Raw genomic sequence first — 72,089 nt, 5'->3', positions numbered from 1 at the left:
GCGCTGTAATTCCACTCATGATTGAAGGGCAGAACGCAAATGCCTTAATCGACACGGGGACTACGGATAGCTATGTCGATTTATGACTCATTCAGAAGCATGGCTGGCCGATTCTCGGGACAACACGCAGAATTTTCATGGCTTCCCAAGGGCTATGGCTCCACACTCGTGGGGAATGCAGACTGAAGCTTGTGATTAATGGCCAAATGTTTCCGGATGTGCACTTAATGGTCTTACCAGCATTATGTGCGGAAGTGTTGCTGGGACATGATTTTCTCCGTCGGCATGGGCGTTTGGAAATGGAATTTGGTGGTGTTGATACTCTTGCTGTGTGTGCTCTTGCAGGGATGGAAATTGAACCACTGTCGCTGTTTCCCAATATGACTACTGACTGTACACCGGTTGCCGTTAAATCGCGATGCTATTCACGGGCTGACACGCAATTCATTGCTGAGGAGACTGCGCGGCTATTAAAGGAGGGCATAATCGAACCTAGTCGATCACCTTGGAGGGCCCAGGTTTTGGTGGTTCAGACATAAACGCACTGCAAATGCATGGTAATCGACTATTCGCAGACGATTAATCGGGTTACACAATTGGACGCCTACCCACTCCCGGGAATGGATTCTCTGGTTCGCCAGGTGGCACAGTACTCGGTATACAGTACTTTAGATCTCCGCAGCGCGTATCATCAGATTCCAATCTCTGAGGCAGATCACATCTACACCGGGTTTGAATCCGGACAGAGGTTGTACCAGTTCACACGTCTGCCTTTTGGGGTCACCAGTGGGGTAACCTGCTTCCAAAGGGCCATGGACGACATCATTGCTAAAGAGAGCTTAACCTATGTCTTTGTTCATCTGGATAATCTCACGGTTTGTGGGTACGATCAAGCTCATCATGATGCCAACCTGAAGCGCTTCCTCGAGGTTGCGCACAAGTACCGTCTGACTATGAACGAGGCTAAATGTCGCTATTCCGCTCAAACTATAGATCTCCTGGGGTACACCATGACCCATGGCACTATTACTCCAGACAAGGAGCGACTGCGACATTTGCTCGACATGGCCCAGCCACTCGATCGTGCTTCTTTGAAGTGTGCTCTCGGGCTTTTTGCTCATTACTCAAAGTGGGTTCAAATTTTTTCTGAGAAGCTTCGTCCCCTTGTGGATTGCAAAGAGTTCCCCATGGCTCACGCTGCTAAAGCTTTCCATGGCCTGAAGTCCGACATAGCTGGCGCCGCTGTGTCATCTATTGATGAAAACAAGTCCTTTGTTTTGGAAAGCGATGCGTCGGATCATGCAATAGCTGCTACACTCTCTCAAGGGGGCGACCTGTGGCCTTCTTTTCAAGGACTCTCTCCTCCACGGAACGCAGACACTCATCTGTTGAAAAGGAGGCGTAGGCCATCATTGAGTCTATCAGGCGCTGGCGGCCATATTTGCTTGGCAAATGTTTTCAGATCATTACGGACCAACAAAGTGTTGCCGTTATGTACAACATGCGCCATGCTCAGCATATTAAGAATGAGAAAATCACTCGCTGGAGGATTGAGTTAGCCGATTTTTGTTACACTATCAGGTATCGCCCAGGGCGAGATAACCTCGTAGCAGATGCATTATCATGGCCAGCTGTGTGTGCGAGTCTCACCTCCTCTGCGGATCTGCGCGTTCTTCATGACACATTGTGCCATCCTGGCATGACGCATTTAGCTCATTATGTGTGCAGTCGTAATTTATCCTACTCCATTGAGGATATTCGTCAGCTATGGTCGCACTTGTTCTGTTTGTGCTGAACTCAAACCTTGCTTCTACAACCCTCGGATGGGTACGCTGGTCCAGGCCACTCGGCCATGGGAGCGATTGGCCATGGACTTCAAAGGGCCCCTGCCGCCTTCGTGTCTACCGTCTTGTCCGGGCATACCGGCTTCGGGCAGTTCTCGTTATCTTCTCACGGTAGTTGATGAGTTCTCCAGATTTCCCTTTGCTTTCCTGTGCGGCGATATGACCGCGCCACGGTTATCTGGTATCTGCGGGAATTGTTTTCTATGTTTGGGAATCCGGCCTATGTGCACACTGATCGTGGAGCGGTTTTCTTGTCCCAGGATGTGAGAGCATTCTTGCTCCAGCGTAATATCACTTCTAGCTATACTACTCCATATAGGCCACAGGCGAATAGACAGGTGGAACGATTTAATGGCATTATATGGAAAGCCATTGCTCTGGCTCTTAAGTCCCGCGGTCTCAGACTCGACCGATGGACCTGGGTGGTACCCGGGGCGCTCAGCTCGATCAGGACTTTATTGTGCACTGCTACTAATCAAACTCCCCACAACCATATGTTTCGTTTTTCACGACGTTCTGGCGGTATCCGTCCTTTGCCGGGCTGGCTTGCTGAGCCCGGACTGGCTTTCCTCAAATGCGCGGTTCGCTTGAGTAAATACGACCCCCTCGTTGACAAGGTTCGTATCCTCCAGGCCAACCCCGAGCACGCTCGAGTGCTGATGCCAAATGGACGTGAGTCTACAGTCTCGGTGCGCCATGCGGGGATACTGTTGGGCCGGACTTTAGCACGGTTAATCCGACAATGGAGAATCTACCGTCTACCACACCACCACACGTGCCCGATCCGGATGGCTTTGTGGAGCCACCGCCGTCACCCGAGTTAGGCAGTTATTCCGACGTGGGGGAATTCGGTCTTGCGGTTGAGGTTCCTGATGCCTATCGGACGCGTGCCGGAAGAGAAATTCGCCGCCCTGATCGCTACGGCTGGGACTGACATGGACTGCTGCTAACTGATGTTTCTATGCTGCTATAGCTCGCTAGCTTGTTCTCCACCACCAGGGGTAGTGTAGTTTTAACGCCGGGGAGAATGTAATGAAATTGTATCTAAGTTTAACCCCGGTGTCATTCGGCTTCTGTCCACTGCGCGCCAGTTATAAGGACAGGCAACGCTACGATTATTCCTGAGACATTTATCTGTGTGTAATGTTGTGCATACTTAGATGGTGCGTATTGCCTTTTGTTCCAGGCTTGCTTGTTCTAGTTTGCGGATCCATTACTGATTCCTATGAATGCTGAATATTGATATATTGCTTGTTGGTTTTCTTACAGGTATTGCTAGAGATCGATTCAGAATTAAACTCACACTTCTGGAGACAATGTTATAACTCTGGTTTTTACAACACGATGTACTAAACCAACAACAACCAATACTGGCACTTGCTGTTGACATCGTGCGTGCCTCACTACAACCATGAGACAGAATGAATCAAAAACTGACAAAATTCTTTATATATGACAACGACATTAAAGCAGAAGATTGAGGTCGTCCAATCACGACAGTTGGAGGCAAATTCAAATATTCAAAAAGTCACTCACAAAACACAGGCAGAAACATAGATATCTACAACAGACAGCGTAGAAAATATCACACAATACAATGGAAAGAATACATGCACTCAACTGATGACAACAGGGTATATAACAACATAAACATTAAAAGTCCTCATTTGGAGTGATCTCTAAATGCAATCCAATCGTCTTGATTTTTAGTTTTCCAACTCCTATGGTCTAATGGAACAAGGGCATCGGGTAGGAGCGGTATATTTCAGACTTTGAGATTTTACCTTATAGGCTTGGGCCAGCCTAATATATATGTATACAGTCACGTGAAAAAGTAAGTACACCCCATGTAAAGTTTTGACTTTTTCAACATATTTCAACATACAGCTATTTGATCTTAATTTCAACAATATTGATAGATAAAGGTGATATAATATAACAAATATCATGAAACATTTACATTTTGTAGTCCATTGTATAATTTAAATAAACATGAATGCAAATTTCGCATGTGGAAAAAGTAAGTTTCACTCGCTCGGCGAATTCACTCGGTTTCTCGGTGAAATTTTTGGTTTGGGCGGTGTGTAATCGCTCCGAACGAAATATCTTTCAGCAATTTCCTGTCTGTTCATTTATTTATTTTACATATGTGAATTACACGTCCATGCACACGTGAAATGGAGTTCAGGTTTATTTCAACTCAAATTCGATATATAATTTCATTTTTAACAGTCGTTAACATCGTTTTTGACTCAGTTGAAAAAAAACGGGAGGAGAATCCCATGAAAGTTTCCGTTTATAGAACGAAATTATTTCTCAAAGGCCTGTAAAATAAAGCCCATTCATTGAGTCACCCTCACGATTTTATCTCGAATTCACCATCTGATTTAATTTTTATCGATGGTTTTAGACTCGATGTCAGAAATAATTGAGCACATTCATGCACACACGGGAAAATGCAGAGATTTTTTTTTAAATCGCGCCACGACGATACACGAAAATACACCGCCTAAAATAACAGTCGGGGGAAATGTCGACATACGTATTGTTGCGGATATGGGATTTGGCCTCCATCCATATCCGCTTGTAAATATTCCCCTATTTCCCCAATACTCCCCAACTATCCCCAATCCCCCATTCCCTAGTCCCATTGTCTGTAAACAACACTCTGTAGCCCCGACCTTCCCCTTTTTCCCCCATTAAATGTCGTGCCCAGGTTCACCGCATCTCACGTAGACAACTATAGGACTTCTTGCTAGTTATTCTTAGTCTATGTCAGTTATGGACTCGTTTCCATTAATTCTGACTCTTCGTTGCACCAGAATGTGATTGTATGGCACCAGTAGTAAGTTTAGGACCTCCCAATACCTCCCCACAATCTCATCTCCGCATCCTCCCATCATCTCATGAAACAACAACACCAACAACAACAACAGCGGCGCGGGGAGTGCGCGTCCTCACTCCGGCTTGGTTAGCCGCCATTGACCATGTGCTCCGACGGGGTTACCACACAGGGGCTGACTGTCAGCTCCTCGTCAAGGGCGGAGCCCGGTAACCCCCCCGCACCCAATAAGAAGCGGCGGACCTATTCCATCTGGGGCGGAGCTAACGAGCCGAGGGCGTGTCACTCCCCGCTGGATATACGCAGCCACTTACCGGAGGTGACGTCAGATGCGCCTCAGCTACGAAGGAGAAAGGACGTCACCTCCTAGCGCTGAGAGATACCTCCCGCATCTCTGGACCGGACCGGGTCGATTCTGCCCCTGAGCCAAGGTGCACCTTGAGCCATCGACTACCTGCCCCTCCTTGCCATCAATCCCTGTGTGAGTCAGCCTTGTCCCGTTTGTCTGTGGTCTGTCGGGGCTAAGATAAGACCGTGTATAAGTGCCTACCTTTCTGTGCTGTACCTCTTGTCCGTGTAATCTAGACATTCTGCAAACCCATATTATAACCTCCTCCGGAGGTCTTGAGAACTGTACCCCTGGTGTCGTGTCATTTAACCCAGCCGTTGTGGCCTTTCCTTCATTGATTTAGCATAGCGCGATTCGGCCAACGTTCGAGTGTAATCGGGTAACTTGTGCGAACACGGCGGCCATTCCGCTCGGCCCAGCATAACATCTCAATAAGTCGTGTCCGTAACAATTGGTTGTCAGGAGTTGGATTCGGACCTGGGACTAAATTTGTTAGGCCCAAATTTTGGAACACCAATTGTACTATTAGAGCAACAATTGGTGTCGGGAAGTGGGATCGGTCCCGGAGCGCGTTTCACGCGCTCGAAATTATAACGGCGAAATTTGATTGTGTTTTACAAAAAAAATAAAAACCCGAATTTTGAAAGTCGCGCTATGGCAGATCAAGACGGCTGGGTTCCGGTAGAGGAGAGTGAGGCAGGGTCGATCCAGGACCAAAATGAGGGACATGAGGAGAGCGAAGCAGTGAGGGTGGCAGGTTCGCAAAATAGCGTCGTCGAGCACGAGGTTACGGGCGCGCAAAATGACGCCTCGCACATGGCCACGGCGACCACGCCCGCGACCGTAGTAGCACCGCCGGTGGATTTGAACCTTTTTATGATGCAAATGACGGCCCTTATGGAAAAGAATAGTGAGCAATTGGGAGACCAAATTAGAGGTTTGAAAAGCAGTATGGGACAAATGGGGAACCGGATGGATGCTCAGGGTGAGCGATTGGAGGGCCACATGGGGTCCAATAGCGAGAAATTGAGGGAGGACATGGGGGCCCAGATCGGAGGGTTAGGGAGTAGAATAGAGGGATTAGACAATAGATTAGGGGAAATACAGGAGGGGTTAATGGGGGTAGAAAACAGAATGGCCGCTCAAGAGAATCAAATGGAAGGGATGCAAAAGGGGTTAGAGGGGTTAGAAAACAGTATGGAAGGCAAATTGAGGGACATGAGGGACCAAGCGGAAAGGGAAGTTAAACAAATGGGGCAGCAGATAGAGGGGGTCAGAATGGGGGTAGAAACTAAACTGGATGCTCACAGGGAGGAAATGGAGCAGATGAGGGTGGCATCTGGGCAGGAGATGCAAGTGATGGGAGAAGAGATCAGAAGAGGTGTGAGTGAGGAGGTCGGAGGAGTGCGCGAGGAGGTGAGGCACTGTAAGGAGCGCATGGAGAAGGAGGTGAGAAAGGGGACTGTAAAATTGCAAGGGGGTATAGAGGAGTTGACGCTGGGAGTAGAACAACTGACAGTGGGACAAAAGGAGTTGGGGGACCAGGTAAAGAAGAACACAGCGGTAATAGAGGGTTTAAAATCGACACAGAAGGAGATGAAAAAGGACGTAGGGGTAATTAAAAAAGAGTGTCAGACGGTACATGAGGACCTGACGAGGAAAATGAACAAAGTGGTAGAGGTGATGGAGGTTAAAGAGCGGGAGGTGCGGGAGCACATAGAAAAAAATAAAGTGGAGTTAGAGGAAGAACTTAAAGGGGCGCACGAGGAGATGAAGGAGGTGAAGCAGAAATTAGAAGAAGTGGAAGAAGGGGTGAGCGAAATTAAGAAGCGATGGAGAGAGGATAAGAAAGAGACAAAGGAGGAAGTAAAAGAATTGGTCCAAAGTCTGTGTTCGGATCGTGATGATGTGCTCATTAACCGGATGAGGGATTCGCAGGTGATGGAGGAGAAGCGAAGAGAAAGAGGACCCGGTGTAAGTGGTGACCAATATGGTCGTGCGTATGATGCGCCAGGTGATTTAATAAGCTTGGGGGTCGAGATAGACCCGGATGTTCGTGAGAGGCCAAGAGTGAGGTGTATGGCTGGTCCGGAGGGTATGGAACGAGAGGTGCGAGGTGTGGGTGAGCAAGGTTGTGGTGGTATGGAATGGGTAGCGGGTTGCGGAAGTGTGACCCATGCATCGACACCAACAGGGGTAGTTGTTAGAGGGACAGGGGAGGCACGAGAGCCCCTTGGGGGTAATGTACTGTGGGGGCCCGGCCGGTTCGGCCCCGCGCTGACCCCGCAAGGGGCGACGCATGGGGTCCGGCAGGCGGGCAACGACTCGCATACGAGGTGGTCCCACAAGGTCCCACTCGCGCTGTATGACGGCAAGAGTGATCTACGCGCGTACCTGGCGCAGTTTGACTGTGTGTGTAAGGGCAACGGTTGGGGTGAGGACGAAGGTGGAGTACTCCTGTTGGCCGCATTGCGCGGCGCGGCGGCGGAGGTGCTGACGGCATTACCAGCGGGTGCTCTCACCCTGCCAGCCCTCCGCGACGCCCTAATTAATCGATTCGGCATTGAACAGCAGAGCGAGCTTGTTAAAGCTCAGCTCGCGCTGCGAAAACGCAAGCCCCAGGAAGCCATCGGGGAACTTGCCCACGACATTCGCCGCGCAGTGGGGATCGCACATGCTAGCATGGCAGCGGATTCCCGGGAAAGCCTGGCGCTGGACCATTTTATCCAGGCCCTCCCGGACATTGAGCTCCGGCAACAGCTCGCCGTGTGGCGCCCGCAGACTCTGAGCCAGGCGGCTGACGCTGCGGCCCGTTGGGAAGCAGCGAGGCCCCTGGCCCGGGGGGGCGAGCGTCTCGCAATGGCGGTCCGCCAGGTGGGACCCCCGATGGAGGGCGGACCCCTTAGGGGGCCCGCCCCCGACGTGAGTCCTGACCTGGCGGGCATGGTCCGGAGGCTGGTGGACCAGCGCCTGGCGGGACCTGGACCATGGCAGGCGGCCCCGGAGGTGGCCCGCGGTGGACCACGAGCGGGTAATCCAATTCGGACCTACAGGGGGGGAAATTTGGAATTCCGGAGACAAGCACCTTATCAGGTGAGGTGCTATACTTGCAACTGTCTGGGTCACCTGGCGCGGCACTGTCGAGCCATGCGCCGGGATGATCCCCGGCGGTTGAGGTCCTCAACTCCGCCCAGAGGGGAGCGGGTTAGCCGACCCCAGACACCCCCCCCCCACCCCCCCGCCAGACCCCGGGAAACTAGAAGGTGTCGGGCACGTAGGGCGGTGTTCGGCAGAAGAGGATGGAGGAGAGCCCTCATTGACGCGACAGGTCATTTATTGTGGCCAAATTGGAACCGGTAGCCTGACAATCAGATGCAAAATTGCCGGCGTGGGGGTAGACGCCGTAGTGGACACAGGAGCTAGCGCCACGATCATCAGCCCTGTGGTCCTTGATTCGAGCGCAGGTGGCTGGGATAAGATCCAGCGCCTGCAAAATTATAGTTTGCAACTTGCTACCGGGGTAACGGCCCTGATCATAGGGCGTGGTTCTGTGACCCTCAAGTTAGGGTCGGTAAGGAGGGAGATAGATGTTTGGGTGGCGGAGGTGTGCGACCCATGTTTAATAGGGTTGGATTTGTTGACTGCCAGCGGTTGTAAAATCGACTTGTGCCGGGGGATCCTGCAGGTGGGAGTAGAAGAGCTGCCGTTAGGGGGAGTGAGCACGGCCGAGAGAGCGGAGCTGGAGGCTTCCGAGGCCGTGACCATCCCCCCAAGGGCCGAGGTGATAGTGCCGGCCCGGTGGGCAGCTCGCCCAACGTGGCAGGAGTCCTGCGGCCTGGTCGAACCGGTGGCAGCGCAGTCCATACCGGGTTTAATCGTGGGCCGCACCCTTGTAAAAACGGACGGACCGGTAGTGGCCGTCCGAGTAATAAACATGAGTACAGAACCACGCACTATAGTAAGGGGCACGAGGGTAGCTGGCTGCACCCCAGTTGAGGAAGTCGCGACAGTGAGGGGCGAGAACGTCCAGCCGAGCCGACCCCGGGGGGAGCCTTCAATAAGAAGTAGGAATTGGCCCGATCCCATTTGCGAGATGGTAAATCGTAGTAGCGTAGAGTTGGGAGGTACCCAGAGGGAGGCATTACACAAACTGGTTGGGTCCCATTTGGACCTCTTCTCCCTGTCCACCGAGGATATTGGACGTACGGGCCTGGTGAAACATCAGATCCACACCGGTGAGGCCCGGCCTATTCGTCAGGCCGCCCGACGGCTCCCTTGGAGCAAGAGGGCGGAAGCTGACGAGCAGGTTGAAAAAATGCTCGACGCAGGCGTGATCGAGCCCTCGGGAAGTCCTTGGATGTCACCTGTTGTGCTGGTCAAAAAGAAGGATGGGACCACGCGGTTCTGCGTGGACTATCGCCAGCTAAACAACGTGACACTCAAGGACTCATATCCCCTGCCAAGGATTGATGACACCCTCGATGCCGTTGCGGGCTCAAATTGGTTTTCAACTTTGGACCTCAAGAGTGGGTATTGGCAGGTGGAGATGGATAGGGCAGGGAAGGAGAAAACGGCATTCTCCACAGGTAAGGGACTGTATCAGTTTACTGTGATGCGGTTTGGTTTGTGTAACGCCCCCGCCACCTTTGAAAGATTGATGGAACATGTACTAGGCGGCATGCCATGGCAATCATGCCTGGTGTACCTGGATGACGTCCTAGTACATGCCAAAACGTTCCCCCAGGCAGTAGCTAATTTGGACCAGGTGTTCGGGTGCCTCAGACAGGCAGGGTTGAAGCTGAACCCGAGCAAGTGCACCTTGTTTGCCAAGGAGGTGGCCTATTTAGGCCACGTCATCGGTTGCGAGGGGGTAAAAACGGACCCAGACAAAATTAAAGCGGTAGAGGAGTGGCCCGCACCACGTACCATCAAAGAGGTGCGGGGATTTTTGGGACTCTGCTCCTACTACCGGCGCTTTGTGGCGAAATTTGCGGAGTTGGCCCGTCCCCTCCACCGGCTTACGGAGAAGGGGACGCGATTTAATTGGACACGGGAGTGCCACGAGGCCTTCCAAAAATTGAAGGGGTGTCTAACATCCGCACCCCTTCTAGCTTACCCCACTAGCAACGGGGCATTTACCCTGGACACGGATGCGAGCCAGGAAGGATTGGGCGCAGTTTTGTCTCAGACACAGGAGGGCGTGGAGAGAGTGATTGGTTATTATAGTCGGGCCTTAAGTAGGCCCGAGCGAAATTATTGCGTCACTCGCAAAGAGTTATTGGCTATGCTGGCTGCCATGAACCATTTCCACCCGTACTTGTACGGGCGGAAATTTTTGGTTAGAACTGACCATTCCTCCTTGCAATGGCTCCTTCGGTTCAAGGAACCAGAGGGCCAAATTGCAAGGTGGTTGGAAAAGTTGCAGCAGTACGATTTTGATGTGGCCCATAGGGCCGGGAAGGCCCATGGTAATGCGGACGCACTCTCTCGGCGTCCTTGTCTGGGGGAAAACTGCAAATTTTGTGCGAGACACAAGGAGAGGGAACAATTGGGCGATTCGGACCCGACCCTCGTTGTCCGGGCAACCCGGGTGAGAGGGCCAATTTTGCCACTAACCGCAGATGAGGAATTCGGAACTTTGGCATGGAGCACGGCCCAGCAGGAGGATGCTGTCCTGGGGCCAGTGTTCAATTGGGTCAAATTGGGGCAAAGACCAAAGGGGGAAGAGGTCACCCCCCTCGGGGCGCAGACCAAGGCATATTGGGCTCAGTGGAAAACCCTGGAATTGAAGGATAACATCTTGTATCGCAAGTGGGTGGAGGTTCCCTCTGATAAAACTTCCTGGCTGGTGGTAGTCCCAAATAAATTTAAGACCGATATATTGCAACAGGTGCATGGTACCCGCCCCGGCGGCCATTTGGGCAGGACAAAGACGACATCGCAGGTACGCCGGAGGTTTTATTGGGTGAATATGGGGCGCGACATACAGGACTGGTGTCGGAGATGCGACGCCTGTACTGCCAAAAAGGGACCAGCACGGAGGATGAGGGCCCCCCTTCAATTACACCAGGTGGGGGCCCCCTTAGAGCGGGTGGCCATGGATATCCTAGGCCCACTACCCCGCACCCGCCTAGGTAATAAGTACATCCTCGTTGTGATGGACTACTTCACCAAGTGGCCGGAGGCCTACGCCCTCCCCAACCAAGAAGCAGGGGTGGTAGCGCAGGCCTTCGTGGAAGGATTTGTGTGCCGGCATGGGATTCCACAGGAGTTGCACACCGACCAGGGACGAAATTTTGAGAGCAAATTGCTAAAAGATGTGTGCAGTCTCCTGTCAATTCGGAAAACCAGAACAACGCCTTTAAGACCTCAATCTGACGGGATGGTGGAAAGAATCAACCGAACTTTAATCCAACAACTGGCACTGTTCACCGCCACCCGTCAGGATGACTGGGACGAACATCTCCCTTATTTGCTCATGGCCTACCGAACCAGCCAGCACGGGGCCACCGCATGCAGTCCAGCGTTGCTTATGTATGGGCGGGAGTTACGGGCTCCCGCCGACTTGCTATGCGGTCCCGTGCCAGACACAGTGGTTAACCCGCCGAGGGAGGGGTACGCACGTCACCTAGAGGAAGGCATGGAGCTAGTCCATGCCTTCGCCCGCCGCCAACTCCATCTGGCGGGGGAAAAGATGAAGCGCAGGTACGACAACCGGAGCCAGGGGAGTCAATACGCTCCGGGGATGAAGATTTGGTTCTTTAATACCCGGAGGCGGAAGGGAAGGTGCCCAAAACTCACCTCCCCCTGGCAAGGCCCAGGAGTCGTCCTGTCGCAAATCTGTGACGTGGCCATTAAGATCAAAATGGGGCCACGAGCCCTCCCTCGGATCGTCCACGCCGACCGGATAAGGCCTTACACCGGCGAGCAGGCGCCCCCGTGGATTGCCTCGGCTTTAGATGCCGAGGTGGGACCCAGTACCTCTGAATAAGGGGGGCTTATTAGTGCCAGAGGACTGGGGGATTGATGAGTGATGGGCCCGGTGGGTAAGGGTGGCATCCCTGCCACCCTTCCCATGTGGGGCAAATGCGCGATAGTCTATGGGGTGTATGGCAGTGAAAACTAGCCCGGGTGGGTTAGGATATTGATAGGGATCTAGCGAAGATGACAGTAGGTAATGTTAAGATTAGTTAGTGACTGATACCTGTAGTGGGGACGCAGGTAGATTAGTGTGGATTATAATGATGAGGGAGCGCAATAGTTTAAAGGGACGACTGGGAAGCGCAAGTTTCAGAGGGGAGTAATTAGATGAGATGATGCCGTGTGGTTGAGAATTGAACAGGTGTGATTGCACAGGTGTGCAACTGGACAGGTGTGTGGAGCAGTGTATGAGTAGTGAGTGTTGTGGACCAGCGCGAACGCGCTTGGGGAGAGAAGGGTGCAGGTGGCACCAGGTGTGAGAGCACAGGTGTGCAAGTACAGGTGTGTGGAATACATGGAGTATTGGAATGAGTGGTGTGGAGAGAGTTGGAGTAAGTGGTACGGAGTGGTGTGCATGGTGCGAAGGTGTGGATGGGGGAAGAGTGGACCCCTTTCACGAGTACCCGGGGCGGGTAGTGTAAGTGTTAGGTAGAGGGTATAGGTAAATTGTGGTTGGATATTGGCATTTGTGGTGCGGTTGCAGAATGGTATTGTGGATGGTTGCATTAGTGTTGTGGAAATGGCTGGGCGTGTAGCCTGTTAGTGTGTGTAGTTGGTTTGGGCACTCCACCACTGTGAGGATGTCGGCCAGGTGAGGCCGCAGGTGGGCTCTGGGAGCCGTTAGTGTCAGTGGGTGCCTGAGGATCCCGGGTGTGGATCGGGTAGCCCAGTGCCAGAGAGGGCACCGAGTGGGGAGAGCGCCAGAGGGCCTTCCCCAGGTAGTTAGGTTAGGGTAAGGAGCAGGTAAGCTCGGAGGCAACTGCAGTGGGGGAGGTGTGCAGGTGGGTAGACCTGCTGGGAGAGTTACACGTCGCAGCCCAGAAATTGTGCGAGGGCACCGGGAGATGAATCGGGGGAGTGAGACCCCAAATTGAAAAGCACCACAGTTTGGTCAATGGGAATTGGTTTTTAGAACCCATAGTGTAAGAGGGCCAATGGTTTGGCAGGAGAAAGACCCCGGGTAATGTAAAGTTGTTAAAGTCATTTAGGAAATAGTTAGGATTGATGAACCTGTCGCACCATACGCAGCCACTTACCTGTGGTGATGATGATGACTCCACACCTGTGTTTTCTTTGTTCTGTGTGCAGGAAATGAGAATTGCTGTGGGGATTTGTGAGACGCATCATGACGTGGATGAGACATTGGGGTGATTCCATCTCTCCCTCCTTAGGAGGGACTGATGATGAATTGGTGATGGCAAATTATGATGTTGAGTTGGAGATGGCAAATTTTGATGAGAGTTGAAAATGGCAAATTTGATTGGTTAGGAGGGAGAGAAGACGAATTTGGTTTATGGGAGGAACGGGGAAGACAGTAGGGACGTTTGTTGATTTGTAAAGTAGATGTTTATGGGTAGTGTTGTGTTTTGTGGATACAGTAAGGGGTAAGGGAGGGGCAATGTAGGTTACCTGGTGGGGGGGGGGCGTACGGTAGGAACGTACCTGTCTCACCTGGTTCCCATGTGCCCCCAGTGTGCATTACCTTATATTGCGTGCACTTTTGCGCCCTTACCACCTTACTCACTTGTCTTCTTCTTTTGTCTCCCACCTCCGAGGATCTGGCTTTGGGGCAGAGAGAGAGGAGAGAGAGGTGCTGGCTCCGCAGTTGTGGGCCTGCACTTTCGCTGCTTGCTGCCTGGATCGATACACCATATGGACCGCAATTTTGGTGGCCACCCACAATGGACCGCAGTTCTTTTGCGGGCAAGCACCACCCATGGATGGACCTATGGGTCAACGTGGCACCTATGCCATACAGGTGAACCACTAATAGTTGGCCCCCTGACACCACAATACAGAAATGGACGCGGTTGGCGCCTTTCTTTATTTTTAAAGAAGCAAGAAGGCCAAGTGCACCACATGAAGGCAAGACCAGCGGCAGAACATCGGCCGGCTGCGACACCACCGGTGATTGTTGAACACTTTATTGGTGCACCGGATGGTGCTGACTGTACATGATGGGGTGGTGCTGTTGGTGCTTGGATGGGGTGCTCTGCACATTATTAAAGGCCGTAACGCCACAGAGCACTCGTGGGTTGGTGTATCGATGCTGGCATGTGTGCTCTCTCTATGCATAACATCTGCATGTGTTCCTCCAAAAACAGGTCCTGGATCGTAGTGTAAATATCAGTGTAGTCTTGTATAAATGATGCTCCCTACCGGCTGTATGTTTAGTTTGAGAATTCTTTCCGCGATTCGGTTATCCTGTGGGTGTGTTTCGGTGAGGAGAAGGGTGCAACGTCGCAGGGGGACATATTTACTCATTTGTGAACATCTATAAAACTGTCGCACTCAGGGTTGAGTTAATAGTAGAGGGAACTACATCTGAGTGCCACACTAACGTAGGTAAAAATTTATCGGGTCGGGACGCCCCGAGGTAGAGAAGGGTGCAATGTTGCGGATATGGGATTTGGCCTCCATCCATATCCGCTTGTAAATATTCCCCTATTTCCCCAATACTCCCCAACTATCCCCAATCCCCCATTCCCTAGTCCCATTGTCTGTAAACAACACTCTGTAGCCCCGACCTTCCCCTTTTTCCCCCATTAAATGTCGTGCCCAGGTTCACCGCATCTCACGTAGACAACTATAGGACATCTTGCTAGTTATTCTTAGTCTATGTCAGTTAAGGACTCGTTTCCATTAATTCTGACTCTTCGTTGCACCAGAATGTGATTGTATGGCACCAGTAGTAAGTTTAGGACCTCCCAATACCTCCCCACAATCTCATCTCCGCATCCTCCCATCATCTCATGAAACAACAACACCAACAACAACAACAGCGGCGCGGGGAGTGCGCGTCCTCACTCCGGCTTGGTTAGCCGCCATTGACCATGTGCTCCGACGGGGTTACCACACAGGGGCTGACTGTCAGCTCCTCGTCAAAGGCGGAGCCCGGTAACCCCCCCGCACCCAATAAGAAGCGGCGGACCGATTCCATCTGGGGCGGAGCTAACGAGCCGAGGGCGTGTCGCTCCCCGCTGGATATACGCAGCCACTTACCGGAGGTGACGTCAGATGCGCCTCAGCTACGAAGGAGAAAGGACGTCACCTCCTAGCGCTGAGAGATACCTCCCGCATCTCTGGACCAGACCGGGTCGATTCTTCCCCTGAGCCAAGGTGCACCTTGAGCCATTGACTACCTGCCCCTCCTTGCCATCAATCCCTGTGTGAGTCAGCCTTGTCCCGTTTGTCTGTGGTCTGTCGGGGCTAAGATAAGACCGTGTATAAGTGCCTACCTTTCTGTGCTGTACCTCTTGTCCGTGTAATCTAAACATTCTGCAAACCCATATTATAACCTCCTTCGGAGGTCTTGAGAACTGTACCCCTGGTGTCGTGTCATTTAACCCAGCCGTTGTGTCCTTTCCTTCATTGATTTAGCATAGCGCGATTCGGCCAACGTTCGAGTGTAATCGGGTAACTTGTGCGAACACGGCGGCCATTCCGCTCGGCCCAGCATAACATCTCAATAAGTCGTGTCCGCAACAGTATATTAAAAATTCGCTTTTTCTTTTCCGTTAAGATATATTACTTTTACTTTTGATGACAGTCGTCACAAAAACGACATATATTTCTTCGTTCTTATTTCATTCAACATTATTATCCGGAAGTAAAAACTAAAATCTGTTTCAGGAAATTACCGAGAGATATTTCTTCGTTTTTTTTTATTAGTTATGTGCGCATGCACTTTAAATAGGTTTATTTGAAATCTATAATTTTCACAATGTAATTTACTTGCCATTTGTCATTTGATGATTACGAGACACTTCCTCTTGAGGATCGTGACAATTCATGCGTTGCGTGGAAACTTCCATATCCAAAATGAATGAGACGATCGATGAAGAACGCAGACCTGAACAGGATGCAGCAAGAAAAAGAATGAGACGGGCGAATTACCCGGGGGGTGTCTGAGTGCAAACCTACATAGAATTACCCGGGGTGTGTCTGAGTGCAAATCAACATAGAATTACCTGGAGTGTGTCTGAGTGCAAATCTACATAGAATTACCTGGGGTGTGTCTGAATGCAAATCAACATAGAATTACCAGGGGTGTGTCTGAATGCAAATCTACATAGAATTACCCAGGGGGTGTCCGAGTGCAAATCTACATATAATTACCCGGGGTGTGTCCGAGTGCAAATCTACATAGAATTACCCGGGGTGTGTCTGAGTGCAAATCAACATAGAATTACCCGTGGTGTGTCTGAGTGCAAATCAACATAGAATTACCTGGGCTGTGTCTGAGTGCAAATCAACATAGAATTACCTGGAGTGTGTCTGAGTGCAAATCAACATAGAATTACCGCACAGGATGCTGCTGCAACAATGATGAGGAGGGTTGGAGAGGAGTTTGGGGTTGGAGAGGAGTTAGGGGTTGGAGAGTGAGGAGCTAGGGGTTGGAGAGTAAGGAGCTAGGGGTTCGAGAGTGCGGAGCTAGGGGTTGGAGAGGAGCAAGAAATTGGAGAGGAGTGAGGGGTTGGAGAGTGAGGAGCGAGGGGTTGGAGAGGAGCGAGAAATTGGAGAGGAGCGAGAAATTGGAGAGGAGCGAGAAATTGGAGAGGAGCGAGGAGTTGGAGAGCGAGCGAGGAGCGAGGGGTTGGAGAGCGAGGAGCAAGGGGTTGGAGAGCGAGGAGCGAGGGGTTGGAGAGTGAGGAGCGAGGGGTTGGAGAGTGAGGAGCGAGGGGTTGGAGAGTGAGGCGCGAGGGGTTGGAGAGTGAGGAGCGAGGAGTTGGAGAGTGAGGAGTGAGCGTTTGGAGAGTGAGGAGCGAGGGGTTGGGGAGCGAGGAGCGAGGGGTTGGAGAGCGAGGAGTTGGAGAGTGAGGAGCTAGGGGTTTGTGAGTGAGGCGCTAGGGGTTGGAGAGTGAGGAGCTAGGGGTTGGAGAGTGAGGAGCTAGGGGTTGGGGAGTGAGGAGCGAGAAATTGGAGAGGAGCTAGGGGTTGGAGAGCGAGGAGCAAGGGGTTAGAGAGCGAGGAGCTAGGAGTTGGAGAATGAGGATCTAGGGGTTGGAGAGTGGGGGGCTAGGGGTTGGAGAGGAGTGAGGGGTTGGAGAGGAGTGAGGGGTTGGAGAGTGAGGGGTTGGAGAGTGAGGGGTTGGAGAGTTAGGCGCTAGGGGTTGGAAAGGAGCGAGAAATTGGAGAGGAGCAAAGAGCGAGGGGTTGAACAGTGACTAGCGAGGAGTTGGAGAGTGAGGAGCGAGGGGTTGGAGAGTGAGGAGCGAGGGGTTGGAGAGTGAGGCACGAGGGGTTGGAGAGTGAGGAGCGAGGGGTTGGAGAGTGAGGAGCGAGGAGTTGGAGAGTGAGGAGCGAGAGGTTGGAGAGTGATGAGCGAGGGGCTGGAGAGCGAGGAGCGAGGGGTTGGAGAACGAGGAGCGAAGGGTTGGATGGAGAGGAGCTAGAGGTTGGAGAGCGAGGAGCTAGGGGTTGGAGAGCGAGGAGCGAGGGGTTGGAGAGTGAGGCGCTCAGGGTTGGAGAGCGAGGTGCTAGGGGTTGTTGGAGAGCAAGGAGCTAGGGGTTGGAGAGCGAGGAACTAGGGGTTGGAGAGCGAGGAACTAGGGGTTGGAGAGTGAGAAGCGAGGGGTTGGAGAGTGAGGTGCAAGGGGTTGGAGAGTGAGGAGCAAGGGGTTGGAGAGTGAGGAGCTATGGGTTGGAGAGCGAGGAGCTAGGGGTTGGAAAGCGAGGAGCTAGGGGATGGAGAGCGAGGAGCTAGGTGTTGGAGAGTGAGAAGCGAGGGGTTGGAGAGTGAGGTGCGAGGGGTTGGAGAGTGAGGTGCAAGGGGTTGGAGAGTGAGGAGCAAGGGGTTGGAGAGCGAGGAGCTAGGGGTTGGAGAGCGAGGAGCTAGGGGATGGAGAAGAAGGAGCTAGGTGTTGGAGAGTGAGGAGCAAGGAGTTGGAGAATGAGGGCCAATTGGAGCGGAGAGTGAGGAGCGATTGGAGAGGAGAGTGAGGAGCGATTGGAGAGGGAAGTGAGGAGCGATTGGAGGGGAGTATGTGGAATTGGAGAGGAGTGTGATGGATTCGAGAGGAGTGTGAGGAAGTATTGGAGAGGAGTGTGAGGAAGTATTGGAGAGGAGTGTGAGGAGGTATTGGAGAAGAGTGTGAGGAGGTATTGGAGGGGAGTGTGAGGAGGAGTGGGATTGGAGAGGCATGAGGGTGGAGAGAGGGGAGTGTCAGGTGGAGAGCAGTGAGGGGTCACATATTATGTGAAATAAATAAATTGTGTTCATTACACCATTTCTGGATCTGATGAATTGCCAGTAACAATTTTGTAAAATTGAATGTGCAGCATCTAAATCAAGATGTCCAAATGTCACACACGTCCATGCCCATGGGATTCCCACGGTGACCCCACTAGTAAGATATATATATTCTCCGTAGGTGATTCTGTCTATCTGTCCGACTGTCCGGGGGCATGGCTTCACCCGGTATGGGAGGGGCTTCAAAAACAAATATCCACCATTTTGTTTACTCGTATAGCTTTGAGACCTCCTTTGTTAGGCCAGGGGTGTCTTGCTCTCTCTCACATTTTTATTTGAACTCTAATTCGACATTTCATTTCAATATGCTCTGTATGCTCTGTATGATCGGATGTGCATTGTAAGACTCAATCAACACGTCTTCGATCATGAATTACTTTTTGAACAACTCAAGCAAAGGAAACGAGGTAATGCCTGTTTCGTTCGGAGCGATTATACACCGCCCAAAGAAAATGCATTTCGTAGCTACAGGTGTGTGTGTGCGCGTGCGTGCGTGCATGCGTGCGTGTGTGTGTGTGTGTGTGTGTGTGTGTGTGTGTGTGTGTGTGTGTGTGGCCCACTCCTCTGTGTGTGTGTGGCCCACTCCTCTGTATGTGTGTGACACACTCCTCTGTATGTGTGTGACACACTCCTCTGTGTGTGTGTGTGTGTGTGTATGTGTGTGACCCACTCTCCCATGTGTGAGTGTGTGTGTGACTCACTCTCCCATGTGTGAGGTGTGTGTGTGTGTGTGTGTGTGTGTGTGTGTGACCCACTCTCCCATGTGCGAGTGTGTGTGTGTGTGTGTGTGTGTGTGTGACCCACTCTCCCGTGTGCGAGTGTGTGTGTGACCCACTCTCCCGTGTGTGAGTATGTGTGTGACCTACTCTTCCGTGTGTGAATGTGACCCACGCCACCGTCCATGTGCGAGTGTGTGTGTGTGACACACTCTCCCGTGTGCGAGTGTGTGTGTGTGTGTGTGTGTGTGTGTGTGTGTGTGTGTGTGTGTGTGTGTGTGTGACCCATTCTCCCGTGTGTGAGTGTGTGTGTGTGACTCACTCTCCCATGTGTGAGAGTGTGTGTGTGTGTGTGTGTGTTTGTGTGACCCACTCTCCCCTGTGCGAGTGTGTGTGTGTGTGTGTGACCCACTCTCCCGTGTGCGAGTGTGTGTGTGTGACCCACTCTCCCATGTGTGTGTGTGTGAGACCCACTCTTCCGTGTGCGAGTGTGACCCACGCCACCGTCCATGTGCGAGTGTGTGTGTGACCCACTCCACCGTCCATGTGTGTGTGTGTGTGTGTGTGACCCACTCGTGTGTGTGTGTGTGTGTGTGTGTGTGTGTGTGTGTGTGTGTGTGTGTGTGTGTGTGACCCACTCCCCCATGTATATGTGTGTGACCCACTCCCCCATGTGTGTGTGTGACCCACTCGTGTGTGTGTGTGTGTGTGTGTGTGTGTGTGTGTGTGTGTGTGTGTGTGTGTGTGTGTGTGTGTGTGTGTGTGTGTGTGTGACCCATTCCCCCGTGAGTGTGTGACCCATTCCCCCGGTGAAGTGCGCATGATGTGGGAGGGATGGGGGGGGGGGGTGCCCATCAGACCTGCTCCATGCCCATCAGAGATATTTGGAATAATTCGGGAGCAGATTTATAATAAATGGCAAAGTCAGTGGGACAATTGTACCAAGGGGACAATACTGTAGTATTTTGCAGTATTCGCCCCTTGGTTGGATCTCATGTCAAATTCACGAAACTTTCACACGCATACCCAGGTGTGTGTTCAGTTACCAAGTTTCCCCAGGTGTGTTCAGTTACCAAGTTTCCCCAGGTGTGTGTTCAGTTACCAAATTTCCCCAGGTGTGTTCAGTTACCAAGTTTCCCCAGGTGTGTGTTCAGTTACCAAGTTTCCCCAGGTGTGTGTTCAGTTACCAAGTTTCCCCAGGTGTGTGTTCAGTTACCAAGTTTCCCCAGGTATGTGTTCAGTTACCAAGTTTATTGTCGAACGTTCGTCACGTGGTTCAAGGACTCTCTGCGAAACTTTGAGAATAGGGATGGGGGCTTGGCGAGCTGCTTGATGATTGAACACACCCCGGTTAATTCTATGTACATTTGCACTCAGACACGCCCCGGTTAATTCTATGTAGATTTGCACTCAGACACACCCCGGGTAATTCTATGTAGATTGGCATTCAGACATCCCCCGGGTAATTCTATGTAGATTTGCATTCAAACACACCCCGGGTAATTCTATGTAGATTTGCATTCAGACACACCCCGGGTAATTATATGTAGATTTGCACTCAGACACACCCCGGGTAATTCTATGTAGATTTGCACTCAGACACACCCCGGGTAATTATATGTAGATTTGCACTCGGACACCCCCTGGGTAATTCTATGTAGATTTGCACTCAGACACCCCCCAGGTAATTCTATGTTGATTTGCATTCAGACACACCCCAGGTAATTCTATGTAGATTTGCACTCAGACACCCCCCAGGTAATTCTATGTAGATTTGCACTCGGACACCCCCTGGGTAATTCTATGTAGATTTGCACTCAGACACCCCCCAGGTAATTCTATGTTGATTTGCATTCAGACACACCCCAGGTAATTCTATGTTGATTTGCACTCAGACACACCCCAGGTAATTCTATGTTGATTTGCACTCAGACACACCCCTGGTAATTCTATGTTGATTTGCACTCAGACACACTCCAGGTAATTCTATGTTGATTTGCACTCAGACACAGCCCAGGTAATTCTATGTTGATTTGCACTCAGACACACCACGGGTAATTCTATGTTGATTTGCACTCAGACACACCCCGGGTAATTCTATGTAGATTTGCACTCGGACACACCCCGGGTAATTATATGTAGATTTGCACTCGGACACCCCCTGGGTAATTCTATGTAGATTTGCATTCAGACACACCCCTGGTAATTCTATGTTGATTTGCATTCAGACACACCCCAGGTAATTCTATGTAGATTTGCACTCAGACACACTCCAGGTAATTCTATGTTGATTTGCACTCAGACACACCCCGGGTAATTCTATGTAGGTTTGCACTCAGACACCCCCCGGGTAATTCTATGTTGATTTGCATTCAGACACACCCCAGGTAATTCTATGTAGATTTGCACTCAGACACACTCCAGGTAATTCTATGTAGATTTGCACTCAGACACACCCCGGGTAATTCCGGGTAATTCTATGTAGATTTGCACTCAGACACACCCCGGGTAATTCTATGTAGATTGACACTCAGACACACCCCGGGTAATTCTATATTGATTTGCACTCAGACACACCCCGGGTAATTCTATGTAGATTTGCACTCAGACACACCCCGGGTAATTCTATGTAGATTTGCACTCAGACACACCCCGGGTAATTCTATATTGATTTGCACTCAGACACACCCCGGGTAATTCTGTGTAGGTTTGCACTCAGACACACCCCGGGTAATTATATGTACATTGGCATTCAGACACTGATGACGGTATTCTGAATTGCTATTTATATCGGACAAACTGTCACCTTCCCGGAACATGTGCAGGTGAGATTAAAATGTGTTTTGTACCTCATGTCCATTTCTCGGAGGTACCGTATCCAGAACGCAGATCTTTCGTTCCAGCAGTGGAATCATTAGTTGATGAAGTCTCCCGGATATATCAGAGCTGGCGGAGCACAGGTACAGGTACAGGTACCGGTACCCTCGACTCGGCAAGCTATGATGACAAACGAGTGTCACGTTTCGTAATCCTGTTTGCGTCCGACGGACAAAATGAAATGTTTTGACAGTGGCATATATAGAGCCTCATGGCTCTGAGACGCCATTGATTTCGAAGAAGAAGAAGAGGTTATTGAGAAGAAGAGGTGCAGGTGACGGATGCGATGTCGTACGAGGCGCACCCGGTCCAACGGTTCACCTGGTAATTAAAGGCGGCACCTTTGGACCTGTTTCAGGGTCAGACCTCAGGTAAACCCTGGGAGGAGGAAGCGAGTTGGACGCGGCGGACAGTGGAAGGATAAGCAGATCGAAGAACCAAGAAGGAATCCCGAGTCGCTGTTCTTGGGCTGTTTAGTCGAGCGACCGCCTACCTGGAGACCATTTATTTAACCGCCGACCTTGGTGGCGACCCGCTCGGTCAGTACTTGTTGCGTGGCTGGCTCGTTTTGCCGGTAGGCAGCCTACCTGGTGTCTGCCATGGGCTGCTTTCGCCCTGACAAGACCGAAGATCAACGAAATGATGAGAAAGCTCAACGAGAAGCGAACAAGAAGATCGACAAACAACTGCAGAAGGACAAGCAGATCTACCGGGCCACGCATCGTTTACTGCTCCTCGGTATGGACACCTACTTACCTACCTACAAGTACAATGCTACATACATATATATATACATACATACCTACCTACATACCTACCAGTACCTACAATGCTACATACATACCTACATACCCACCTACCTACATACCTACCTACCGCCATACATACCGCCATACATACCTACCTAACGCACCTATGTATTCACCAAGCCCTCTTCTCGGTGAACCTTTACTTATAAGTAACACTTGACCCTACTCTACTCTACTCTACTCTACCTACCCTTCTGTACTCTACTCTACCCTTCTATACCATGCTATACTATACTCCACCCTGCTCCACTCCTGTGCTCTACTCTTCCATTTCCTTCTCTACCCCACACTACTTCACTCCACCCGACACTACCCTACGCTACTGTACTCTAACCTACACCTCTATTCTTTGCTCTGCACTACTGCACTATACTCTAATCTACCCTTCTATACCCTGCTCGACTCCACTCTGCTCTATCCTTCTGTACCCTGCTCTACCCTACTCTAATCTCCCCTTCTCTTCTTTGCCTATGCTACGCTACTCTAATCTACTATACCCTCTACCCTACTCTACCATACCCATTTGTACCCTACTGCACCGTACCATGCCCTACTTTGCTATACCCTAAACTACCGTACGCTACTATACACTACTCTTTCTCACTTCATCCGCTCATCACGTCATCAGTATCATTTCAGGTGAGGGTTGCATTGGTGATGGTAATTGTTAAGCATGGAGATATTTGATGTATCCGTTAAGTTGATACTTGTGGTGATTTCCAGGTTATATGAATGGATACATGTTTACATACCGATTGAGTTCTCATCAATGTAACATGTATGTGGGTTAGCAAGTCGTGCAGCGAAGGTGTGAATAAGAACACATTTTGTTTACATTTGAAGGAATAGTTCAATTGTGTAAAGGTTGATGAGAAATCATGGACACTAATCGATACTGACCTGTAATATTTGATACTTACCTGTAATATTCAGTACCGACCTGTTGTACTCGGCAATACTTGCATTTTAATTTTTTTATCTCGTTTACTTTATGAAGGAAATCAAGATTGTCTTATTGTTTCAGGAGCGGGTGAGTCGGGAAAAAGCACCATCGTAAAACAGATGAGGATTTTACACGTCAACGGCTTCAACACAGAGTAAGATACCTCAACCACCTCCATCCATTACACAACACCGACCTGATGTCCTCCACCACTTCCATCCATGACACAACTTCGGCCTCCATCACCTCATTCCATTACACAACACACACCTGCATGTCCTCCACCACCTCCATCAATGACACAGCACCAACCTGCACGGCCTCTAACACCTCCATCACCTCCACCACCTCCATCACCTCCACCAACTCCATCCATTGCACAACACCGACCTGCATGTCCTCCACCACCTCCATCCATGACACAACTTCGGCCTCCATCACCTCATTCCATTACACAACACACACCTGCATGTCCTCCACCACCTCCATCAATGACACAGCACCAACCTGCACGGCCTCTAACACCTCCATCACCTCCACCACCTCCATCACCTCCACCAACTCCATCCATTGCACAACACCGACCTGCATGTCCTCCACCACCTCCATCTATGACACAGCACTGACATGCACGGCCTCCACCAATTCCATCCATTGCACAACACCGACCTGCATGGCCTCCACCACCTCCATCCATTACACAACACCGACCTGCATGTCCTCCACCACCTCTATCTCTGACACAGCTTCAACATCCATCACCTCAGTGCATTGCAGAACACTGACATGCATCATCACCTCCATCACCTCCATCACCTCCATCACCTCCATCACCTCCATCAACTCCATCAACTCCATCACCTCCATCCATTACACACCACCAACCTGCACGCCCCACCACCTCCATCCATTACACAACACCGACGTGTCCACTCCCTTATTTATTTTCTTGAGGTCAGAAGGTGGTGGGAAAGAGCAGTCACAAAGTTGTGTAGCGTAGGGCAACGTATTGGTGTTGCTTGCACGAGCCAGGTCGGAGGGTGCGGGGGGGGGGGGGGGGGAGGTGTGGGACATTTTATTTGTTGAGAGTCCTGAATGGGTTGAATGGTCATGATGGAGGTCTTCTTCCAACACATAAAGCTCTTTCCAACCACTCACTCTCATATATAATGTTTTCTACCTTCGAGGTGGGCTAGAAAGATGACACTTTTCACACCGGTGTAACTTGAATCCATAATTCCAGGACAAATCACAAAACTGTCTGAAATGGAAAACTCCATAAACCAAAGTCAGCCGGTGGAGCATCCCTCTTCATCGATGAGGGTCACGTGACCAAAGACAACGGCATCTTGCAGGGGCACGATCGCTCTCCAAGGTGTTTCTCATTTTATGGTGGTATGATTAGAGAAGTGCGTGTGGGTTTTTGTTGTTTACCAATGGTGTAAAGTGGTAGGAAGGCAAAAACGATTGTAAATGAACTTACCCTTCTTCATTACATTGTGTACAAAAACCGTGTCACATGACTAATACTGAACTGTACTTTATTGCATTTATTCTCGGGTCGGGAAATGAACCCTGATCAGACGTAAAATCGCCATCTCTCTCGCAACCTGTTGTGTAATCGTTACTAATCTAAATTCGATCAACGTTTCAAAAGTGAAAGATGCAAATTTAACACAATATATCAAATTGGTTGTTGACGACATTTGTGGGAACATTGACAAGAATATCACAATCATTGTTTGTTTTCCACTTCGGTTTATAAGTTCCACCCATGAACGTTTGCCTTTTGACTTGAAATCATAAACTCCATCCCTTAGATCTGCCTCGGAACTCTGGCTCTTCCATGAACCTTCACGATGTATACTGCTTGCAACACGTATGATTCACCCTACCTTCTGCTTGCAACACGTAGGATTCAACCCAGCTTCTGCTAGTAGCACATATGATTCAACCCAGCTTCTACTTACAGCACGTAGGATTCACCCCAGCTTCTGCTTGCAGCACGTAGGATTCACCTCAGCTTCTGCTAGCAGCACATAGGATTCAACCCAGCTTCTGCTTGCAGCACATAGGATTCAACCCAGCTTCTGCTGGTAGCACATATGATTCAACCCAGCTTCTACTTACAGCACGTAGGATTCACCCCAGCTTCTGCTTGCAGCACGTAGGATTCACCTCAGCTTCTGATTGCAGCACGTAGGATTCACCTCAGCTTCTGATTGCAGCACGTAGGATTCGCCCCAGATTCTGCTTGCAGCACATAGGATTCACCCCCATCTTCTGCTTGCAACACGTAGGATTCACCCCAGCTTCTGCTTGCAACACGTAGGATTCAACCCAGCTTCTGCTTGCAACACGTATGATTCACCCCAGATTATCCTTGCAGCACGTAGGATTCACCCCCCCCCCCCCCCCCCCATCTTCTGCTTGCAGCACATAGGATTCACCCCAGCTTCTGCTTACAGCACATAGGATTCAACCCAGCTTCTGCTTGCAGCACGTATGATTCACCTTGGCTTCTGCTTGCAGCATGTAGGATACACCTCAGCTTCTGCAAGCAGCACATAGGATTCAACCCAGCTTCTACTTACAGCACGTAGGATTCACCCCAGCTTCTGCTTGCAGCACGCAGGATTCACCCCAGCTTCTGCTTGCAGCAGGTAGGATTCACCTCAGCTTCTGATTGCAGCACGGAGGATTCACCCCCAGATTCTGCTTGCAGCACATAGGATTCACCCCATCTTCTGCTTGCAGCATGTAGGATTCACCCCAGCTTCTGATTGCAGCACGTAGGATTCACCCCAGATTCTGCTTGCAGCACGTAGGAATCACCCCATCTTCTGATTGCAGCACGTTCGGTTCACCCCAGATGCTGCTTGCAGCACGTAGGATTCACCCTATCTTCTGATTGCAGCACGTAGGATTCACCCCATCTTCTGATTGCAGCATGTAGGATTCACCCCAGCTGCTGCTTGCAGCACGTAGGATTCACCTCATCTTCTGATTGCAGCACGTAGGGTTCACCCCAGCTGCTGCTTGCAGCACGTAGGATTCACCTCATCTTCTGATTGCAGCACGTAGGATTCACTCCAGCTTCTGATTGCAGCACGTGGGATTCACCCCAGATTCTGATTGCAGCACATAGGATTCACCTCATCTTCTGATTGCAGCATGTAGGATTCACCCCATCTTCTGATTGCAGCATGTAGGATTCACCTCATCTTATTGCAGCACGTAGGATTCACCTCATCTTATTGCAGCACGTAGGATTCACCCCATCTTCTGATTGCAGCACGTTGGGTTCACCCCAGCTTCTGATTGCAGCACGTAGGATTCACTCCAGCTTCTGATTGCAGCACGTAGGATTCACTCCAGCTTCTGATTGCAGCACGTGGGATTCACCCCAGCTTCTGATTGCAGCACGTAGGATTCACCTCATCTTCTGATTGCAGCACGTAGGATTCACCCCAGCTTCTGATTGCAGCACGTAGGATTCACCCATCTTCTGATTGCAGCACGTGGGATTCACCCCAGCTTCTGATTGCAGCACATAGGATTCACCCCATCTTCTGATTGCAGCACGTAGGATTCACCCCAGCTGCTTATTGCAGCACGTAGGATTCACCCCAGCTTCTGATTGCAGCACGTAGGATTCACCCCATCTTCTGATTGCAGCACGTAGGATTCACCCCAGCTGCTTATTGCAGCACATAGGATTCACCCCATCTTCTGATTGCAGCACATAGGATTCACCCCATCTTCTGATTGCAGCACGTAGGATTCACCCCAGCTGCTTATTGCAGCACGTAGGATTCACCCCAGCTTCTGATTGCAGCACGTAGGATTCACCCCATCTTCTGATTGCAGCACGTAGGATTCACCCCAGCTGCTTATTGCAGCACATAGGATTCACCCCAGCTGCTTATTGCAGCACGTAGGATTCACCCCATCTTCTGATTGCAGCATGTAGGATTCACCCCATATTCTGATTGCAGCACATAGGATTCACCCCATCTTCTGATTGCAGCATGTAGGATTCACCCCATCTTCTGATTGCAGCATGTAGGATTCACCCCATCTTCTGATTGCAGCACGTAGGATTCACCCCATCTTCTGATTGCAGCATGTCGGATTCACCCCATCTTCTGATTGCAGCACGTAGGATTCACTCCAGCTTCTGATTGCAGCACGTAGGATTCACTCCAGCCTCTGATTGCAGCATGTAGGATTCACCCCCATCTTCTGATTGCAGCACATAGGATTCACTCCAGCTTCTGATTGTATTTTGCAAGCATGCCCCACTAATATTAAATGGTATTGTAGCGGCTACCGCTGGGTCTACACAATCGCCTTGCACCTACCGAGGACGCGGAGCGATCACCATGCCGGGCTCGCCCAGGACGCCCGGGCATGCCCGCTCTCGACTTGCCGGGACGCCCGGGCATGCCCGCTCTCGACTTGCCAGGCCTCGTCCAGGACACCCGGGCACGCCCCCTCTCGCCTTTCCCGGGCAAACGCTCCGGGATAATGTGTATATATATTGCTGCCCGATAAACGGGCTTTTCAGAGTACCCGAGTTGATTTGACACAATAAAGAAACTCGGACGAATTCCAGCTTTTTGTCGCGTCCATTCTTTCGATTTATGTTGGAGCATAGCTCCTACATTGGTGACCCGACATGGACACGGCAGTTGCTCTCAAACTGCCTACCTTCTGGGAGGCTCACGCGGCGGTTTGGTTCGCTCAGGCGGACTCCCTGTTCGCCCTGCGAGGCATCACGGCCGACGACACCCGCTTCCACCATGTGGTAGCAGCACTCGGCTCAGCCACCGCGGCCCGCGCCCTGAGCCTCCTCGAGCGCCCGCCAGCCGCTGACAAATACGACGCGATTAAAAAAGCTCCTCCTCGACGCTTTCGCCCTCTCATCAGCGGAACACGCACGGCGCCTGCTCGACCTGCCCGAGCTCGGCGACACGCGCCCGTCCGAGCGAATGGACTACATGCTTTCGCTGCTCGGCGAGCACTCTCCGGCATTCCTGTTCCGGGAGCTGTTCCACCGTCAGCTGCCTCGCCCAGTACGCCTCGCCCTGGCAAGCACGACGATCACGGATCCCCGCGCCCTCGCCAGGGAAGCCGACAAGATCTCCGCGGCAGGCCAACGCATTGGAGCAGCGACCTGGAGCCCACCGCCATCCGAAGCAACGCCCATGGCGCCCGAGCACCCGGCACGGTCGACGACCGAACTGCTGACGCAATTGGCGGCCGCTACGCTGCGCCGACCACCTCCAGCACAACGACCGGAGCCTCCAACTGACCAGGTGTGGTGTTATTATCATGCCAGGTTCGGACAGAAGGCCCGGACATGCCGACCCCCGTGCACCTTCGGCAAGCCGGGAAACGGCCGGGCCGGCGTTCATTACCAGCCATGAGCGCCGGCCACACGGGCAACTTACTTTTCATCACGGACAAAGCGTCCGGATGGCACTTCCTGTGTGACATCGGCGCCCAACTGAGCGTCGTACCCGCCTCCGATCAGGACAGGCAGTCCGCGGTTTGCCGCCCCTCCTTGGTTGCGGCCAACGGATCGGCCATCCGCACCTTCGGCCCGCGCAACGTCACCGTCTGCTTCGGTGGCCAATGCTTTAATTGGACTTTTGTAACCGCAAGCGTGCCCATGGCTCTGCTAGGCGCCGACTTCCTCTGCGCACACGGACTGCTGGTGGACGTCCAACGGCGTCGCCTCATCAACGCCGAGACCTTCAGCTCCCTGGCATGCACATTGAGCAGCTCTGCTCCGACCGAGCTGGCATGCGCCCTCCCGGCGGCGAACGAGTTTGCTCGCCTGCTCACGGAGTTCCCGGCCCTCACGCGGCCGACGTTTTCGGCCGTCGCAGTACGACATGGGATCGAGCACCACATACCAACCACGGGCCCGCCGGTCTACGCCAGAGCCCGCCGCCTCGACCCAGCCAAGCTCGCCGTGGCCAAAGCCGAGTTCGACGCTTTGGAACACCTCGGCATCATGCGGCGCTCCGATAGCGCGTGGGCTTTGCCACTACACATCGTCCCAAAACCAGGGGGCGGCTGGCGCCCATGTGGCGACTACCGCCGCCGTAACGACGCTACCACCCCCGACAGGTATCCGATCCCGCACATCCAAGACTTCTCCGCCCGTTTGGCAGGACGGGTCATTTTTTCAAAGATCGATTTAATACGGGGATATCACCAGGTACCTATCAGGGCGGCCGACATCCCAAAAACGGCCGTCATCACGCCGTTCGGCTTATTCGAATTCCTGCGAATGCCGTTTGGCCTCAAGAACGCGGCTCAGGCGTTCCAGCGCTTGATGGACGGCGTGCTGCGCGACCTGCCGTTCCTCTTCGTTTACCTGGACGACTTCCTCGTCGCCAGCACGTCCCGGGCCGAGCACCTCCTCCACCTCCGAACACTGTTCGGGCGCCTCAGCGAGCACGGCCTCATCGTCAACCCGGCCAAATGCCACTTCGGCACGACGGCCGTTGATTTTTTGGGCCACCACATCACCAAGAACGGGGCCGTGCCGCTGCCAACCAAGGTCGAGGCCATCACCACGTTTCCGCGTCCCCGCTCCATAAAGGCCCTGCAGGAATTCCTGGGAATGGTGAATTTCTATCACCGCTTCGTGCCCCGCGCTGCTCAACTCATGCGGCCCCTCTACGAAGCCCTCCGGGGCAAGCCGGCCAAGCACGACGTCGTCTGGTCCGCAGCAATGGACGCGGCCTTTAAAAGCTTAAAGCGGGCCCTCGCCGACGCAACACTGCTCGCTCACCCGGTGCTCAACGCTCCCATCGCCCTCACCACGGATGCCTCCGACTACACGGTGGGCGCCGTACATGAGCAATGGGTGAACGGGGTTTGGCAGCCACTCGCTTTTTTCAGCCGGCAACTCCGGCCGAACGAGCTCAAATATAGCACGTTTGACCGTGAGCTCCTCGGTCTACACCTGGCCGTTCGCCATTTCCGCCACCTCCTGGAGGGCCGACCCTTCACGGCGTTCGTCGACCACAAGCCGTTGGTTTACGCAATGGCCAAGGTCACGGAGCCGTGGTCGGCCCGCCAACAGTGCCACCTCTCCGCCGTGTCGGAGTTTACCACGGACATCCGGCACGTCGCCGGCAAAGACAACGCCGTGGCCGACTGTCTTTCTCGGGCCAGCGCGAACGCGATCCACCTCGGCGTGGACTTCGCGCTTATGGCGGCGGACCAAACCACCGACACCACGGTGCAAGCCCTCCGGGTGGCGGACACGGGCCTCCGCCTGGCCGACATCCCCTTCGCGGACACTGGCCTGCTCTGCGACGTCTCCCAAGGCCAGCCTCGCCCCATCGTGCCCGTTACCTGGCAACGCCGCATCTTCGCCTCCCTCCACGGCCTTTCCCACCCGGGCCGGAAAGCTTCCCAGAAGCTGGTGTCGGCGCGATTCGTCTGGCACGGCCTTCGACGGGACGTCCGCGATTGGACCAGCACCTGCACAGCCTGCCAACAGGCCAAGGTCCACCGACACACCCAGGCCCCGCTGGCACCTTTCACCGTGCCCGAACGACGTTTTGACCACGTCAACGTGGACATGGTGGGCCCCCTCCCCCCATCACAGGGTTTCACACACCTGCTCACCATGGTGGACAGGACCACCAGGTGGCCGGAGGCCGTTCCCCTCGTCTCCACCACCACCGCCGACGTGGCGCAGGCTTTCATCGCCACCTGGGTCGCCCGCTTCGGTGCACCGGCGGACATCTCGTCAGACCGCGGACCGCAGTTCACCTCCGAGCTGTGGGGCGCGGTCGCCCGCAACCTGGGGGTCAAGCTCCACCGTACTACGGCCTACCACCCCCAAGCCAACGGGTTGTGCGAGTGATTCCACCGCTCCATGAAGGCCGCGCTCATGGCCGGCCTTCAGGACGGCGGTTGGGCCGACCGGCTGCCGTGGGTCCTTTTGGGCCTCCGCACGGCCCCCAAGGAGGACCTCCGGGCGTCCACCGCCGAGCTTGTTTACGGCCAGGCGCTACGCGTCCTGGGCCAATTCGTTCCCGACGCTACCAGTCCCTGGTCCGCAGCTCACCAGCACTCGGACCTCCAGGAGACCGCCCGACGGTTTGCCCCCGTGCCAACGTCCCACCACGGTGACCCCCCAGTCCTACGTCCCCCCAGCGCTTCGCACAGCGGAGTACGTTTTTGTGCATCATGACGCACATCGGGGGCCACTCCGTATGACGGGCCCTTCCGGGTCCTGCGACGGGACGACAAGTCGTTCGTCATCGACATCGGCGGCAGGTCGGACCGGATTGCGGTGGACCGCTTCAAGCCGGCGCACTTGGACATCGACCAACCGCCACGGTTGGCCCTTCCGCCGCGGCGAGGCCGCCCCCCCGTCCACGGTGCCCCCCACTCGACCGCCCACCACCACACCGGACCCCCCCCCCCCCCCCCCCACTACCCACCAGGGGTCGCTTCGGCCGGGTCATCAGGACCCCCCTTAAATTGACCCTGCCGGTGCAAGTCGATTCTGGGGGGACGTGTGTAGCGGCTACCGCTGGGTATACACAATCGCCTTGCACCTACCGAGGACGCGGAGCGATCGCCATGCCGGGCTCGCCCAGGACGCCTGGGCATGCCCGCTCTCGACTTGCCAGGCCTCGTCCGGGACGCCCAGGCGCGCCCGAGCATGCCCGCTCTCGACTTGCCAGGCCTCGTCCGGGACGCCCGGGCATGCCCACTCTCGACTTGCGAGGCCTCGTCCAGGACGCCCGGGCACGCCCCCTCTCGCCTTTCCCGGGCAAACCCTCCGGGATAATGTGTATATATATTTCTGCCCGATAAACGGGCTTTTCAGAGTACCCGAGTTGATTTGACACAAGAAAGAAACTCGGACGAATTCCAGCTTTTTGTCGCGTCCATTCTTTCGATTTACGTTGGAGCATAGCTCCTACAGTATTCCCATTTTTCCATCTTCTTCCTCCCAATGTCCCATTCACAGATACCTGGCTCCATGTCCTCCCATTGAACAAACTCATCGAGTGTAACAGGTCCTCTGTTGCGATGTGATAGACAGAAATGATCATAATCGATGCACATTGGACAAACCGATGGAGGAACCAACCTCTGAACTCAAAAACAAAATGGATGAAGAGAGAGGGTTTGTCAATTCAAGATTGAACTATAGAAAGTCGAGACATCGTACCCAACCAGAGACCTCTCCTGAACTATCATGGGGATCTTGTACATGGATGGAACTGGACGAAAGTATTGGAGATGTTTTCACTTCCAGCTGATCCTTGTTCCTTTTATAGTGCTTGAAATCCCACCAAGTCCTCTGTCATCCCTCTCGTTAATTGTGGACGTGTCCTTTTACATTTGAGTTAGATTCCACCTGTATTACACACCTTTTTGTTTGGACACACTAGACACACATAGCAAGTTTTTGAAAGAAATTGGAATGTATAATCACCACACTTGGTTTTAAATTCCCTTTTTTATTTTCATTTTCCAGTTCAGTAATTGACTGAGCTTATCACATCAGTGTTATCACTAACTCGGGCGTTCAAGCCAAAGATGTTATTAAAGCTAAAAGGTAAATAGTTAGGCTTGCGACCTCTGTCCTCCTCTCAAATCCCTACCCCTTTTTACTGTTGCTGCGAGCGACAGAACAGGTTGGATGCATGTATCATTAACAGAATCGGCTCCGTGCCCACCCCATATCCATCCCATCCCTCCCCATGTCCACTCCACTACGCACCATGTCTGCCCCGCCCTACCCACCCAATGTGGAACTACTCCCCTCCCCCACCCCCATCCCTTGTCGCCTTCCCTTGTTCCCATGTCTCCTCCCCCTCCCGTAACCCGAACCCTGTCCCGTGACCCGAACCCCAAACCCTGCCCCATGACCCGAACCCCGAAGCCTGTCCCGACCCCGTCCCGTGACCCGGACCCCGTCCCGTGACCCGGACCCCGTCCTGTGACCCGGACCCCGTCCCGTGATTTCCTTTGTGACCCTAACTGTAAAATGAATTGCATCCTCTTCCCTCCCTCTCCTCTTCTCATGTGAATGTTCTCATTCTTCCTCTTGCTCTCCTCCTCCGTGTGCTCATGTGATAGATAAATGGCTTCTCCTGAACCAATTATCACAAGCAATCCCATTATGACAATTTGAGCCTGCTCAGTTCCCAAATATATTTTTATGCTGGAAGTGAGAAATTTAAAGTCTGTTTTGTAAATTGTTTTCAGGGAGAAGCAACAAAAGGTTCAAGATATCAAGCGGAACATTAGAGATGCAGTCGTGGTACGTCGGTCACCTGGTTTATGTTCCAAAGACATCAATACCCACCGGTGTTCTCGACCACTCTTACCCCTCATTTATTTGCTTCTTGCTGGGCTCCGTGTAAACCGCCAACTGCTTTCTCTTCCATTTTCATAGAACATAACCACTGCCATGGCGACCCTGACCCCACCCGTCCCCCTGGCCAACCCAGCGAACCAGACACACGTGGAGTACATGCAGAGCACCGCCACTCAGCAGGACTTTGACTTTCTTTGGGTGAGTACAAATACCTCCAGTTTGCCGAACCTACATTTGCTTCCACACTGAGCATCTTCCAGTGAAAGCTCAGAATTGCTGGATCTGATCATTTACGAATCGTCTCGCTCGGCATTTTTGGAAAAGTCAATAAAATGCACCTATGGTCCATCCATGTGTGTTCTCCCCACAGGTAGCTATGTTCTCCCCACAGGTAGCTATGTTCTCCCCACAGGTAGCTATGTTCTCCCCACAGGTAGCTACGTTCTCCCTGCAGGTAACCCCAAAGATAGAAGTCAGGTGAGTTGAGGTCCGGAGAATGGGGTGCCCATTCAACATCTGTCCTTCCAGAGACAATTTCATCACTGAATTTCTGTTTGTAGCCATCTGTGTTGATCTGTTGAAAGTATGAGGTGCGACCCCATCTTGCTGAAACCACTGCACTGCCCTGTCGATGTGTACCATTCAAGTACCGTTCAGTGGTTACGGTTTCCGATTTCCCTTCTTCATATTGAAACCAGAGAGGCCCAATGATGCCAGATTTGCTTCTGGCAACCAATGCAGTGCATTGCTGGCTATGCAATGGTATTTCAATAACACCATCATGAGAAGTAGAACCTCAAAACAAGTTGTTTTCGGAGTTAACATGACCACTTAAAAGAAAGTGAGCCTCGTCAGAAAACCACACGTAACTCAGAAAATGTAGATCCCTCCGCATTTTTGCTCCAAGCATTCATACATCGTCACACAAAGTTGTTCATCATTGTCTGGTAGTTTTTGCTTCACTTGTATGCGACTTGTTTTGGTACATTTTTAGTTTTGAGTTCAATTCTTGAGATCAGCGACGCAGCGATTTCCAGGGGTTCCTCAAAACTGCTCCATTCAACCGCTTCAATATTTTCTCGTGATTTGCAGTCCTCGGGGGACCAAACTTTGAGCAATTGAGATTTTGCACTGTCCCGTGGAACTTGATGAAACCTCTATCAATCGAAAATAGCAGACTTATCTGCTCTCTAACTTTTTTTCAATCATGTTTGAGTCTGTTTCAATGACTCTGTGGCAAAATAAGACTTAATAATAAAGATTCTTTGTTCATTTGTCCACACCATCTTAAAAATTATCACTGACTGAAGTTTGCAGTTTTTTTTCCCTCCGAACAATGCATCTTGCAATGCATTAAAAAAATAAAAATTACACTTAACTTTAACAGGGTTGTGTTTTTATGAAACACCCTACTCGGTTTGTGAACTGTCATGTAATTCACTCTTCAATCGCATGAAAAGGCATGAGGTTGCCATTAGTAAGACTGGGAACAACACAACACAACAACAGGCATTTTAAGGCCATTTTCCCTGCTGGAGCGGGGGTTAGCCTTGCGGTCCCCATGATAATCTTCTCCATTTTGCATCTCCCCTTGTTAACCCCCTTTCCCGCATTTTTTCCACCATCTTTAGCCAAGTCTTTCTCGGTTTTCCCCGTCCTCGACTTCCTTCCACATTCATTTCCATCACTCTTCTCAACCAGTCACTTTTATCCTTCCTCAACACATGACCAAACAATCTCAACCTGTTTCTCTTTACAGCATCCATCACAGGCTCTATTCCCATCATCTTTCACAATTCATCATTTGTCTTCCTCTCTCTCAACGATACTCCACACATCCACCGAACCATTCGCATTTCCACCCTTTCCAGCCTTCGTTGCTGCTCTATGTTCATTACCCATGTCTCGCTCCCATAAATCATAACACTTCTCACACATGCAGCATACACCTTTCTCTTCAGGTTCAACGACGCTCCCCTCCTCGTCAGCACGCCACTCAGTTCCCGAAACTTCTTCCACGCACATCTCACTCGAGCAACCGTTGCCGAGTCTGATCCACCTTCTCCATTCAGCATGTCTCCGAGGCAACAAAATGTTTTCACACCTTCCAGCTTCACGCCGTCTCCAAGATCCAACTCAACATTTCCTCCATCTGCAGCTCCCTCTGTGCACACCCTACACTTTTGTGAACCTGGTGTGTACCCCAGTTTAGAATAGGTACACCGTATCCCTGCGTGTCATAAGAGGCGACAAAGGGTTGGCGTCGGGAAGGGCATCTGGCCTTAAAAGCATTGCCTTAAAAAGACAACCATGACAATTACAACTACATGTGGGCAGGGTACCGCCCGAAGTACCCCGTGGGGGACCCCACTCCCTCTCGTCAAAACTCAAGGTGGGGAACCCGATCGAAGCAAGGGTGGAAATCACTCCATTTATGAAGAAGAAACGTCTGATGCCCGACGTGGAGATCGGTTTCTGAGGTTTGGGACATGGAATGTAGGGACAATGACAGGGAGATCAGAAGTGGTGGAATTATTGGTCAGAAGAAGAGTAGACATATGTTGTGTGCAGGAGACGAGATGGAAGGGAAGTGGTGTGAGAATGGTGAATGGTAGGCAGGGACAGAAATACAAGTTTGTATGGCAAGGGTGCCCAGAAGGCGTGCATGGTGTTGGTGTCCTGTTTTCTGAGGAGTTTGTAGACAGTGTGGTGAGTGTGACTAGAGTGAGTGAAAGGTTGATGATGGTGAAAATGATGATTGGAAAGCTCTTTGCGAACGTCATCTCGGGATATGGTCCGCAGGTTGGTCGGAGCGATGAAGAGAAGGACAAGTTCTGGTGTGCGATAGAGAAGCTGATGGAAAACGTGAAAGATGAGGAAGTTGTTGTGGTAGGAGGACACCTAAATGGACATGTGGGAAGGAGTATGGATGGTTTTGAGGGAGTTCATGGGGGTTACGGATATGGTGTGAGAAATGGAGAAGGTGAAAGGCTTTTCGAGTTTGCTGATGGAGCTGATTTGTTGATTTGTAATACTCAGTTCCAGAAAGAGGATAATAAGCTTGTTACATACACGTCAGGTGGGTCGACGACAACCGTTGACTACCTGATGGTGCGTAGGCGAGATAGGGGGCACCTCAGGGACACAAAGGTGATCCGGGGGCGGGGGGGCTGTTTCACAGCACCACTTGGTTGGCTGCGACATAAGGGTGAAAGGTGCGAGGAGAGCTCGGCGGGTGAAGTACCAACCGAGAATGAAGGTGTGGAGGTTGAAAGAGGTGACAGTGAAGGAGGCATTAAAAGAGAGGCGGAGTATGGTAGAGGATGATGTGGCTGAGCTTGAAAGTGGTTGGATGTCAATGAAAGATAGTCTGTTGGGAGCCGTTGGTGAGGTATGTGGATGGACAAAAGGACCACCGAGGCACTCGGAAACATGGTGGTGGGATGATGAAGTTAGAAAGAAGATTGACGAGAAGAGGAAGAAGTTCAAGGAGTGGCAGAAGGCGAAGGGTATGGGGGCAGAAAAGGCAGAGCATGAAAGTTATAAGGCAACCAAGAAGGCTGCAAAGAAAGAGGAAGCAAAGGCGCAGGAGGCATGTAGGAAAATGTTCAGAGAACGCTTGGATTCGGAAGAGGGTCAGAAAGCAGTATTCAGGATTGCAAAGCAGATAGCGAAAGAGAGGTGTGATGTGATGGGGGTGAGTTGCTTGAAGGATGAAGTGGGACAAATCATTGTGGACCCAGATGGAATTAAAGGAAGATGGAAGAGATATATTGAAATACTGTTGAATGCAGAGAATGAATGGGATGGCAACATGGAGAGTAACCCAGTTTTAGGACCGGCAGAGAAGATAACCGAGAAGGAACTTGAGGAAGCGATAAAAGCAATGAAGAGTAGAAAAGCGGGAGGGTCGACGGGAGTTGTGGGAGATATGTTGAAGGCAGTGGGAAATTGGGGTGTGAAGAGAATGACAGAGATCTGCAATCTGGTGGTGAAAGAAGGCCGCATTCCAGTGGATTGGGAACTGAGTACCCTCGTCCCCCTATACAAGGGAAGGGGAAAGGTGACCCTCTGGACTGTGGCTCGTATCAAGCGATAAAGTTATTGGAGCATGGAATGAAGGTATTGGAAAGGGTGTTGGAGAGGAGGATAAGGAAGAAAGTGAAGATTGACGAAATGCAGTTTGGATTTATGCCAGGAAGAGGAACGACAGACGTGCTTTTTATTGAGGCAGTTGCAGGAGCAGTACATGGAGAAGAGGAATAAGTTGTTTCTTGGGTTTGTTGATCTGGAGAAAGCATTCGATAGGGTTCCACGTGAAGTAGTGGCATGGGCATTGAGGAAATTAGGAGTGGAGGAATGGTTGATCAGAGTAGTGATGGCAATGTACAAAAGAGCGCGCACAGCTGTAAGGACGAAGGACGGGAACAGTGGTGAGTTTGAGGTGAAGGTGGGAGTGCATCAGGGGTCGGTACTAAGTCCACTACTATTTGTAGCTGTGATGGAGGTGCTGGCTCAGAACGTAAAGGAGGGTTTACCGTGGGAGTTGTTGTTTGCAGATGATCTGGCTGGAGTAGATTGCGGAAAGTATGGATGGACTGAAAGAGAAGATGAACAAGTGGAAGGAATGTATGGAGACAAAAGGTCTGAAGGTGAATATCGGAAAAACGAAGGTGATGGCAAGTGGTAAAGCATGTGGTGAGGTGGAAAGAACTGGGAAGTGGCCGTGTGCTGTGTGCAGGAAGGGTGTCGGAGTGAATTCCATTCAATGTACAATGTGCGCTGAGTGGGTTCATCAAAAACGTAGTGGTTTGAGAGGGTCATCAACCAGTGTGGCAGCTACATTCAAGTGTAAGGTGTGCGCAGATGGAGGAAATGTTGTTGGATCTTGGAGACGGCGTAAAGCTGGAAGGTGTGAAAACATTTTGTTACCTCGGAGACATGCTGAATGGAGAAGGTGGATCAGACTCGGCAACGGTTGCTGGAGTGAGATGTGCATGGAAGAAGTTTCGGGAACTGAGTGGCGTGCTGACGAGGAGGGGAGTATTGTTGAAGCTGAAGGGAAAAGTGAAGGCTGCATGTGTGAGAAGTGTTATGATTTATGGGAGCGAGACATGGGTAATAAACGTAGAGCAGCAACGAAGGCTGGAAAGGGTGGAAATGCGAATGATTCGGTGGATGTGCGGAGTATCGTTGAGAGAGAGGAGACAAATGATGAATTGCGAAAGATGATGGGAATAGAGCCTGTGATTGATGCTGTGAAGAGGAACAGGTTGAGATGGTTTGGTCATGTGTTGAGTAAGGATGAAAGTGACTGGTTGAGAAGAGTGATGGAAATGAATGTGGAAGGAAGTCGAGGACGGGGAAGACCAAGAAAGACTTGGCTGAAGATGGTCGAAGAAGAAATGCGGACAAGGGGAGATGCAGAAAATAGGGCAAAATGGAGAAGATTGTCATGGGGACCGCAAGGCTAACCCCCGCTCTTGCAGGTAAAATGGCCTTAAAATGCCTGTTGTCTCCTCGGTTTGTGACCTCACCTCCACAATTCATCCATTTGGGCTTCTTGGTAGTGGTTGTTTTGAGGTTATTCAAATCAATATTGTTTATTTTTTGCACAATGCTTCTGTCGATGATGTGTCAGAGGAATCATGGACGTTTGCACTCGTTTGTGCCATTTGTTTGTTTGTTTAATTGTTGTAAAAAGATGTGGAGGGATAGATAGCATTTTTAATGATCAACTACTAAGTTTTAAAGTTCAAATTTTATTTTACTTTACCAAATCCATAACTGTTGCTTCACCCGGTGTATCCGGTGATCTGGACTTTTTGCAGGAATTTTATGAGCACGTGAAGGCACTGTGGCAGGATGAGGGTGTGAGGGCATGCTATGAGAGGTCCAATGAGTACCAGCTCAGTGACTGCGCCCAATAGTAAGTGTTTGAAAAACATCGGATTGACATTGGAATGTGTGGGAGTGAGTCTGAGTGTGGGAAGGTGGAGAGGTGGAAGTGGGTAAGTATGTAACATGAAGGCCTATGATGTTGGCAGATTGATGCTGGAGCCAGATTCCTGTTTTTGGGTATTGTCTATTTGTTATTAAAACTGGGCAATCGCTTCAGTGAACACTTGCTCCATGTATGAACCAACAACACAGACCTTCCCAAGCCGGTCGCTCAAACACGTCAACCTTCCCAGATATCTGCTGAATCCAGTGTTTCTCAACCTGGGGTGGAAAACGTCATTTCTGTGGGTGTGAAACATGCCAGCCGGTTCAATTACTGAGTTAGTAAAGGAGTGTTAAAGAATCTAATGCCAAGTCTTTTGATTCTAAGACCTGACCTCAGTCATTGATTTTTGACAAGGGGTGCAAGAAAATATTCTGAGAACTGAAGGGGTGCATGCACCAAACTATAACGGCGCTCGGTAGAATGCAACCTTCCGCCCGGCTGAATATAGTCAGGTTCACTGTTTTATCGTTCAAAATTTTGGTAGATGAGCAAAACTATACATTTTTGGAATATTCAGAGCATGCTGAACCCAAAAAGTAATGTTTACATTTGCGTAGACACCTTTGCGAAAATGACACTCAGGACAGTGATGAAGATCTGTAAAAGCATATTCCTGAACGGTATAGACCTCGTAGATCCTGTGTATAGGACTTATAGTTCAATCTGATACTACCTATAACTTCCTATAACAACCTATAACTTCAAAGGACTTGCAATATCATGTATTATGTAATACAGTTATATCACAAATATAAAGACAATGGTTTTCAATTACCTTTGTTTGTTGCTTTTCTATAATCCTGAGCACTATTTTGAGGCCTTTATTGGATTCCTTGACCCAGAAAACATAGGATTACCATATTTAATTAAGTCTCTAGGTTGACTAGAAGCCGAGATCGCGCAAAATATGTATTTTATGGCGGTCATTTTCAAAATCCAAAATGGCGGCCATGCAGGTATCTGTGCAAATGTAAACATTGATTTTTGGTGAAGTGAAGTGAAGTGAACTGACTCACATAGTGAAGCTGACTAATAGTTTGTTTTGTATCCCAAATGATAGGCGGGATGTGGATTCGGACCTCAACCAAAATCTAATCGGCTTGTTCTTGTCACCGAACCAACTCATTCACCGAGTTGTCATAAGTCATCCATAACTTTTGTTAAATATCATGTTGTATAATCGCTTTTCGCCGGATCTCTCAATGGTGAAGAATCACTTTAAAAGTCCCACGAGCCATATCCGGATCTCCCTAACCCTAACAACCCTAACCCTCTCCATCCCCTCCCCTCCCCTCCCCCCCCCCCACTCCCCCCCCCCCCACTCCCCCCCCCCCCCACTCCACTCCCCCCCCCCCCACTCCACTCCCCTCGATCTCCCCTCATTCATCTCCAACTCCTCCTCACTCCTCTTCCCTTTACTCCTCTCCCCTCACTCCTTTCCAACTCCTCTTTACTCCTCTCCCCTCACTCCTTTGCAACTCCTCCTTACTCCTCTCCCCTCACTCCTTTGCAACTCTTCGTCACTCCTCTCTTCCCTTTACTCCTCTCCCCTCACTCCTTTCCAACTCCTCCTTACTCCTCTCCCCTCACTCCTTTGCAACTCTTCGTCACTCCTCTCTTCCCTTTACTCCTCTCCCCTCACTCCTTTCCAACTCCTCCTTACTCCTCTCCCCTCACTCCTTTGCAACTCTTCGTCACTCCTCTCTTCCCTTTACTCCTCTCCCCTCACTCCTTTCCAACTCCTCCTTACTCCTCTCCCCTCACTCCTTTGCAACTCTTCGTCACTCCTCTCTTCCCTTTACTCCTCTCCCCTCACTCCTTTCCAACTCCTCCTTACTCCTCTCCCCTCACTCCTTTGCAACTCTTCGTCACTCCTCTCTTCCCTTTACTCCTCTCCCCTCACTCCTTTCCAACTCCTCCTTACTCCTCTCCCCTCACTCCTTTGCAACTCTTCGTCACTCCTCTCTTCCCTTTACTCCTCTCCCCTCACTCCTTTCCAACTCCTCCTTACTCCTCTCCCCTCACTCCTTTGCAACTCTTCGTCACTCCTCTCTTCCCTTTACTCCTCTCCCCTCCTTTCCAACTCCTCCTTACTCCTCTCCCCTCACTCCTTTGCAACTCTTCGTCACTCCTCTCTTCCCTTTACTCCTTTCCCTCTCACGTCCTCACCACTTTCCAACTCCTCTCTTCCCTTTACTCCTCTCCCCTCACTCCTTTCCAACTCCTCCTTACTCCTCTCCCCTCACTCCTTTGCAACTCTTCGTCACTCCTCTCTTCCCTTTACTCCTTTCCCTCTCACGGCCTCACCCCTTTCCAACTCCTCTCTTCGCTTTGCTCCTCTCCCCCCACTCCTTTCCAACTCCTCCTCACTCCTCTTCCCTTTACTCCTTTCCCCTCACTCCTTTCCAACTCCTCCTCACTCCTCTGCCGTTTACTCCTCTCCCCTCACTCCTTTCCAACTCCGACCGCAATGATGATCTTCAACAATATTATCCGATACTTCATCCGGATTCATTACAGCTGCTCTTGTATATGCTTGTTGAGTACACATTACCCTCCAATGTCAGCATCCCGTGCAAGTCTGGGTTAGCGTTGATTGGCGGTCTCGTTCTGTTCCCTCATTCTTTTATTCATTTTGGAAATTCAAATTGCATTTACAAACGCGGCGTGTAATTATCGTTACCACGATTAAGTGGCGACACGTAAACGAAGCTTCGCCCTTCTCCCCACGTGCAAAGTATTTAAGAAATACAATTTTTATTGTGCCGACTATCTGAAGAATACAGCTCAAATGGAAAAGTCCCTGGGAGAACTTTTATGGGCGGTGTATAAGAGTATTACGTTACACTCTTCCGTCCGGGAGAACTTTTATGGGCGGTGTATAAGGGTATTACGTTACACCCTTCCGTCCGGCCAAAACCAAAATTACTATTTTCGTTACGGCATCGAATACACTTCCTTTTCTAATTAAACATTGATTAAAACCAAACGTTATTATTTAATAAATATTGTATTCCATAGTTAGTTTAGATTATTATGTACATTTTTCAAAGTATGGCATTGTATTGTTTAATTACATATTGTTTGGAAAAGTGTGAACTTGCCTAATAAACTCTGTATATACTGTACACACCGGGAACATGAAAAAAAATAATTATACTACAGTTCGATCCCTAATTTCAGTATTCACTCACTGTACTTTTACTAAGTAATCTTATTATATAAATGGAGCAATTTGTCCATTTCATAAAAATTAAAATTGAAGATCTTCATCAAAGTTCTTGTCAATAGGATGAAAAGTGATGATTTTTCAGATTAAAATGGATGGTTTTAGAAGTTTGACCTTGAATTGACCTTTCACCTTTTAACTTCAAAAATGGTTGGTTTCCCTATTTAGTGACTCAATGTGTAAATGCTGCTAAATTTTCAAGTCGACTTTATACATTCCATTTACATTTTGATGACTTTGATCATTTTTGATGACTCCATTTACATTTCGCTGTCTGACAACATGGACCAACTTCTATCCACTCATCCCAACTCTCGCATCCTCGTATGTGGCGACTTCCTCTGTCATCATACCACCTGGCTGGATATGGGTACCTCTCACCAGCCCTGGCATCTCAGCAAAGGACTTCTGCGACTCATTGGGACTGATGCAATCTATCAATTTCCCAACCCGGATCTCAGATCTTCTCTACGGAGCATCTTCTCTTCTAGGCTTGGTTATGACAAACTTCCCTGCAAATGTCTGCTGCTCTTCTTCTGCTCCAATCGGTTCTTCTGATGTGCTTGTTAAAGTGGATCTCTCTCTCGCCATCCTCAGAGAGCCTCTTCAGCATCGACGAGTCTGGCATTTCACTCAAGCCGACTGGCACGGTCTTCAAGCAGCCATCAATTATCTGGACTGGTCTCCCATCTCTACTGCCTCTGACATCAATTTTTCCTGGGAATTCTTACAAAGCAAACTGATCTCTCTCATGCACAGATTTATCCCATCTCGTCTTCAGTTGTCTTACCCTTCCTCCCGTCCATGGTATTGAATCTTGTGGTGAGGCAATTGCCCTGAAACAACTTGTCTTTGCCTCTTGGAAGGCAAATCCAACTGAAGGCAATCTCAGTTCCTTACACCAAGCTCGGAACAAGTGTACCCTCAGGAGAGCCAGGAAGCACTATCACCCTGCTCTCACGACTGAGCTCTCAAACCTGTCTCCTTCCTCCAAATCGTGGTGGCATCTGGTCAAATCTGCTTCTGGTGTTTCTTCCCGCTCCCTTACCTCAAATGGCTACACAGTTGACACCACACGTGACAAAGCCGAATGCCTCAACTCTGTGTTTGCCTCAAAATCTTGTGTCCCAAACCCATCTCTCTCTGTTCCCACCTTACCCAGTCGAACCCAACTGCTCCTGGACTCTGTGTCCTTCTCTCCTGACAAGGTGGAGAAGTTTTTGTCAAACCTCGACTCTGATTCTGCAACTGGACCAGACGGCATCAGCCCACGGGTCCTAAAATCCTGCTCTTCCGCTCTTTCACATCCTCTCTGTTCTCTTCACCCTCTCTTTTGCTCAAGGTCATCTGCCATCTTAGAAATCAGCCCACATTACCGCTTTACACAAAAAAGGTGCAAAAACAGATCCTTGCAACGACAGACCAATCATCCTGCTCCCAATCATCAGCAAGGACATGGAATCCATCATTGCTTTGGTTATCAAATCCTTCCTCTTCTCCAATGGCTTTGGCTCTGCTCTGATCATCAATTTGGTTTCAGACCAGGTCACTCTACTCTGAACATGCTGCTTCTGCTGTCTCAACAATGGATAGAGGTCCTCAATGCCAAACAGGAAATCAGAGCGGTCTCCCTTGACATATGTGCCTTCGATACGGTCTGGCACCCCGCTCTGCTCACCAAACTCTACTCTTATGGTATCCAAGGAAATCTCCACGCATGGCTTGCGGACTTCCTCTCTGGTCGTAGTCAACGTGTAGCCCTGAATGGATTTCTCTCTCCCCCTTCCTGTTCAGGCTGGAGTTGCCCAAGGCAGTGTTCTGGGCCTTGTGCTTTTTCTGGTCTTCATCAATGATCTCTTTGACTCTCTTGAAAATCCTCTCTATCTCTTTGCTGATGACTCTACTCTCTGTCGCTCCATTCCTCATCCCTCAGATCGGCAGTCTGCAGCCTCCTCACTCTCTGCAGACCTGGACAAAATCACAGACTGGGCAAACAAGTGGAACATGTCTTTCAATCCTGACAAATCTCACACTCTTACGATGTCTCTCCGAAAAGACCGACTGGACAACCCTCCCATCCACTTTCTGAATAATCCTCCCCAAGAAGTTCTGTCACTGAAGCTTTTGGGTCTCACTATCTGCCATGATCTTTCCTGGGAAAACCACATTTCAAATCTGGCCTCCAAAGCCAGTCGCCGATTTGGCATCCTCCGTCGTGCGAAGTCCTTCCTTGGCACACCTGAGCTCCTCACCACATACAAGGCTTTCATCGCAGCTCAATGGAGTACTGCTCTCCCCTCTGGGCTGGTGCTCCTGCCTCACACCTAGCTCGTCTTCACGCTGTTGAAACCAAAGCTTTCAGAATCATTGGAATCTCCCGCGATGAAGCTAACTCCAAGGGCCTTTCACTCACTCACCGCAGGCAGGTTGGTGGTCTTTCCGTCTTCTACCGACTCCTCTCTGGCCTTGCCCCCCCCCCCAGCTTTCTCTGGGCTCTGTCCCCCAAATATTCCTACAGGTCGCACAAGATCTGCCTGCAACCCTCTTATGGTTAAACTGCCAAAATCAAGACTCTCTGCTCACCTTCACTCCTTCATTCCTCTTTTCTCCCGCCTCTGGAACAAACTCCCTCGCTCTCTTCAATCCCACTCCACCCTCCAGGTCTTTTAAACAGCTGTTCACCACCATCTCTTATCTTCCCCCATCTAAAACCTTGATCTTTTCTACCCCCGCTAATTTCACCACAAAACCACTTTTTTGAAATACCAACAACTGTCCTGGAAGTCCTTGGTGTCAATGTGTTTTATACTTCTCCCACCGCCCCCCCCCCCCCTTCCCACACCTCCTCCCCCCAAGCCCTCTCCCTCCCGCACTTCTCCCTGCTCTCAGGTGTTGTGTTTGTGAGAGCCTCGATTCAGTATATATATTTAAAAAACCATGGAATTAAACAATATAGTTCTTCAAAAATGTACATAGTAATGTGAACTAACTATGGAATACAATATTTATTGCTAAGCTTTGGTTTTAATCTATTTTTACTTTGTAAAACGAAAGGTTTTCGATACTTTCAAGTTTAAAAATGAAGAAGTCATGGCTCCATTGGCCGACGATCGGCCTCTGATGTGCATTTTATGACTGAATCAACATGTCTTGATCATAAATTACTTTTAATGTGACCCATTCAACAACAAAACAACATGCATTTAAAGGCCATTTTCCCTGCTAGAGCGGGGGTTAGCCTTGCGGTCCCCATGACAATCTTCTTGCGGTCCCCATGACCCACTCAATGTGACTAATCTAATAATCGACTAATCAATGTGACACACTCCCCCATGTGTGTCCCAGTGAATCTGATAAATTGCCAGTAACCATTTTGTAAAACTGAATGTGCAGCATCTAAATGAAGATGGCCAAATGTCACACACGTCCATGCCCATGGGATTCCCACGGGTGACCGCACTAGTCCATATAACATTCTCTGTAGGTGATTCTGTCTGTCTGTGAAACAGGCAGAATAACAAACGCAACCAACCAATCTATCTATATTATATTCTCCGTCGGTGAGTCTGTCTGCGAGTCTGTCTGCAAGTCTGTCCAGGGGTGTGGCCTCCTCCGTTGAGGGAGTAGCTCCACCCATTCTGGAAGAGGCTTCAATTCAAAATCAAATATCCACCATTTTCTTTCCTCGCATAGCTTTGAGGCCTCTTTAGTTAGGCCCGTGGTGTCTTGCTCTCTCTCACAGGTTTATTTCAACTCCAATTCGATATATCGCATTTCATTTTTCACAGTTGCTAACATGGTTTTAGACTTGGTTTCAAAAAAATGGGAAGAAAATTCGATTAAAGTTATCGTTTATAGAACAAAATGCATTTTAAAAGGCCTGTAACATAAAGGCCATTCATTGAGTCTCCCTCACGGCTTTATCTCGACTAATTCACCATCAAAGTCGCTGGGATGGTTCAAGTCTCAGTTTCAGCTAAAGTTGAGAAAATCGGCGACATGTATTCCAACAGCCGTTTTGGATGTGTTGACTATGTCAGCACAGGGAAGGAGAGAGGAGAATGACAGAGGAGAGAACATTCCCAGGACTTCGTTATTTATATTCATATTCAGTAAAAGTACAGCGACTGAATACTGAAGTTCGGGATCGAACCAAAGTCTAATTATATTTTTCCATATCCCTGGGGTGTATATACAGAGTTTATTTAAAGTGAGTCAACTCTTTTCCAACCATGGAACTAAACAATACAGTACTTCAAAAATGTACATAGTAATGTAAACTAACTATGGAATACAATATTGCTTTTAATCTATATTTACTTTGTAAAGCGAAAAGTTATCGATACATTCAAGTTTAAAAATGAAGAAGAGTCATGGGCTCTATCGGCCTACGATCAGCCTCTGTATGCTCTGTATGGCTGTATGGCTGTATGGCTGTATGATCGGATGTGCATTGTAAGACTCGATCAACACGTCTTCGATCATGAATTACTTTTTGAACAACTCAAGCAAAGGAAACGAGATAATGCCTGTTTGGGTCGGTGTGATTATACACTGCCCAAAGAAAATATAGCTACCGGAACTAAAATCGTGAAATCTTTATTTTAAAAAATTTTTTGTTTGTTTTCGCACGAGTTTCCGTGTGTGTGTGACCCACTCCCCTGTGCGTGCGTGTGTGTGTGCGCGCACATGCATTCACATGTTATCAGAAGTAAATACATTGTGTAGATTACATCATTTGTGCATCTGATAAATTGCCAGTAACCATTTTGTAAAACCGAATGTGCAGTAACTAAATGAAAATCCAAATGTCACACACGTCGATGCCCGTGGGATTCCCACGGGTGACCCCGTGTGTGTGTGTGTGTGTGTGTGTGTGTGTGTGTGTGTGTGTGTGTGTGTGTGTGTGTGTGTGTGTGTGTGTGTGTGTGTATATATATATATACTAGACGACCCATGACCCGTTGGGTCAATGTTATTATATATAATTAAGGGGTTACAGTGGGGGTCAAAGGTCAACCTATGGCGAAGATATATAATTTTCTCACACTTTCTAATAGAGAGGCAAAATGCCATATAAAACTAAATTTACTGGTTCTAATTGCTTTTATTTATCAATCCTCACATAGAAGAGCAGTTTTTAGTAATGAGCAGTGAGGAGAAGACCCCTCAGCCAATGATGCCACCCCTCAGCCAATGATGCTACCCCTCAGCCAATGATGTGACCCCTCAGCCAATGATGCTACACCTCAGCCAATGATGCCACCCCTCAGCCAATGATGCTACCCCTCAGCCAATGATGTGACCCCTCAGCCAATGATGCTACCCCTCAGCCAATGATGTTACCCCTCAGCCAATGATGCTACCCCTCAGCCAATGATGCTACCCCTCAGCCAATGATGCTACCCCTCAGCCAATGATGCTACCCCTCAGCCAATGATGCTACCCCTCAGCCAATGATGCTACACCTCAGCCAATGATGTTGCCCCTCAGCCAATGATGCTACCCCTCAGCCAATGATGTCGCCCTCAGCCAATGATGCTACCCCTCAGCCAATGATGCTACCCCTCAGCCAATGATGCTACCCCTCAGCCAATGATGCTACACCTCAGCCAATGATGTCGCCTCTCAGCCAATAATGCTACACCTCAGCCAATGATGTCACACCTCAGCCAATGATGTCGCCCCTCAGCCAATGATGCTACACCTCAGCCAATGATGTCGCCCCTCAGCCAATGATGCTACACCTCAGCCAATGATGCTACACCTCAGCCAATGATGTCGCCCCTCAGCCAATGATGCTACACCTCAGCCAATGATGTCGCCCCTCAGCCAATGATGTCGCCCCTCAGCCAATGATGTCGCCCCTCAGCCAATGATGTCGTCCCTCAGCCAATGATGTCGCCCCTCAGCCAATGATGTCGCCCCTCAGCCAATGATGCTACACCTCAGCCAATGATGTCGCCCTTCAGCCAATGATGTCGCCCCTCAGCCAATGATGCTACCCCTCAGCCAATGATGCTACACCTCAGCCAATGATGCTACACCTCAGCCAATGATGTCGCCCCTCAGCCAATGATGTCGCCCCTCAGCCAATGATGTCGCCCCTCAGCCAATGATGCTACACCTCAGCCAATGATGCGACACCTCAGCCAATGATGCTACACCTCAGCCAATGATGTCGCCCCTCAGCCAATGATGTCGCCCCTCAGCCAATGATGTCGCCCCTCAGCCAATGATGTCGCCCCTCAGCCAATGATGCTACACGTCAGCCAATGATGTCGCCCCTCAGCCAATGATGTCGCCCCTCAGCCAATGATGTCGCCCCTCAGCCAATGATGTCGCCCCTCAGCCAATGATGCTACACGTCAGCCAATGATGTCGCCCTTCAGCCAATGATGCTACCCCTCAGCCAATGATGTCGCCCTTCAGCCAATGATGTCGCCCCTCAGCCAATGATGCTACCCCTCAGCCAATGATGCTACACCTCAGCCAATGATGTCGCCCCTCAGCCAATGATGCTACACCTCAGCCAATGATGCTACACCTCAGCCAATGATGCTACACCTCAGCCAATGATGTCAACCCTCAGCCAATGATGTCGCCCCTCAGCCAATGATGTCGCCCCTCAGCCAATGATGTCGCCCCTCAGCCAATGATGCTACACGTCAGCCAATGATGTCGCCCCTCAGCCAATGATGCTACCCCTCAGCCAATGATGCTACCCCTCAGCCAATGATGCTACCCCTCAGCCAATGATGCTACCCCTCAGCCAATGATGCTACTCCTCAGCCAATGATGCTACTCCTCAGCCAATGATGCTACCCCTCAGCCAATGATGCTACCCCTCAGCCAATGATGCTACACCTCAGCCAATGATGTCGCCCCTCAGCCAATGATGTCGCCCCTCAGCCAATGATGTCGCCCCTCAGCCAATGATGTCGCCCCTCAGCTAATGTCGCCGCCCCTCAGCCAATGATGCCGCCCCTCAGCCAATGATGCCGCCCCTCAGCCAATGATGCCGCCCCTCAGCCAATGATGCCGCCCCTCAGCCAATGATGCCGCCCCTCAGCCAATGATGCCGCCCCTCAGCCAATGATGTCGCCCCTCAGCCAATGATGTCGCCCCTCAGCCAATGATGTCGCCCCTCAGCCAATGATGTCGCCCCTCAGCCAATGATGTCGCCCCTCAGCCAATGATGTCGCCCCTCAGCCAATGATGTCGCCCCTCAGCCAATGATGTCGCCCCTCAGCCAATGATGTCGCCCCTCAGCCAATGATGTCGCCCCTCAGCCAATGATGTCGCCCCTCAGCCAATGATGTCGCCCCTCAGCCAATGATGTCGCCCCTCAGCCAATGATGTCGCCCCTCAGCCAATGATGTCGCCCCTCAGCCAATGATGTCGCCCCTCAGCCAATGATGTCGCCCCTCAGCCAATGATGTCGCCCCTCAGCCAATGATGTCGCCCCTCAGCCAATGATGTCGCCCCTCAGCCAATGATGTCGCCCCTCAGCCAATGATGTCGCCCCTCAGCCAATGATGTCGCCCCTCAGCCAATGATGTCGCCCCTCAGCCAATGATGTCGCCCCTCAGCCAATGATGTCGCCCCTCAGCCAATGATGTCGCCCCTCAGCCAATGATGTCGCCCCTCAGCCAATGATGTCGCCCCTCAGCCAATGATGTCGCCCCTCAGCCAATGATGTCGCCCCTCAGCCAATGATGTCGCCCCTCAGCCAATGATGTCGCCCCTCAGCCAATGATGTCGCCCCTCAGCCAATGATGTCGCCCCTCAGCCAATGATGTCGCCCCTCAGCCAATGATGTCGCCCCTCAGCCAATGATGTCGCCCCTCAGCCAATGATGTCGCCCCGCATCCAATGATGTCGCCCCTCAGCCAATGATGCCGCCCCTCAGCCAATGATGCCGCCCCTCAGCCAATGATGCCGCCCCTCAGCCAATGATGCCGCCCCTCAGCCAATGATGCCGCCCCTCAGCCAATGATGTGACCCTCAGCCAATGATGCTACCCCTCAGCCAATGATGCTACCCCTCAGCCAATGATGCTACCCCTCAGCCAATGATGCTACCCCTCAGCCAATGATGCTACCCCTCAGCCAATGATGCTACCCCTCAGCCAATGATGCTACCCCTCAGCCAATGATGCTACCCCTCAGCCAATGATGCTACCCCTCAGCCAATGATGCTACCCCTCAGCCAATGATGCTACCCCTCAGCCAATGATGCTACCCCTCAGCCAATGATGCTACCCCTCAGCCAATGATGCTACCCCTCAGCCAATGATGCTACCCCTCAGCCAATGATGCTACACCTCAGCCAATGATGCTACCCCTCAGCCAATGATGCTACCCTCAGCCAATGATGCTACACCTCAGCCAATGATGCTACCCCTCAGCCAATGATGCTACCCCTCAGCCAATGATGCTACCCCTCAGCCAATGATGTCGCCCCTCAGCCAATGATGTCGCCCCTCAGCCAATGATGTCGCCCCTCAGCCAATGATGCTACCCCTCAGCCAATGATGCTACCCCTCAGCCAATGATGCTACACCTCAGCCAATGATGTCGCCCCTCAGCCAATGATGCTGCCCCTCAGCCAATGATGCTACACCTCAGCCAATGATGTCGCCCCTCAGCCAATGATGCTACACCTCAGCCAATGATGTCGCCCCTCAGCCAATGATGTCGCCCCTCAGCCAATGATGTCGCCCCTCAGCCAATGATGCCACCCCTCAGCCAATGATGCTACCCCTCAGCCAATGATGCTACACCTCAGCCAATGATGTCGCCCCTCAGCCAATGATGCTACACCTCAGCCAATGATGTCGCCCCTCAGCCAATGATGCTACACCTCAGCCAATGATGTCGCCCCTCAGCCAATGATGTCGCCCCTCAGCCAATGATGTCGCCCCTCAGCCAATGATGTCGCCCCTCAGCCAATGATGTCGCCCCTCAGCCAATGATGTCGCCCCTCAGCCAATGATGTCGCCCCTCAGCCAATGATGTCGCCCCTCAGCCAATGATGTCGCCCCTCAGCCAATGATGCTGCCCCTCAGCCAATGATGCTGCCCCTCAGCCAATGATGTCGCCCCTCAGCCAATGATGTTGCCCCTCAGCCAATGATGCTACACCTCTGCCAATGATGTTGCCCCTCAGCCAATGATGCTACACCTCAGCCAATGATGTCGCCCCTCAGCCAATGATGCTACCCCTCAGCCAATGATGCTACCCCTCAGCCAATGATGCTACCCCTCAGCCAATGATGCTACCCCTCAGCCAATGATGCTACCCCTCAGCCAATGATGCTACACCTCAGCCAATGATGCTACACCTCAGCCAATGATGCCACCCCTCAGCCAATGATGCCGCCCCTCAGCCAATGATGCCGCCCCTCAGCCAATGATGTCGCCCCTCAGCCAATGATGTCGCCCTTCAGCCAATGATGTCGCCCCTCAGCCAATGATGTCGCCCCTCAGCCAATGATGTCGCCCCTCAGCCAATGATGTCGCCCCTCAGCCAATGATGTCGCCCCTCAGCCAATGATGTCGCCCCTCAGGCAATGATGTCGCCCCTCAGCCAATGATGTCGCCCCTCAGCCAATGATGTCGCCCCTCAGCCAATGATGCTACCCCTCAGCCAATGATGATGATGATGCTACCCCTAGACGACCCATGACCCGTTGGGTCAATGTCAGTTTGAATAGATATGAGAATAGAACTAAAGCGAATGCTGGACATCATCAGGGAGATTATTTGGGCCAGCAAGCCATAAGGCTCACCTCTCCAGCGTTCTAAATCACTTACCTGTGACACGTGATTTCGGCCCTTAATATCTCCGATCACGTTGACGGAAATCACCACAGCATATCGTCAAGATCCCTCCAAGGCTCGTCTTTGTCACATACATCACGCAACGTGCGATCCACAGCCTCGAAACTCTCTCTCCTGATCATTGGACACTCATCCCACACGTGAGTTTTGTACTTCGAAAGAGGTCTGCGATAGTGGAATTTTTATCGATGTTGCATACGCCATCTTCCCTCGGTGTCAGAGGGATTTGGAACCTTGAGTGCGCTGTTCTTCCACCAGGCATGAGGGTAGCAGCTATGCCAGATGAGGCCACCGCAGGGGGCAACTTCTCCACTCGCTCTCACTTTAGAGAGAATCAGGTTAATAAGAAACGTCTTCCCTGTGCCTCCAGGCGCGTCAATGAAAATCATTGATGACTGATTCGTGCGGATGTTGCTATTCGCGTCCATAGACGTGAGGTGTGATTCGTTGTCCGCGTCCGTAGCGCCGTCGGAGGGTTGATACGACATTCTTCCTGCAAATAGTATTGTGTTTGTGCTATCGTTTTGCCGATCATCAAATGACAAATAAATTACATTGTGAAAATTAAAGATTTCAAATAAACCTATTTAAAGTGTATGCGCATATAAATAATTTAAAAAATCGAAGAAATATCTCTCGGTAATTTCCTGAAACATATTTTACTTCCGGGTAATAATGTTGAATACAATGACGAAGATATATACTGTATGCCTGTTATTTTAGGCGGTGTATTTTCGTATATCAACGTGGCGCGATTTTTAAAATATATCTCTGCAATTTCCCGTGTGTGCGTGAATGTTCTCAATTATTTCTTTTACCGAGTCTAAAACCATCGATAAAAATGAAATCAGATGGCGAGTTAGATTGAAGATAAAGGCGTGAAACAGACTCAATGGCCTTGAAGATACAAGCCTTTCAGAATTCATTTTGTTCTTTAAACGGAAACTTTCATCGGATTTTCTTCCCGTTTTTTTTCAACCGAGTCTAAAACTATGTTAGCGACTGTGAAAAATGAAATGATATATCGAATTTGATTTGAAATAAAACTGAGAGAGAGAGAGCAAGACACCACGGGCCTACAAAACAGGCCTCAAAGCTATGCGAGTTAATAAAATGGTGGATATTACTACTCTCTCAAAGGGGTAAGCCACGCCCCCGGACCGATCGAATGTTACATACAAACACGCAAGATTTCAATTTTATAATTATATATATATATATACAGTATATATATATATATATATAAAATTTCTGCAATAACGATTTTTGTCTCTGTCTCTCCCTCTCTTTTTTTAGTTTCCTGGACAGGATAGATATCGTGAAGCAATCGGATTACACTCCAACTGATCAGGTAACATTATGAGTGTGGTATTTTTGATAAATTACCACTTTCCCTTTCTCTTGCCCTTCATTTTATTTATTTATTTATTCCTTTCGTCATGAAAGCCTCCATTGCAGCACGATTCCTTGTCCTTGAGTGTTCAAATCGATCTTTGTAGCGATCAATTTATTGTCGCATTTGATAAAAACGTTAAACCACCTCCTTCAATAGATCTCTGAATTCCATTTGAAGTTCCTCTTTTTATTTATTTATTTATTTTTGGTGTGCTTTTTATTTATTTATTTTTATCTGACCCACTTCCTCACTCCCGCCATTACCGCAGGACCTGCTGCGGTGTCGGGTGTTAACATCCGGTATTTTTGAAACTCGGTTTCAAGTGGACAAAGTGAACTTCCAGTAAGCAAAACGACCTGTTGATAACTGCAGAAAGTGGGAAGACACATCACGTTGGTGCACAAATAAAAGTCGTGTTTTAGTCGTGAGAGCACACATTGGATTCAAATAATGAGATGTACCTGTACTTATGGGTTCAAATAAAGGTTCCTGGAGTAGGTATTTTGGTTCAGGATAGTGGAGTGGTAGCCATTTTTCCTTGTACAATAGCAGTTGTGGTGCAGTACCTCCAAAAAGTATTCACGCCCCTCAATTTCACATTTTTTGTTGCAGCCAGAATTTAGAATGGATTAAATGGACATTTTTTGTCACTGATGCACCATAATGTCAAAGTGGAATTTTTTTTTTTCATTACATTTTTACAAAACAGTTATAAATGAAATACAGAAATATCTAATTTACATAAGTATTCAGCCCCTTAAGTCAATAATTCGTATAAGCTCCTTTGACAGCAATTACAGCTTCGAGTCTTCTTGCGTTTGTTTGCATCAGCTTTGCACATCTGGATTTGGGGAGTTTCTCCCATTCTTCCTTGCAGATTTGCTCAATCTCTATCAACTTGAATGAGGAGCATCGGTGAACAGCAATCTTCAAGCAGGTTCTCCTCAAGGATTTGCCTGCATTTGGCTCCATTCATTGTTCCCTCTATCCTTACAAGTCTCCCAGTCGCAACCGCTGAAAAGCATCTCCATAGCATGATGCTTCCACCACCATGCGTCACGGTAGAGATGGTGTTAGAATGGTGATGAGCTATGCTCGGTTTCCATCAGACGTAGTCCTTTGCATTCAGGCCAAGGGGTTTAATTTTCGTCTCATCAGGCCACAGAATCTTTTTCCCTCATACTCTCAGAGTTTTTCACGTTCATTTTTGCAAACTCCAGGTATTCTGTCTTGTATCTTTTTCTCAGGAGTGGCTTCCGTCTGGCCACTCTCCCATAAAGCCTAGATTTGTGAAGGGCTGCAGAGACTGGTGTCCTTCCGGCAGGTTCTTTCATCTCAGCCAAGGAACGCTATAGGTCTGTCAGAGTGCTCATTCGGTTCTTGGTCACCTCCCTGACCAAGCTCCTTTTTGCCCGTTTGGTCAGATGGACAGCTCTAGGAAGAGTTTGGGTCATTCCATATTCTTTCCATTTACTAATGATGGAGCTCACTGTACTCTTGGGAACTTTCAACACGATATAAATTGTTTTATACCCTTCCCGAGATCTATTTCTCATCACAATTCTATCTCGAAGATGTACGGACAGTTTCATGGACTTCATGGAAGAGTTTCTTCTTTGACATGCACTTTTTTATTTTATTTTTGTGTATACCAAGTCGACGCTCGTGGAAGAGCTAACATATAGAACTGATAATAAAGGGAGCGGGAGATAAGAGAGGGAGAGGGAGGGAAGCACAACAACAGTGGAGAATAGGGACATCGGGTGATTTGCGGAACGGAGAGGGCTGGGGTGGGATACACGGGATAAACAAGATGGACATTCAGTGACCTTCAGGAAATAAAACCGAATTTGAAGCAGGTGGATTTGGGGTGGATTAACTAGGGTAGACAAGATCAAGGTTTTGGATGGGGGAAGATAAGAGATGGTGGTAAACAGCTGTTTTGAAGACCTGGAGGGAGGAGTGGGATTGAAGAGTGTGGGAGTTTGATCCAGAGGCAGGAGAAAAGAGGAATTAAAGAGCGAAGGTGAACAGAGAGTCTTGATTTTGGCAGTTTCACCAGAAGAGGGTTCCTGGCAGATATTGTGCGTCCTGCAGGAATATTTGGGGGACAGAGCGCAGGCAGAGCAGGGGGAGCTAAGGCCGGAGAGGAGTCAGTAGAAGATAGAAAGACCGCCAACCTGCCTGTGGTGAGGGTGTGGAAGGCCCCAGAATCGGCTTCATCACGGGAGATTCCAATGACTCTAAAAACCTTGGTTTCTACAGCGTGAACCCGAAGTAGGTGTGAGGCAGGAGCAACAACTCAGTGGGGAAAGCAGTACTCCATCAAGCTGCAGGTGAAAGCTTTGTATGTGTTGAGTTCAGTAGTGCCAAGGAAGGACTTCACACGACGGAGGATGCCCAGTCGGTGACTGGCTTTTGAGGCCAGCTTGGAAATGTAGTTTTCCCAGGAAAGATCATAGCAAAAGACCCAAAAAGACCCAAAAGCTTGAGTGACAGAACTACCTCAAGAGGATTGTTCAGAAAGTAGATGGGAGGGTTTTTCAGGCGGTCTTTTCGGAGAGACATAGTGAGATTTGTCAGGATTGAAAGACATGTTCCACTTGTTTGACCAGTTTGTGATTTTATCCAGGTGTGCAGAGAGTGAAGAGGCTGCAGCCTGCCGATCTGACTGTTGGGATGTGGAGCAGCAGAGAGGAGTCATCAGCAAAGAGATAGAGTATTTGCAGAGAGTTGGAGAGATCATTGATGAAGACCAGAAAAAGAACAGGCCCAGAACACTACCTTGGGGAACTCCATCCTGAACAGGAAGGGGAGATGGGAGAATTCTATTTGGAGCCACACGTTGACCACGTTGACCACGTTGACTATGACAGGAGAGGGAGTCTGCGAGCCATGCGTGGAGGTTTCCATGGAGACCACAAGTGGAGAGTTTGGTTTGCAGGGCGAGGTGCCAGACCGTATCGAAGGCACGTGATATGGCGAGGGAGACAGCTCTGATTTCCTGTTTGGCATTGAGGACCTCCATCCATTGTTTAGACAGCAGAAGCAGCATGTGCAGAGTTGTGGCCTGGTCGGAATCCAAATTGATGATGGGAGATCAAGCCATTGGAGAAGGGGAAGAATTTCATATCGGAAGCGATGATGGATTCCATGACCTTGCTGATGATTGGGAGCAGGATGATTGGTCTGTCATTGCAAGGATCTGTTTTTGCACATTTTTTGTGTAAAGCAGTAATGTTGGTGATTTCCAAGCTGATGGCAGATGACCTTGAGCAAAATAGATTGACTCGTTCGACTTGAGCCAAGTTGGACTAAGTATGTCTTTCAATCCTGATAAATCTCACACTCTTACGATGTCTCTCCGAAAAGACCGACTGGAAAACCCTCCCATCCACTTTCTGAATAATCCTCTCCAAGAAGTTCTGTCACTCAAGCTTTTGGGTCTCACTATTTGCCATGATCTTTCCTGGGAAAACCACATTTCAAATCTGGCCTCCAAAGCCAGTCGCCGACTGGGCATCCTCCGTCGTGCGAAGTCCTTCCTTGGCACACCTGAGCTCCTCACCACATACAAGGCTTTCATCCGCAGCTCTATGGAATACTGCTCTCCCCTCTGGTCTGGTGCTCCTGCCTTACACCTAGCCCGTCTTCACGCTGTTGAAACCAAAGCGTTCAGAATCATTGGAATCTCCCGCGATGAAGCTAACTCCAAGGGCCTTTCACTCACTCACCGCAGGCAGGTTGGTGGTCTTTCCGTCTTCTACCGACTCCTCTCTGGCCTTGCCCTCCCCAGCCCTCTCTGGGCTCTGCCCCCCAAATATTCCTACAGGTCGCGCAAGATCTGCCTGCAACCCTCTTATGGTTAAACTGCCAAAATCAAGACTTTCTGCTCACCTTCACTCCTTCATTCCTCTTTTCTCCTGCCTCTGGAACAAACTCCCTCACTCTCTTCAATCCCACTCCACCCTCCAGGTCTTTAAAACAGCTGTTCACCACCATCTCTTATCCTCCCCCATCCAAAACCTTGATCTTTTCTACCCCTGCTAATTTCGGTCCCCTTGTGTTTTATACCTCTCCCCCCCCACCCCCCCACCCCCTCCCCCTCTCACGCCTCCTGCCCCCAAGCCCTCTCCCTCCCACACTTCTCCCTACTCTCAAATGTTGTGGTTGTGTGCTTCCCCTTCTCTCCCCATCTTGTCTTCCACTCCCTCTTTTTGTATATTTTGTTTGTCTGGTTGATTTGTTTGTGAAATAAATGTTAGCTCTTTCACGAGCCTCGATTCAGTATACAAAAAAAAAAAAATCCCTTCAGCCGTTCTCAAGTTATTGCGGTAATGAAAACCTATCACGGACGGACAGCCTGAAAACATAATGCCTCCGGCGACTTCGTCAACGGAAGCATAAAAATATCGAACATAAATCCACCACCCCAGGGTATCATGACATTTTAAACTACTTTTAATTATTAGCAAGTATCCCAAGCATCAACAAATAATGAGCTTCAGCCAAATAACAGAAATGTTTAAAATCGGCCTAAAATTGACAATCATTTTTAAAGATGGCGGCCGAAATGGTATTTGGCGAAGAATCTGGGATGTCCATCACATCATTCCACACAGTTTAAGTTTCAAACTAACCTAAAAATCATAGTGGCTTTTAGTCCCTTCATTTGGTCGCCAATTTAGTTCTGGCTCACCAACGACACGAACCGAAACCACACTTTAAGGTTGTCGACCTCGGCTGGTCTTTGTACTAAAATAAAATATCATTGATCTTATTTGTGCAACTCACTGTCCTGGTGATCAATACATTGATGGAAGTTGTCCTTCAAAGAATGACTTTGCACCTTTTTAAAAAATGGCTTCTGCTTTTTTGTAATCGTTGACTGCTCTGATAGACATCGAGCAATTCTTTGGATGGATAACTCTGCGGCTTTGGCCTCGCAATTCCTTCCTGACCCTGTGCCCATTGTACTCCTAACACATTCACCCGCAGCATGTTTGATGTGGGAGGGCAGAGGGACGAGCGCCGGAAATGGATCCAGTGTTTCAACGGTGAGCACGGCTGTGACTTGTTGTTGTTCACGTATGAGATAGTTGTGCTACTCTGAAATGTGTTCAGCTTCTGCCAAATCAAGCCCTTGCTTTGCGACCCCAATTGCATTTCAGTTCCCCCATCCCTGTATCTGCAGATGTCACGGCCATAATCTTTGTCGTGGCCTGCAGCAGCTACAACATGGTCCTTCGTGAAGATAGCATCACCAATCGTCTCAGGGAAGCCATAAACCTGTTCAAGAGCATATGGAACAACAGGTGATCTGATGCTAAGCAGTAGGATTTCATTCATTTGACAGTTTAGTCGAAAAACCAAAGCTAACCCATTTAACGGGCATGTTGATGAGGTGGGTTTTGAGTTGCAATGGTTCTTTGGTTTGAGATGCAAGTACTCTAAACGGTTGTAATATTCAGAGCTCACGTCATGGACTTTAATGGAACTGTTTGGGATTGGGATCTGAGTTCGGCACATAAAATGGAGATGAGGAGCGACCTTAGGAGTGAGAAAAACCTAAAACGTCTCCATGCTCTCTGATTGCAGATGGCTTGTCTCGATCTCCACCATCCTTTTCCTCAATAAGCAAGATCTTCTTGCCGAGAAGGTGCTGGCAGGAAAGTCCAAGATTGAGGACTACTTTCCCGAGTATGCCCGCTACACCACACCAGATGATGGTAATGCTCAGTTTTTTTTGTTTTTTTCCCAGGGCATAATGCCATGAACCGGAAGTACTTTGAAACTCACATCCTCCTCCTTCGCACTGTACCTTTAAAAATCGTTGTTACCTCCACCACCAAAGGTGGATGGAGGTTATGTTTTCACCCCTGTCTGTTTGTCTGCCTGTCTTTGAACAAGATATCTCAAAAGGCTGTGGACGGATTCAAACAAAATTTGGCAGAGATGTAGCGTATGTGACGAGGACGAAATGATTAGATTTTGGTGAAGATCCGGATTCGGATCCAACTCGTATAATTTTTTAAGCGATTCTTCACCGTTGAGAGATAGGATTTATGGATGACTTCACCATTGAGAGACTCAAAAAGTTATGGATGGATTTGGACGAAACTTGGTGGACCAGTTGTGTGTGTGACACGGACAAATCAATTCGATTTTGGTGAAGATCTGAATATGGATTCAGATACAAGAATTATATACTTTTTAAGGGATTCTTCACCATTGAGAGATCGGGTGAAAAGCGATATATAACATGATATATTAAAAAGTTGTGGACGGGTTATGACTAAACTTGGTGGACGAGTTGGTTTGGTGACAAGAACAAGCCGATTCGATTTTGGTTCAGGTCCGAATCCAGATCCGGCTCATCAGTGGGATACAAAACATATAAACTGTTGAGCCTGGTGGCGTAATGCGCTCTACCAAGTGCCATTCTAGTTTATGATTGTCATTTGGTGAAAATGTTTAAAATGGCTTGAGTTCCATTTTGTTTGTGCCTCATCTGTGAGCTTTGGCATCTTAACCCTGTCGTTCCATCTTGCACTGCAGCTAGCCCTGAGCCGAGAGAAGATCCCCGTGTTACTCGTGCCAAGTACTTTATCAGGGATGAGTTCTTGGTAAGGATGGACCGACCTTTCAGTGGTTTATGGGACATACTTCCTTTTAAGGTACTAGGGCATGCCCGTACTATATATAAGCTAGGACGTGCCCGTACGTGGGTGCCCGTTCCTTGCCAAAAAAAAAAAAAAAAAAAAATTTGTGTAGGGGTGTGTGTGTGTAAACATCCTAGGGCGTGCCCGTACGTGGGTGCAAAAAAACATGCGTGCAAACAACAACAACAAAAAAAAACTTTGAAACCACGTGGCAGTAACGACCACAGAACCCCCCCCCCCCCCCTCTATTTACATGAATGGTTTGGTCCATTCGCAACGACCACAGAACCCCCCCCCTCTATTTACATGCAATGGTTTGGTCCATTCGCAACGCCAAAGCGAACGGCGAACGGCTAAATCGCCATAGCTCGGTAAGTACTTGTCCGATTAATATGAAACCTTGAAAAGGCACATCCTCGGGTCCCCAGCAATATACCTGGCAAGTTTAAAGTATATCGGACCCGTGGTTGTCGAGAAACAGCGGTCACAGACAAACATACAAACACACATACACACATACACACAGAGATTAATGGAATTATAGATAGATAATAAGCAATTCTCTCCCAAACAAGGACCTGTATGGTAGTACCCTTAGGCCGTTGGATTATCGGTTCGTTTCACTTGCTTTGTTCATGCACGAGTTACTAATTAGTGCATCCATAGGTACAGTGTAATCCAAGTACAAACTTCTCTGAGGCTTTAGAGGGACACTGTAAAGGCAGTTTAAATAATGAACAAGGAGCTGCACGTTAATGTATGGTACAAGCGGTGGGGATGATAGTCGGCAGAAAGGCACGACTCATCCTCGTCCCACCCCCATGTCCTCACTGACCTAAGTCTTTAAAAAAAAAACGACAACGACACTCTTCGACGTCAGGACGTCGACTGATATTCCTCCGTCCACATTATTACATCATTATACATACTTGTACCAAGTTTGATATAAATCCATTCAGCTGTTCTCAAGTATCACATTTTTACCTACCATGACCTCTGACCTTTGACCTTGATGGCATCCAATCAATTCATCTTTGCATCATACATACTTATACCAAGTTTGTTCAGAATCCCATCACTTGTTCACAATTTGGTACGGCAACATAATTTTTACTTAACATGACCTCTGACCTTTGACCTCTTGACTCCAAAATGTAATCAATTCATGTTTGTCATTATGCATACCTGTACCAAGTTTTAATTTAAATCCATTCAGCTGCTCACAAGTTATCACATATTTACCTGACATGACCTAACCTTTGACCTCTTAATGCCATAATCCAATCAGTTCATCTTTGCATCATATATATTATATACCTATACCAAATTTGTTCAAAATCCCATCACTTCTTCAAGTTGGCATGGAAACAAATTATACTTCATATGACCTCTGACGTTTGACTCCAAAATGTAATCAGGTTCATCTTTGCATCTTATATACCTATATCAAGTTTGTTCAAAATACAATTACTGGTTCACGAGTTGGCATGGCTACTTAATTTTTACTTAACATAACCTCTGACCTTTGACCTTGTAACCCCAAAATCTAATCAGTTCATCTTTACCTCATTATACATACCTGCACCAAGTTTGACTAAAAATCCCTTTCGCTGTTAAGTCATCATGCTAACAAAATAATTGTAACTTAACATGACCTCTGATCTCTGATCTTTGACCTCTTGACCCCAAAATCTAATCAGTTTATCTTTGCATCATAATATATAATTATACAAAGTTTGGTAAAAATCGCATGACTGGTTCACGAGTTAGCTCGGTAACAGAATTTTTACCTGACGGGATGTCTGACATTTGACCTTTGACCTCTTGACCCCAAAATCTAATAGCTAATCTTTACATCATTATACATATATGTCAAGTTTGAATTATATCCCTTCAGCCGTTCTCAAGTTATAGACCTATTAGAGTTTGGCCTTTGACCTCTTGACCCCAAAATCTAATCAGTTAACCTTTACATCATTATACATACCTGCACCAAGTTTGAATTGGATCACTTATGCTATTCTCAAGTTAGACATATTGCAGACTTTGATCTTTGACCTCTTGACCCCAAAATCTAATCAATTCATCTTTGCATCATAATACATACCTGCACCAAGTTTGACTAAAAATCCCTTTCGCTGTTCTTAAGTGGTCAATGTGGCTTCGTCGCCACATTGCCGGCCACTTCGTCGAACTCGGCGACTTGGTCGGCGGAGGCATAAAAGAACTCCAGGGTCAGAGGCGCGTGCGATTTGCACTTCTGGAAGAAGAAGAGCCCTCTTCCGGTCGTTTGATTTGGACTCTTCTCTTCTCGGAAGCTCTTCTGCCTCTTCCCGTTATCCAGCAGAAGACGCGCGGGCTCTTCGAAAACAAAATGGCCTCGCCGATTACGTTGAAAGAACTTTTTCATATATGACACGTTGCTATTACAGCTGTATGGCAAGTTTCCTTAACATAACTCACTTAATCACGAGTTCTATTTTACTTATTTGTTGTTTTCTTGGTAATTAGTGAGTGATATGGGAGTGATATATATGCCGTTTTCACCCATAATTTAAGTCACGGAGAAACGCTGCTGGTTATACTTACGCAGCAAAACTTGCAAGTGAAAACACAATCTGGATATTTGCATCAACTTGTGATGTAGTGTCATCTTTGTCTAATTCTTCCATCATGAGCGCGAGTAATACATGTTTGGCCGCCATCTTGCTTCTCTTCTGCCTGTTCGGCGCAAAGCAATCTTCCGGAAGAGGCTTCTGTCTTCGGAAGAGACCAAATCGCACGCGCCTCAGGTCTTGTTGCAAATAATTCCACATATCTGGATATCCAAACTCATATTCTGGCTCTCCTTTACTCATGAATTTCTTCCCATATCTGCTTACCCTCCGCAGAGAATCAGCACGGCCAACGGAGAAACGAGCCATAACTGTTACCCGCACTTCACGTGTGCGGTGGACACCGAGAACATTCGCCGGGTCTTCAACGATTGCAGAGACATCATCCAGCGGGTGCACCTGCGTACCTACGAGCTCCTGTGACCAGACCTCAGATACGGTTGCAAGTAGTTGTGTTAATGCTGTTACATCATCCGCATCTCCCTTCAAACCTTCGACTCCACTTCGGCAGCCTCTGCCCATCTCCCTTATTATTCTTGCTCTTACCTCTTCTATCTTTCGGCGAGGCAAACGTCCTTGCAACTTAGACCCGTAGAGATCCTTGTTCTGCAACAGACGGTCTTCATCAGGCCTGTATTTTTTTTGGCTCTTGGTAGCAAAACCAGTTTTGAATGCGGTTCAGTGAGGTGGACAAAGCATCGTTTTTCTTGGCATTTTACGTGCCAAAGTCATGAAGGAAAAGCTTGCAATGTGCTCACAGGCACTTCCGGTTCCAGCTTGATGTGCATTGTGTTGGTGAAGCTGCCATATTAGCTGAAGCGAGTATTGTTGGTATAAATATTGTCAGAAACGACGCAGTATTCGTTTAACGATTTGCATGAAATAACAGTGTTTACTCGTTTTCTTCCTTTTCCTCTCGTTCATTTTTATTTTTATTCTTCACTCCTATCTTTTGTTTTGTTTTTGAAACCTCTCACTAACTTCTCAAGTATTACCGAAGTTTAGCTGCCTCGTCTCCCTGGCAAATACATCCGTGCAAAACCGTGTTCTACATCACATCATTGCCAGTGCAACGAGGTGCAGGCCAACATGCCCCTCCTTCCATGATGACATTCAAAATCTTTACACGTCACCATTATGTTTGGGTCGGTGTTGTGGTTTTGTACTGACGTTCAGGTTGACGAGATGGTGGTTCAAGTCGGATAAGAGGTGGAGTGTTGATGCACCGTTGCTCTGAAACTTTGCCACTCTAATACTTTGGTATTGGTGGTAGATGTTCAAACCTTGGAACGTTCTGCTCGCCATTGAGATATGATAACCACATTGCCAATGCATGAAAGTTTCCCTCCATCTTAGCCACCGTGACACGTTGCATACCGGGCCATGATCTCTTAACCGTATTGTTTATTGCTGAGCCGGTTAATCCTTTGGGTTTTCGGCCTGATCTGATCTTGCCAAACGTTTTGCTATCTGGTGAGATTCAAGCCAAACCCTCAGGGCGGCCGGCTAAGGGCAACGTCACGCACCGTTGGGCCTTTTTCAGTTTGTGATGATTTAACTTCTACCTGATATCTTGCAGGTCATGCAGTGTTGTAATACATGTTGGTTTGTGAACGTTTGTACGAGTTGTTTTGCAATACAAAAAATTTGGGGGGTTTTTTCCCCTTGCTAAAGAACGGTAATTGCAGAAGAAGAAGAAGGTTTATTGCGTTTTGCGGCTAGCTCGGCTAATTGAGAACGAGACCACTTGCCATCATGAAGCCACATTGGCCACCGATCCGGCTTTGCCTCTTGCTCTGTCCTCCAATGGACCAGGTCTCCTGGGTCTCGTCTGTTTGTGTTGACGCCAATCAAAGGAGGCCCATCGCCTTTTAACCCCGTGGGAAACGTCTATGTCCCGGGCGTTTGAGTAACAGTCGCCTCCGATTTCTGAAGGAAAGTTGTGATAACAATTAGCTATTTAGCCTGTTATCGTCGTAGTGAGTCGGTGTACCTGGTTAACTCTTTCCCCTTCATTCCTCTTCCCTTTTTCCATTGATCAGGATATTTTAGGAACTTTGCATTAAAATGACTTTATGACTGAGTGTTTTTTTATTTGTTTTTGTTTTTTTTGTATACAAGATCGAGGCTCGTGAAAGAGCGAACATTAATCACACAGAAAGACAAACAGACACACAAAACAAATAACATCGGGAGCGATAGACAAGATGGGGAGAGAGGGGGAAGGACACAAACACAACATTTGAGAGCAGGGACCGAGAGACATGGAGACATCGAGAGAACTGTGGCAGGGAGAGGGCTTTGGAGGGGAGGCATGGGAAGGGGGGGGGGGGGGGTTGCAGAGGTATAAAACATATGGACACTGCCAAGACTTCCAGGAAAGAAGTTGGAATTTCAAACAAGGTGGATCTGGGGAGAATTAGTGGGGGTAGAAAAGATCAAGGTTTTGGATGGGGGAAGATAAGAGATGGTGGTGAACAGCTGTTTTGAAGACCTGGAGGGAGGAGTGGGATTGAAGGGAGTGAGGGAGTTTGTTCCAGAGGCGGGAGAAAAGAGGAATGAAAGAGTGAAGGTGAGCAGAGAGCCGAGATTTCGGCAGTTTAACCATCAGAGGGTGGCTGGCAGATCTTGTGCGACCTGTAGGAATATTTGGGGGACAGAGCGCAGAGAGAGCTGGGGGAGCAAGGCCGGAGAGGAGTCGGTAGAAGACAGAAAGACCACCTACCTGCCTGCGGTGAGTGAGTGAAAGGCCCTCAGAGATAGCTTCATCGCGGGAGATTCCAATGATTCTGAAAGCTTTGGATTCAACAGCGTGAAGCCGAGCCAGGTGTGAGGCAGGAGCACCAGCCCATAGGGGAGAACAGTATTCCATTGAGCTGCGGATGAAAGCCTTGTATGTGGTGAGGAGCTCAGGTGTGCCTAGGAAGGACTTCGCACGACAGAGGATGCCCAGTCGGCGACTGGCTTTGGAGGCCAGCTTGGAAATGTGGTTTTCCCAAGAAAGATCATGGCAGATGGTGAGACCCAAAAGCTTGAGCAACAGAACTTCTTGGAGAGGATTGTTGAGAAAGTAGATGGGAGGGTTGTCCAGTCGATCTTTTCGGAGAGACATAGTAAGAGTGTGAGATTTGTCAGGATTGAAAGACATGTTCCACATGTTTGACCAGTCTGTGATTTTGTCCAGGTCTTCAGAGAGTGAGGAGGCTGCAGACTGCCGATCTGAGGGAAGAGGAATGGAGCGGCAGAGAGTGGAGTCATCAGCAAAGAGATACAGAGGATTTTCCAGAGAGTCGGAGAGATCATTGATAAAGACCAGAAAAAGCACAGGGCCCAGAACACTGCCTTGGGGAACTCCAGCCTGAACGGGAAGGGGAGATGAGAGAAATCCATTCAGGGCCACACGTTGACTACGACCAGAGAGGAAGTCCGCAAGCCATGCATGGAGATTTCCATGGATACCATAGGAGGAGAGTTTGGTGAGCAGAGCTGGGTGCCAGACCGTATCGAAGGCACGTGATATGTCAAGGGAGACAGCTCTGATGTTGAAATGAATTGAGAGTTTCATGACCAGGCATTTGGGTTTGTGGATTGTAATTTTAAGATACGTATTTAAAAGCCCACCAGATAGTCCTTTTGGGTTCTGAATGTTTTAGATTATATTTTATTGCCTTTGTTAATTTATTAAGCTTGGTGTTGAAGGATTCTCAGCTCAGGTTAATGGGTTTAGCGAGGTGGGCTTATTTTGAGTCCGTGTTTTTAATTTAAGCCGGGCGTTTTGAAGGCCGAGTGACTTGGTTTAAAGGTTTGAATCATTTTGTGGCCTATAGTTAAGTACATATATATATTTGAGGTTATTGAAACACTGGTGTCGCACCATCTTACCTTTGGTTTTTGTTTGTTTTAAGAGTATCGTTTCCCTGTAACACCTATTGGAGCTTTTCGTTTTCAATTTTTAACTTCACTTTGGTGAATTTGAAGTGAGAGTGAGTGTTGTGAAGCAAGTGATTGGTTTGAGTTTGATTAATGTGGTATTGCAATGCTGACTTGTACAGGTTGTAAAAAACAAAACAAAAAAAAAACCCCATTATTTTGTACACAATGGAGAAGTAACCCGATTTTGTTGGACAGGGCTCATTATTGTGTAATTAGGCTAACTTTGAACAACTTTGGCTTTGTACAACTTTTCTTCCCCGGCCCCAGCCCTTCTCATCGTCACCTTCTTCCCCATTTATGGACCCATTTCGCTCGCATTCACATGCCACCCATCATGCATACCTCAAAATGCTCCCGTTTCCCTGTACGTTCGGCCGTTTGCGCAACGTCTACCACCCAGGACAGCGCGTGGCTCGGTGGCTACCGCACGGCGTGTGGCTCGGTGCCTACCACCCGACACGGCGTGTGGCTCGGTGCCTACCACCCGGCACGGCGCGTGGCTCGGTGGATACCACCCGGCATGGCACGTGGCTCGTTGGATACCACCCGGCATGGCACGTGGCTCGGTGGATACCACCCGGCACGGCACGTGGCTCGGTGGATACCAACCGGCACGGCGCGTGGCTCGGTGGATACCACCCGGCACGGCGCGTGGCTCGGTGGCTACCACCCGGCACGGTGCGTGGCTCGGTGGCTACCAGCCGGCACGGCGCGTGGCTCGGTGGATACTACCCGGCACGGCGCGTGGCTCGGCTACCACCCGGCACGGTGCGTGGCTCGGTGGCTACCAGCCGGCACGGCCCGTGGCTCGGTGGATGCCACCCGGCACGGCACGTGGCTCGGTGGATGCCACCCGGCACGGCACGTGGCTCGGTGGATGCCACCCGGCACGGCACGTGGCTCGGTGGATGCCACCCGGCACGGCGCGTGGCTCGGTGGATACCACCCGGCACATTACGTGGCTCGGTGGCTACCAGCCGGCATGGCGCGTGGCTCGGTCCTCTCCTGGGAGGGGCGAGCAAATCGGCCAAATGTTAAACACTATAACGAGTGTCTGGGTACGAGACCCGCTCTACCCTCAACTCCAGGCAAGACAACTCTTTGATCGGACGATTTAAGGTCCTGTGAGACGTCTTCTCCTCTGACATGAAATGTACAGAATATCAAATCTGTTATGCACGTAAGGACAAGAGAAAACATTTGTTAAACCGTTTTTTGGGGTTCTTTTTAGGGTTTTTTTTCCCACTTTACCCGCATGTTTTTGTATGTGAGGCAGTGACAGTGCTTTGGGTGATTCATTCACCCATCCGGTTTTGAAGAAGATTTGGGAAAACCGTGTTAATATATATAAAAGTTGTAACATAAATTAGCGTGAAATTATTATGATCATTATCTTCGCCACCAAAGATGGGTGGAGGTTATGTTTTCACTCCTGTCTGTCTGTCTGTTTGTTACTTGGCAAAAATAATAATAATAATTTGACAAATATGTTCATCACTCCGTTTTGTGTGTGTTTGTCTGTCTGCTCACTTATACTTGCCTACAGGTCATGATTTTAAACCGATCTTTCATGAAACTTCACCAAATGTTAGAGTTTGTGGTCAGACAAAATCCTATATATTTTTAAGGTCAAAAGGTCAACATAGGCCAAAAGGTCAACCACTTTTTTCCAAATTTCTAAAATCCTCAATTTTCATCCGATTAACTTCTAATTTGAAGACTATATGCATATCTGGTCACTGTATTCAATCCCCAACTATTTTTTTAGGTCAACATCGGCCAAAAGGTCAACAGAGGCTTAATTTCTGAAATTGACAATTTTCATCTGGTTAACTTAATTTGAAGAAGATTTGCATATCAAGTCACATAATAAAACCACCAATTATTTTTGGGGTCAAAAGGATGCTCCACTGAGTGCCATTCTACTTTGTTCTCTTTTACCAAGTGTCACTCTATGAATGATTTCTTTCATTTGTTTGTTTGTCTGTTTGTTTGCCTGTCTGTCTGTGAACAAGATATCTCAAAAAGCTGTGGACAGATTCGGACGAAATTTGACAGAGATGTAGTGTATGTGACGAACACGAAATGATTCGATTTTGGTTAATATCCGGATTCCGATCCGGCTATTACAATTTTTTAAGCGATTCTTCACCATTGGGAGATAGGGCCAAAAACGATACTGTTATGTCAGGTAGGGTAGTGATATGTAGAGCCAGGTAGATCTGAATAGATAGCATGCTTCGTCTGTCGCGGTAAGGAATCTACCTTGTAATTTCTGTTTTGGCGATTTGTCGGTTAAGGTGTATACCTGTGGACATACCAGGATGTTCGAGTGATAAATAGAGTAGGGATTAAAAGATAACGCCCCTGTGTGTCCAACCTGGTAGTCAAACCTTTGTCCCTTATGGCAATGCACACCTGTAGACATGTAGTTAGGTCCCTAGCGCAACACTAAATAATTCCCTTCCCTGACATGACTTTGGAAGACGAACAGGCAAGGGGGGGGGGGGCGGGGGGCGGCTCGGGGCGCCGCCGCATGGACCATGGCCAGCTGCACCTACAAGCTATGATCACGCTACACGCTACGAGCTATCACCACGCTACGGTCCTGTGATTGGTCAGCGCGCTAGGCGCTAACCTCCAGCCAACGAGTGTGAGAGGTGCAAAGCTGGAAGGTTCGGTGGAAGTCGCTGGTTGGTAGCGCGCCAAGGCTGACGTCACGGCCGCGAGGTTATAAGAGGGCGTGCCAAACAACGTGAAGAAGGTTTTTGAGTTCGCGGTTCGCAGTTCACAGCTTGAGAGAGTCCTGGTGCGCTCCCGAGTTGGCTTGTGAGCAGAGTCCCGGTGCGCTCCCGAGTTGGCTTGTGAGCAGAGTCCTGGCCCTGGTTGAGTTGGCTGTCGTGTGGGAGATCGCCGTCTAGGTGGTTGGAGCTCGCTCCTTTTTCCTGGGTGGATTCGCGCTAGCCTGCGTTGGACCTTGTGGTGCTTTGGAATTTGGGGCCAGGCCTTCGCGGTGCTTGTGCGGGAGTGAGGCGCCTCGTGGTGTGCAGCGGAGATTGGAGACAGACAAGACGACAGGACAGATAAGGCCAATCCCCATTGCAAATTACACGACGAGACGTTTCTTTTCGTAATTCATTTTCCCCCGTCTGTGTTTGAGATCTGGTGTGTGGGATCCCAATTTAGGAGTTTTAGATTTATTATCGCGTTTTCCTGTCCCTGCGTTTCTTTTCAATAAACCCTTGTATTATTTTATATTCCCTGTTACACCTGTGCCCGTGTCGAGTTAATTTCCCCTACAGGATCGGAGTGTCCGTTGGAGTTTGATCGCCGTCCACAGTTAAGCGCTTACACAGCTTCCACCTTCCTTCTTCCTCCCGCGCGACCATAGTAAAATCCGTATTGGTTGTTGCCTCCGAATAAAACCGTTTAGGCCTATCCACGGTCTCTGGTGTTAACCGGAGTCGCACGACAATACATAGCAGGATATCTCAAAAAGTTATGGACGGATTTGGACGAAACTTGGTGGAGATGTTGGGTGTCTTACATGGACGATTCGATTCGATTTTGGTGAAGATCTGAATGTGGAATCGTCCACGAGAATTATTTAATTTTTTGAAGTGATTATTCACCATTGAGAGATCGGGTGAAAACCGATATATAACATGATATTTTAAACAGTTATGGACAAGTTATGAATGAACTTGGTGGACGAGTTGGTTTGGTGACGAAAACACGCTGATTAGATTTTGGTTCAAGTCCGAATACAGTTACGGCCCATCAGTGGGATACAAATCATAAACTGTTCAGCCTGGTGGAGGTGTGCGCTCTACCGAATGCCGTTCTAGTTATTCATCGCTGTTATTACAATTAAAATATTTTCTTTTTGTTTGTTTATTGATTTATGCAAGAATGTGTTGCAAAAAGTTTGTGAATCGAAGCAAGAGGTTGGATATACTTGTAGCAATAATCACCGCGCCAATTCCCTGGCTGTTTCTACTGGATGTTCCGTGTTGGTGATTGTCGATAATCTGCTCACTTTGTACAACGTTCAAATAAATTATATATCAAACAACGATGTGCCATGCTGTCCTATCTTACTGCTTCCTGTCCTCTCCTTCTCACCGCTAAACGTCTTAGTTAATGTCTCCGTGCCTCTGCTTGCCTGATTGGGTGACCTTCGGAGAAAAATAGG

At 49.3% G+C, this 72,089-nt stretch overlaps 1 protein-coding gene across 4 annotated transcripts; it reads left to right on the top strand.

Annotated features, from left to right (window-relative positions):
• Window positions 1-22,302: 22,302 nt before the first annotated feature.
• Window positions 22,303-66,045, top strand: GNAS (GNAS complex locus). 4 transcript variants are annotated; one of them, XM_078779156.1, is made up of 12 exons: window positions 22,303-22,819; window positions 23,915-23,987; window positions 34,097-34,151; window positions 34,287-34,406; window positions 40,040-40,137; window positions 54,585-54,639; window positions 54,953-55,026; window positions 59,683-59,741; window positions 59,879-59,999; window positions 60,283-60,413; window positions 61,243-61,310; window positions 64,238-66,045. In XM_078779156.1, the coding sequence occupies exons 1-12, from the start codon at window positions 22,681-22,683 to the stop codon at window positions 64,382-64,384; spliced, it is 1,140 nt and encodes a 379-aa protein (XP_078635282.1). In that variant the 5' UTR covers window positions 22,303-22,680; the 3' UTR covers window positions 64,385-66,045. The 4 variants fall into 4 exon arrangements, with proteins under 4 accessions (XP_078635282.1, XP_078635281.1, XP_078635283.1 ...); XM_078779155.1 differs by lacking the exon at window positions 64,238-66,045 and having other exon boundaries at window positions 22,318-22,819; window positions 61,243-61,779; XM_078779157.1 differs by lacking the exons at window positions 22,303-22,819; window positions 23,915-23,987; window positions 64,238-66,045 and adding an exon at window positions 25,104-25,208 and having other exon boundaries at window positions 61,243-61,782.
• Window positions 66,046-72,089: the final 6,044 nt, after the last annotated feature.

Source organism: Myxine glutinosa, chromosome 5, assembly GCF_964187855.1.
Source record: "Myxine glutinosa chromosome 5, kmMyxGlut1.1, whole genome shotgun sequence".
Lineage (NCBI taxonomy): Eukaryota > Metazoa > Chordata > Myxini > Myxiniformes > Myxinidae > Myxine > Myxine glutinosa.
This window is presented reverse-complemented; position numbering and strand designations above follow the sequence as displayed.

Excerpts from the sequence above, each read along its gene's own strand:
- GNAS (XM_078779155.1), top strand. The coding sequence starts at position 22,681 with ATGGGCTGCTTTCGCCCTGACAAGACCGAAGATCAACGAAATGATGAG. Across the intron at positions 23,988-34,096 it reads GTCAACGGCTTCAACACAGA|GGAGAAGCAACAAAAGGTTC; the intron begins GTAAGATACCTC and ends AATTGTTTTCAG. Across the intron at positions 59,742-59,878 it reads ATGGATCCAGTGTTTCAACG|ATGTCACGGCCATAATCTTT; the intron begins GTGAGCACGGCT and ends CTGTATCTGCAG.